The sequence below is a fragment of the Lepus europaeus genome, chromosome 18, assembly GCF_033115175.1.
Source record: "Lepus europaeus isolate LE1 chromosome 18, mLepTim1.pri, whole genome shotgun sequence".
Lineage (NCBI taxonomy): Eukaryota > Metazoa > Chordata > Mammalia > Lagomorpha > Leporidae > Lepus > Lepus europaeus.
The window spans coordinates 21,123,235-21,192,239 of NC_084844.1; the positions used below are offsets into that span (position 1 = coordinate 21,123,235).

Below are 69,005 nucleotides of genomic sequence, written 5' to 3' on the forward strand. Positions count from 1 at the left end.
TACAAAGGAGCACACATAAGACAACCAGCAGACTCTAAGCAGAAACCTTGTAGACCAGAGCAGAGCAGGGCAATACATTCAAAATGCTGAAGGAAAAAACTCCACTAACCAAGAGTACTATATCCAGCACAATGGTCCTTCAAAAGTAAAGTGGAAATAAAGACTTTCCAGACAAACAAAAAGCTGAGAGTTCATCACCACAAGCTCTGCCTCAGAAGAAATGCTAAGACGAGTTCTTCAAGTTGGAATGAAAGTAGCACTGTGAAGGCATATGAAACTATAAAACTTGCTGGTGAAGGCAGAAATATCGACAAATACAGAATAATGTAATATTGTAATGGTGGTAGGTCAATCACTTCCAGTTCCAACATGAAAACTAAAAGACAAAAATATTAAAAATAACAATACTAATGGGCTATGTTAATAGATTTATAAGATAAAAATGTCAGTTGTGATATCAGTTACATAAAGTGTGTGTATAAGCAGTAAAAGTGTAGTTTTTGGGTAAAACTGAATTTAAGTGTTGTCGGCTTAAGACAGACTGTTGTGGCTGTAAGCTGTTTTGTGTAAGTCCCATGGTAACCGAAAAGAAAATAGCTATAGAAGAGAGACAAAAGAAAGAGAAAAGGATCAAAGTATATCAACATAAAAAATAAATGAAACATAGGGGCCGGCGCCGTGGCTCACTTGGTTAGTCCTCTGCCTGTGGCACCGGCATCCCATGTGGGCACCAGGTTCTAGTCCCGGTTGCTCCTCTTCCAGTCCAGCTCTCTGCTGTGGCCTGGGAAGGCACTGGAAGATGGCCCAGGTGCTTGGGCCCCTGCACCCACATGGGAGACCAGGAGGAAGCTGGTCTGGCTCCTGGCTCCTGGCTTTGGATCGGCATGGCACTGGCTGTGGTGGCCATTTGGGGAGTGAACCAACGGAAGGAAAACCTTTCTCTCTGTCTCTCTCTCTCACTGCCTATAACTTTACCTGTCAAATAAAAATAAATAAGTAAATAAAATGAAATGTGAGAGAGTAAAGATGGAGAGGAGGAACAGAAGAACTACAAGACAGACAAAACATGAACAAAATTGCAATATTAAGTCCCTCCCTATCAGTAATTGCTCTAAATATAAATGAATAAATCAAGAGACATGGAATAGTCAGATGGATTAAGAAAACAAGATCTATCTACATGGCATCTACAGGAGACTGGCTTCAGATCTGAAGACACACAGTGAAGGGATGGAATCACACTCTACCCAATACATACGCATCATTATTATCTGCCAATTAAAAATTATGAAAAGAGAGAGTAGAATGGCTACACTTAGGTCATTCAACAATGTAAACTTTAAGTCAAAAACTGTCACAAAGAGACAAAAGTTCACCAGGAAGATAAAGCAATCATGAACATATATGCAGCCAACATCAGAGCACCTACGTATAAAACAACAAATTTTTTTTTTAGCATCTGTAGAATTTATTCAACATACCCACAGAGGCATTATCTTCATGCTGTCACACACACATACAAGCACAGATACAGCACAATATCTATATTTATCCCAATGCATTCCTTCTGAGGCTTATTTATATGTCTTCATATGCCACAGCCCATCATTTAAATAATGGGTATTTTCAATGCCAGTTCCTTTGTGGACTTTCTCGATGTCTTCAGCAGACATCTTCATGACTCCAACACACAGAGCGTGCTGTTTCCCTTCAGCCATGATTGCAACAATGGTAGCTACTGCTGCAGGGTAAAGCTTAGCTCCTGGAGAAGGTAAGCCTGGACACATGATATTTGCTCCACTGAGTACAAATTTGATGGCTCCTTTATCAACTTGCTGGTGTGGCAGGATAAAAGGATATTTGTGAAGCAACCTTAGGGTTGGATAAAAAGGCCCTTCTCTTTGTCTAAAAATAGCAATTCTCCATTTACTGTAAGGATTTTATATGTTCATGGCATCGAACTATTTTGACAGGATCTTTCTTAGGCATGATTTGATTAAGCCATGGTTCCATACCTGGAAATTGATCTATCAATTGGTTCTTAATGCCCTTAATTACTGAGGTTTCAACTGGATGCAGTTGGACACATTTTCTTTTTCATCAAATTTCTTGAACATGATCCAAGGTGAAGGGGGCGATGATAGGGAAGGGCCCGGATTGGGAAAGAAATTGAATTAGCAATGGTCCAGCAGGTCCCCCTACACGAGGAAGGCCAGCTCTGACAGTCGGAGCTGTTGTCGTTACCCGGACTAAAACAACAATTTATAGAAGTAGATGGAGAAATAGATAACAACACAATAACAATAGGAGATTTTGATATGCCACCTCCATAAAGGATGAAATATTCAGAGAGAAAACCAGTAAGGAAACTGTGGGCTTGAACAGCATACAGAACAAATGGAACGAGCAGACACATCTACAGAACATTCCACCCAGCAGGAGCAGAATCCACATTCTTCTCCAGTGTACACCGAACAGTATCCAGGCTCCATCACATAGTAGGTCACACATTTGAGAAGGCTGAAACCACATCACATCTTTTGCTTCTGCCATGAAATGAAACTAGAAATAAGTAACAGCAGAAGAAAAGCCAAAACATGCACAAATAGGTAAAAATTAACAACATACTTTTTTTTTTTTTGACAGGCAGAGTTAGAGAGAGAGAGAGAGAGAGAGAGAGAGAGAGAGAGAGAGAGAAAGGTTTTCTCCTGGTCTCCCATGTGGGTGCAGGGCCCAAGCACTTGGGCCATCCTCCAGTGCCTTCCCGGGCCACAGCAGAGAGCTGGCCTGGAAGAGGAGCAACCGGGACAGAATCCGGTGTCCCAACCAGGACTAGAACTGGGGTGCCGGCACCGCAGGGGGAGGATTAGCCTAGTGAGCTGTGGCACTGGCCAACAACATACTCTTGAATAACCAAAGGGTCAGAGAAGGAATCCAAATAGAAATAAAAAATATATTGGTGCATGAAGAGAACATAACATATCAAAACTTGTGACAGGCAGCAAGAACAGTACTAAGAGGGAAAGTTACAGCGATAAATGGCTGCTTTAATAAAGAAGGAACATCTCAAACAATCTAATTTTATACCCCAAGGAAGCAGAAAAAGAATAAATGAAACCAGTAAGGAAATAATAAAGGTTAAAGGGGCAATAAATAAAAATAATAGAAAAACAATATAAAAATCAATTAAACTAGAGTTTTTTTAAAAAAATATCTTATTTATTTATTTGAGAGATAGAGTTACAGACAGAGAGAGGGGAGACAGAGAGAGAGGTCTTCCATCTACTGGTTTACTCCCCAAATTGCTGCAATGGCCAGAGCTGGGCCAATCCAAAGCTAGGAGCCAGGAGCTTCCTTGGGGTCTCCCATGTGGATGCAGGGGTCCAAGCATTTGGGCTATCTTTCACTGCTTTCCCAGGCTATAGCAGAGCTGGGTGGGAAGTGGAGCAGTCAGGACTTGAACTGGGGCCCATATGGGATGCAGGCACTACAGGTGACAGCTTTGCCTGCTATGCCACAGAGCCGGCACCAGGAGTTGGTATTTTAAAATGATAAACAACAGCAACCTTTAGCTGGACAAACGAGAAGGAGGACCCAAATACACACAGTCAGAAGTGTGCTTGTCTGGCCTTCTCACACTGCCCTCAGAATCTGGACGCATCCTTCAATGGCTTGTGCTTTGTCCCACAAATAACCAGCTGGGATTTCATTGAGCTATGACTTTATTTCTAGGAAAAACAGAACGACAGGGGGAAAGAATATGAGGCGTGGAGGGCTGCTCTGTTAAGATTCACTATTGGGCAATCAGGAGACTCCACAGGTCCTGGTAGGCAGTGGGTAACATGACACCAGAGGTGCTAGAGAGGCGTGCACCTGCCAGATAGTACCCGCTTTCAGGGGCAGCAGAGTCCAGCTGCACCCTTGCAGGCACGCTGACTTATCCCAGGAGCATCTCCAGCTGCTGTGGTCCATACCTCCAGGGGCGCTAAAATCCTTAGAGCGTCAAGTCTGGGAAAAGGGACAGAGAAGTTTCTCTCTTTCTTGTATTCACAGAAACTTGGCTGCCGTGCAGGTTGGTAAAGATGTTCTGTTACGGGCTGGAGAGCTTTGTGGCTCTGTAGTTTCTGTTGCAATGACTTTGCCATTGGACAGCTTGAGCAGCCACAGGCACCACCTAAGTGAACAGCATGGCTGTGTTCTATTAGATGTCACACACACACACACACACACACTGCAGTTGTTGGCCCGTGGACCTTACTTTGTGGATCCCCTTTTCATGTGCTCCTCCCACCCAGCCAGCCAGTTTCCACGTTACGTTTTCCCTACCCAGCCACTGACACCTAACAGCTTCAATCCCTGCATAGAGAGGCGAATTCACTAAGTCTTGGCCAACACTAAGGCTTGGGTCCTTACAACGAACACAAGGCGAGAGTCTGCGGTAGACCTGGTGAACTGAGTGCCGAGCTGAGGGCAGCTCTGGGAGGAGGGGTCCTGGAGGAGTGCTCCCCTGAAGCTCTCTTTCGGGAAATGTAGTGGCAGCACCGCATGGGTCGGGAGTCTCAGGCTCCCAAACGACTCCACCCCACGTCGCCGGCTGTCCTCCCCTCTGAGTAATGGGGACAGGCTTTTGGGCAGCGATTATTTGGCCTCCTTTGAAGCCATCTGATGAAACTCTGATTTCATCAACCACTGAACAGCCAGGAGGAGCCTGGTGTGACACAAGCGGAATGGAATAATTTTATGGGAGTATTATTTTGGAAACAACTAACTAGCATATTTTGGAGAAAAATTAGCTGAAGCATTAGAAAAGGAAGTTATGCTATGTGCCAGTTCCCCACCCACATTTAAGGGTATAAAAGGATCATGGAGGCTGGAGAGACTCAGACCTCACCCACATCCACCTCCAGCAGCTCACCTGCTCACCCACCACCTCTCCCAGCGCCATGCCATACAACTGCTGCCTGTCCAGCCTGAGCTGCCGCTCCAGCTGCTCCTCCCGGCCCTGCGTGCCCCCCAGCTGCCATGGCTGCACCCTGCCCGGGGCCTGCAACATCCCCGCCAACGTGGGCAACTGCAACTGGTTCTGCGAGGGCTCCTTCAATGGCAGCGAGAAGGAGACCATGCAGTTCCTGAACGACCGGCTGGCCAGCTACCTGGAGAAGGTGCGGCAGCTGGAGCGCGAGAACGCGGAGCTGGAGAGGCTCATCCAGGAGCGCTGCCAGCCGCAGGAGCCCCTGCTGTGCCCCAGCTACCAGTCCTACTTCCGCACCATCGAGGAGCTCCAGCAGAAGGTGAGCGGCGGGCGCTGGGGGCACCCAGCAGCAGCTGGCTCTCCTGCTGCAGCCGAGCCTTTCCAGTGGAAGTGGACCTCACACTAGAACTTGTGTTTCAGATCCTCTGTGCCAAGTCTGAGAACGCCAGGCTGGTGGTGCAGATCGACAATGCCAAGCTGGCCTCTGATGACTTTAGGACCAAGTGAGTTGATCCCTTTGGGTCACAGGACCCCCAAGGCCCTCATGCCTCCTGGTTGGGCCCAAGGGGAAAAATGTCATCTCTCCCTGTTTATTCTTCCTCTTAGGACTGCTCATGCCAAATCAGGGTCCCCCGGACTGTTCATTCTTCAGCTGACATAGATTGAGTACCTCTTATCCCAAATTCATGGGACCAGAAGTGTTCCAGATGTTTTTTTATTTTTGGACTTTGGCATATTTGTACTTACATAAGAGATGTCTTGGGGATGGCACCCAAGTCTAAACATGAAACTCATTTAGGTTCCATACACGTACAACTTCTATACACAGCTTGAAGGTAAATTTTATGCAATATTTTTAGTGCACCTGTATTTTTTTTTTTTTTATTTTTGACAGGCAGAGTGGACAGTGAGAGAGAGAGAGAGACAGAGAGAAAGGTCTTCCTTTGCCGTTGGTTCACCCTCTAATGGCCGCCACGGTAGCGCGCTGCGGCCGGCGCACCGCGCTGTTCCGATGGCAGGAGCCAGGTGCTTCTCCTGGTCTCCCATGGGGTGCAGGACCCAAGCACTTGGGCCATCCTCCACTGCACTCCCTGGCCACAGCAGAGAGCTGGCCTGGAAGAGGGGCAACCGGGACAGGACCGGTGCCCCGACCGGGACTAGAACCCGGTGTGCCGGCGCCGCTAGGCGGAGGATTAGCCTGTTGAGCCACGGCGCCGGCCTGCACCTGTATTTTGACTGCAAACCATCCCATGAGGCTGGCTGTGGGATTTTCCACTTGTGGCTCATGTTGGTGCTCAGAAAGTTCCAGATTTTGGACTTTTGCATTGGGGTTGCTCAATCTATTTTGATCTTTTTGGAAGGGCTTCTTAAACCCCATATTTCAGAATTGAAATTAGTTTTTTTTTTTTGGGGGGGGGAAGGGGTGGGTTGATTTGGTGATGTAATAGTTGGCAAATTGCGAGCAAAGTGAGAGACTCCATCTGAGGAACACCTCCTGGTGTTAGAGTGAGCCTGTGCGTGCTTAGCTGGAGAGAAACACGTGGAAGGCAAGAGGCAGGGGACTGTGTGAGCTCACAAAGATCCAGGCCAATCTTATTCAAACAAGACCTGGATGAGGAAGATGGGCGTCTATCCTGGCTCATCCTTCCCCATCCCTTGTGCTGGAAGGTACCAGACGGAGCAGTCCCTGCGGCAGCTGGTGGAATCCGACATCAACAGCCTGCGCAGGATCCTGGACGAGCTGACCCTGTGCAAGTCGGACCTGGAGGCGCAGGTGGAGTCCCTGAGGGAGGAGCTGCTGTCCCTGAAGAAGAACCACGAGGAGGTAGGAAGCAAAGTGAAAAATTATGATGCTGCAGAGATAAGCCGCCAGCACCGGGAATCGGGAGGCCGTTACTGTCAGGCTCTCTGGTCTGGGACTGTCTCTGAAGAACTGGAAGTCTATGCAGAATGAGTTGGTATGCATCTCTACCAAGCAGCTGTGTGTTGTCTGGGGAGCTGTTGGCGATGGCCAGGAAGAACACCCACCAACTGAGCCCTGCTCTCTGCTGGTCACTGTTAGGGCCTGAATCTGGATGTGGAGATGGGGGAAAAGGGAGAACGAAGAGGGGGCTTCTGTCTACAAAGAGCTCATGGTCTCGTGTGGAGAGACAGCCACGTAGACACCGTGGTGGAACCCTAGACAGCGAAATGAGTACCGCGTGAGACGGGGGAAGAGCATTTCCAACCCAGTTTGCCTGGGAAAACACAGGGAGCTCTTCTCAGCTGCGAGGGGAGGAGGGCCATGTTCGGGGCTCCAGTCCAGGGGCAAGGCTGAGCAAAGATGCAGAGGAGGACACGCAGGGTGTATTTGACTGGGGCTGGACGTGCAGCACCTACGAGGATGTGGGGGAAAAAAGATGAGAGATGGGACTTGCTCCAGACCTTGCACTTAGTCTTAGAGGAAGTGTGAATTTGTTTCCGTTTATTTGGAAAGGAGTTGATGTGATCCCTGTTTGGCAGGTGGATGCGTGTCTTTGGGAATGATTAGGCTTGTTAGTGCTTTTTGGGTAGGGTTGTGTTCAGGTTTGTAGGCAGGAATCACAGGTGCATTTCTGTGGGTTTATTGCCTCCCTCTGCTCCATCAGGAAGTCAACACCCTGCGCTGCCAGATTGGAGACCGCCTCAACGTGGAGGTGGATGCTGCCCCCACCGTGGACCTCAACCGCGTGCTCAACGAGACCAGGGCTCAGTACGAGGCCCTGGTGGAGACCAACCGCAGGGAAGTGGAGGAATGGTTCACCACGCAGGTGCGCACCTTGGACCCCGAGCCCCACGTCCTGCGGGGCCCTTGAGGCAGGGTCTGATCCCGTCTTTTCCCCTTGGCTATTTCAGAGTGAGGAGCTGAACAAGCAGGTGGTATCCAGCTCAGAGCAGCTGCAGACCCATCAGGCCGAGATCATCGAGCTGAGACGCACGGTCAACGCCCTGGAGATCGAGCTGCAGGCCCAGCACAACCTGGTGGGTACCGCTCGCACCTGCTAGGGGCACTGCGAAGCTGGGGAGGTGGAGCCACCAGGGTATCCCTGGGGCCATATGGCCTCCTTGGCTGTCGAGGGAGAAGCCCCTGGAGAAACCCTGGAGAGCAGCAGCCGTGTGACCGCCTTCGTGTTCTGTCCCCCCCAGAGGAACTCCCTGGAAAACACGCTGACGGAGAGCGAGGCGCGCTACAGCTCCCAGCTGTCCCAGGTGCAGTGCATGATCAGCAACGTGGAGTCGCAGCTGGGTGAGATCCGGGCGGACCTGGAGCGGCAGAACCAGGAGTACCAGGTGCTGCTGGACGTGCGGGCCCGGCTGGAGTGTGAGATCAACACGTACCGGAGCCTGCTGGAGAGCGAGGACTGCAAGTGAGTAGGGAGGTAGAGGATTCCTGGGAAAAATATGTATGATGGGGTGTAGGACACAGTGGGCCAATTTTCAACTTGCCAACAACACACATTAAATCAGTGTCTGCTCTGTGGAGATGGGTGATAAGGAAATGTGGAATGGTGAAATAAAGGGAACATCCCCTGTCCCTGGAGGCTGCCCATGTCAGGTGACGGTAGGGAGATGGCCAGGCATAATACCTGTTGGGTAAGGCAGTTTGTGTTAAATTCCATGACAGCTCAAGAGCATGAGATACTATTTTCTAAAGGTTAATTTTCTACTTTTGCCCATAGCAATCTGGGAGAGGCAAGGGGAGAAGGATTTGGTAATCATTAAAATCTGATTCTCACCACTGGGAATTCTAATGTCTAATTAAGCACAAGGTATTGTGCGTGCCTTAGAGTTCTCTCCATGCCCTGCCCGATCCATTCTAAACCACTGTTCCCCCCAGGCTCCCCTGCAACCCGTGTGCCACCACCAACGCCAGTGGCAGCTCCTGCGGACCCTGCTGCAGCTCTCAGAAGCGCTGCTAATTGAGAACCGTGCATCCTCTTCGAAGACGTCAGTGAAGCCTCCTAGCTCACGCACAGGGAATGTCCTTAGCTCCTGTCTTTGCGGGAGCCCAGTTGCCATCCAGAAGCCTCACCGTGCCAACTGCCATGTTGCTCCACATTGAACTACGCTCTGCAGCCAACAAGCCAAGGCCCTCGTCAGCTTCCCACACCGGGACAAAGCCTTCGTGTGGCGGGCTGAGCCTCATTGTCTCCGAGGGTGCTCAGCTCCCTGCACCGGGAGCTCCGTGGGTGACTTTTGGGCATTTCCTGTACGTGCTGTGTTTCCTGCTCTCCTTTCTTCTTTAGTATTCTTTGGAATGTCAGGAGGCTACTTCATTTACTTCCCAATAAACTTTATTTCTGTGGCATAGTAACTGTATTTCTCATCCATATTCATGCCTTGTTAAGTACTCATCATGACTGTTTCGTAAAAAATACCCCTTCATTAAGACAGTGAGGTGGCTTAGATGACTGAGCCGAGCCTCTGTGCACACAGGAAACACAGCTTGCGAGGCAAGGACGTCCTGCTGGGACGCTCTCTCCGAAGGCAGACCTCGCAGGAATCCAGGCCTTCAGTGTCTTGTGCCTATCTTGCCTTGGCTACCAGGCCCTTGGCAATTCTGAGAATCCTCCTTAGACCTCACTGCTGGCCCCCACTGTCACCCTCATCAGACTAGAGTGGTCCACTGCCCTTCCTCCTGAAGACAGCTTCTGTAGAAATCACTCAAAGAGCAGCGATCCGGTCCGCTCACCTCACTGCACCTGCATCCCCTGTACAGGTGCTGGCTCCTCCCTCAAAATGCATCTTCACTGATTTCTGTGACCTTACCGGCCCTGGGCCTCTTCCTACTCCTCTGATCACATCTTCTCAGTCTTCTCATTAGCTATCTCCCCTCCCCTCTCCTCTGTTTTTCTGGCTGAGGACCCCCAAGTCTTGCTCTCACCTTAGCTCAAGTGTAGGGGTCCGACTGCCTGTGGCCTAGTTTTGCTGGTGTCGAGCCATTGCATCATGTTCAACTAGACTAAGACTTATCTTTATCAGATCAGTGCATCTTGCTACCTACTTGCTATCCAGAACCTGTGGCCCTCTAAAAAGACTCTCTCAATGCAGTCAACTCTATTCTCTTGCCTTTTTCATGTTCATTCTTTCGCTTAGATCCTCGCTCATATCTATAATGTTCTCCATAATCTTTTTTAAAGATTTATTTGAAAGCCACAGTTACACACACACACACACACACACAGAGAGAGAGAGAGAGAGAGAGAGAGAGAGAAAGGTCTTTCACCCACTGGTTCACTGCCCAGATGGCTGCAACGGCTGGAGCTGCACTGATCTTAAGCCAGGAGCTTCTTCCAGGTCTCCCACAAGGGTGCAGGGGCCCAAGGACTTGGGCCATCTTCTGCTTTCCCAGGCCATAGCAGAGAGCTGGATTGGAAGTAGAGCAGCCAGGTCTCGAATCAGCACTCATATGGGATGCCAGCACTGCAGGCGGAGGCTTTACCCGCTATGCCACAGTGCTGGCCCCTCCATAGCCTTTTTTTTTTTGACAGGCAGAGTTAGACAGTGAGAGAGAGACAGAGACAGAGAGAAAGGTCTTCCTTTTCCATTGGTTCACCCCCTCCAAATGACTACTAATGGCTGGTGCACTGCGCCAATCCGAAGCCAGGAGCCAGGTGCTTCCTCCTGGTCTCCCATGCGAGTGCAGGGCCCAAGGACCTGGGCCATCCTCCACTGCACTCCTGGGCCACAGCAGAGAGCTGGACTGGAAGAGGAGCAACCGGGACAGAATCTGGTGCCCCAACGGGGACTAGAACCTGGGGTGCTGGTGCTGCAGGCAGAGGATTAGCCAAGTGAGCCATGGCGCCGACCTCCATAACCTTTTAAACATTGTATTTTTTATAATTCTAAGAAAGGTTAATGTTCATTAAATAATCCCCAACAAATATGAATCCTAAGGAACCCTCAACTTGCCACATCTCTGATTTTTCAAAGCAGTCAATTCTATAGGCTACAATCTCAATTATTCATTCAACTTATCTCTGGTTGACACAACTATAATCAATTATATATGTACATATATATGTATAATTACTATGTATACCAGGTTTGATGAGGGTTCCTGAGAAACACAAGTGAGTGAACCCCAGTCCCAGCTTGTAGCATGTTTACAGCCTGGAGGGGCTAAGACGCAGAGACAGACCTCACAGACAAACATCAGTGTGGATCAAGGAGGGGTAACTCAAGAACTGGGAATCTCAGAGAGGGTGCTGGGAGGAGGCTCCAGAGGATATAGCACTCAGGGCTGGTGCTGTGGCACAGAAGGTGAAGTCACCACCTGCAACCGGCAGCCCATGTGGACACCAGTTGGTGTCCCAGCTGCTCCGCTTCCAATCCAGTTCACTGCTAATGTGACTGGGAAAGCAGTGGAAGATGGCCTGAGTACTTGGGTTCCTGCACCCACGTGGGAGACCCTGATAGAGTTCCAGGCTCCTGGCTTTGGCCTAGCCTAACCCTGGTCATTGCGACCATTTGGGGAGTGAACCAACAGGTAGAAGACCTTTCTCTTTCTCTCTGTCTCTCCCTGTCTAACTCTCTGTTTTAAGTAAATAAATAAATAAATAATCTATCTTTTTTTTAAAGAAGGATGTAGCACTCAATCAAGGCATTGAAAACCAAAGCAGTATGTCTGTGTACATTTTGTCTGCCTGTCTTGTACTGCAGGCCCTACAACAAGAGATACCATCACTCCATTAAAGTCTCATGTGAACCATGAACTACCGTGAGTAAAATCAATAAGGAAGAGTAGCACTAATGAAGATTCATGAGAAGGTTATTAAAACTTTATATACATTCGGTTTCACCTTCAATCAACTGTTATTGGGTGATATAAGCATAATTCTGAAATCAAGCGTGACGGATCTGGTTGGACAGATGACTCTGCACAGATCTGAGAAGAGGGGAAGTTTTCTAAGCAAGAATTTGCCTGGTGAAAATATGAGGACTCAGAAGGTATTATTGGAAACTGACCAACTAAATCCTAACCTGGGATGGAGGGTGAAGGGGACGATGGAAGAAAAAACTGCATGGTAGTGAGACCATATCTGAGAGTCCTTTGAGTGGTTCTCCATAGATTTGAAATATAATATCCATAAGATGGTATCTCGCAGCTCTGTCTGTACTGGGGCATTGTGGGCATTTGATGGTGTTGCATCAAACAGAAGGAAGATCCACAAGGAATCTGGTGAGGGATAACCAGGTATGATTTGGGTGGAGGACGATGTGGCAAAGAAGGGATGGGTTTTAGAGGTGTGGCTTAGGATATGGACGCTGATTGGAGGTAGGGGACTGTGGAGAAAGAAGGAAGGAAACTAGTAGGGATTGAGCACTGTATCAGCCAGGGTTCTTCAGAGAGACAGAGCCAATAGAGAGATATGTAGCCAGGGATTTATTATAAGAGATGGACTCATGCAATTATGGAGTCTGCTGTTATCAACATGGCCTTGAAAAGCTAGGGGTATGGTTGGAGCCCCAGCCTAGAGGACCAGGAGCATCATTGTCAGAGGTCAGGAGAATGAGGATCTTCTAGCTCAATGAGTGAGAGAGAGAGAGAGAGAGAGAGGGAGAGAGGGAGAGAGGGAGAGAGAACATTTTCCTTTCATCTGCATTCTTGTTCTGTTTGTGTGCTCAACAGATTGGACAACGTCAACTCACCTTGGTGAGGGAGGCCTTTCCATCAGTAGACTGATCCAACTGCTGATCTCTCTCTCTTTCTCTGTCTCTTTTTAAAGACTTATTTTATTTATTTGAAAGACAGAGTTACAGAGAGAGGTAGAGAGAGAGAGAGAGAGAGATCTCCCATCCGCTGGTTCACTCCCCAGATGGCTGCAACGGCTGGAGCTGTGCTTATCCGAAGCCAGAAGCCAGGAGCTTCTTCCAGGTCTCCCACATAGGTGCAGGGGCCCAAGTACTTGTGCTATCTTCTACTGCTTTCCCAGGCCATAGCAGAGAGCTGGATTGGAAGTGGAGTAGCTGAGACTGGAATCGGCGCCCATATGTGATGCCGGTGCTTTAGGCCAGGGCTTTAACCCGCTGCCACAGCGCCAGCCCCATCCTGGTCTCTTTAAAAACACCCACAGATACTTCCAGAAACAACATTTCACCAGCTGTCTGGGCATCCCTTATCCCAGGCCACTTGATCCATAAAATTAACCATCATGCACAACTACTAGGGACCTGAAGTTTTTGAACTTGAGATAAGGAGCAGCAGGCCTCCAAAGGAAAGAGCTGGAAAAGAATGACTGGAGACCATTGATCAAACGATAGAGCTGACACAGGGCTCTCCTAAGTCCCTGACACAAGATTCAGCCCTGGTTCTTCCAGGTCTCCAAAGGTAGAGATGACGTCTGGCTGCTGTAGGTGGAAGTGAAATAGAAGTGGTGGAAGTGATACAGAAGTCAAGGGTTGCCGGGTTGCCAGAGTTTAAAAGCAAGAGTGGCGATGAAATACGAGAATCAGAAAATCTACTGGATATAGAAATGGGGAGACCTCTAGTTAGTAAAAATGACGGCAGGATCTGTGGTTTGCTCAGTGAAGGAGTCGGCTCCCAGTGGTCCCTTCACAAGTGTCTCAAGTCACCGGCTTGTCCGTGAGTTCAATGCGAAAGTTCTACACAACACATTCACACCAAGCATCAGTCTGCTTCTCTTTATCCTCTGTGTTCTGCTAAAAATGTTTTAGCGTCTGACCTTGTCCTTGATCTTCAGAGAGTCTACATAAATAGCCTTCATTTTTTCTATAAAGGATTCTGGAATCCAGCTTCCCCAGGAAGACTTTGTCCTGGATTGTTTGACGCTCTTTGCCTCTCTTCTAGACCAGATGGAGTCAAACCACAGCCTGGATGAACTTGGCACTTTGGTGACATTGTTTGATTCTTGAAGACCCCCAAACTCCATTCCCACTAGAGGCCCAGGGCCAAGTGTAAGGGAAGCAAAGGTGGCTCTGGGGAGAGCCTGTGGACCTACAGCTCTGAATCCCATTTGGAGGTGTTGGTCACTGTCTTGGCTCAGCCCATCTTACTACCGACCTGAGTGGTTTTCCATCATTTCTCCTGCTGGCCCCTCACTGGAAGTTGAGTAGATCTAGCTGTGTTTGCTGAGTTCCTGGATTACCTCCACTCTTTCTCCCCTCGATGTAGTGAGGCTAGGGGACCGATGAATTAGCAATGCCTGTTGCGGGCTTATATCTTGTTCTTGTAGGCAACTCTTGACTGGTCCAGCAGCATGGCTGCTGTTGACATGGGACAAATGGTGCTTTCAGTCCTCTACCTCCCCCTGGGATCCCCCTTTGACATGAAGCAGTCTTTTTGCTCTGTGTGTGCACCAGGATACCACTCCTGGACAGTCCTGGCTGTCTGGACACGTGAAAATACAGTTAATCTGTAAGTGGCCCAAGTTGTTACTTTGCCCTTCTAGGATTACACCTTTTGCATTTCCACTGCGAGAATTTCAAGCTGCAGGGCCTGGCATCAGGAAAGATGGTTCTGAGAGGAGGGAAGTGTCTCCATGCCTTTAAGGTCAGGTCACAGGGCAGGTGGCCTCAGCAGGAGGCTGGCCAGACTCCACGCCATGGTTAAGAGCCACTGGGCGCTGTGTGTGGCTTCTCCCTGGAAACAGCCTTGGCTTCCGTAATAAATAGCACCCTTCAACCTCAACTGCAATTTGCTCACATCTTGGGACCAGAAGCCCAGCCATGACGTCTGGCACAATTACACGGGCAGGTGTAAAGCCTTCCTAGTTGTTAGGATTTGATTTGCTCATCATGCTTTTTGAAAGGTCATTGGCCAGAGACAATATCATTACTATTCAAAGGCAAGAATTCATCATACCCAACAATTGGAATAAATACAAAAAAGCTGCCTTCCTGAATTCTTGGGAAGCTAATTGCAACTTGGCTCTTTTTTCAACAGATCCACATCCCCCTTTGAATCAGCCATGTTTGGGGACCGTGCAGCTATGCACCTGTCATGATTGCATGGACCCAAGAAGTGCTGAGGGTCGCATTTTCTAAACTCTGCCCTCCACTTTCAAAGATACGAGGTTTCTTATTTCTGAATTCTTCCACTTTGGCTGAGGTAGATGGTAGTCTGACTCCATGGATTCTGATGAGTGCATTTGATAGTCTGCAACAAGTTGTTCTTTTTCTATTCTTTAAAATTTCCATTTCTAGGGGTAGGCTCTGTGGTGCAGTGGGTTAACGCCTTGGCCCGAAGCACTGGCATCCCACATAGGCGCCGGTTCAAGTCCCGGCTGCTCCATTTCCAATCCAGCTCTCTGCTTTGGCCTGGGAAAGCAGTAGAAGATGACACAAGTCCTTGGGCCCCTGCACCCATGTGGGAGACCTAGAAGAAGCTCCTGGCTCCTGGCTTCGGATTGGCACAGCTCCAGCCATTGTGGCTATCTGGGGAGTGAACCAGTGGATGGAAGCCCTCTCTTTCTCTCTGTCTCTACCTCTTTCTGTAACTCTGTCTTTCAAATAAATAAAAAAAATTTAAAAATTTTTAAAAATGTCATTTCTAGTTTTTTTTTTCTTTTGAATCCTGGAGAAAATAAAATTAAAGGGGAGAAAGACAAGGGGTAGTGGAAAGCTAGTGGATCTGGTTACTTGTTTTATGTTACGTGATCTCATCCAATAGGACTTCAATCAACTTCACACTGGTTTTAAACTGACATACCCTTTGCACATCTCACTCATGGGAGGAGGGCAGATAATTTTAAGGGCAGAGAGTTGTGGCCTGTGAGTGTTGTGGAGGGTATTGGTATCTTCAGGGTCACTTTCGAAGACCACCCATTCTTTCCCAAGAGGCCCCTTTGCAAGAGCATATTTGAAACTTCTCCATGGAAACGTCTTTCTGATCATCCAGGACAACACAGGTTATTATTTTACAGTCACAACTTGTTTCTGATCCATTAAAGACGTTACTCATCTTGGTTGTTTATCCTACTCACGGGGCTTGGTTTCAAAGGACATTTAGTTGGTTCCAAACATAAGTGCACCCTTGGAAGATGAAGATTTGCCTCCCATGAGGATAACCAAAAGAATGTGTCTGGGGCTGCAAGGGCAAGTTTGGAGAGAGGCTGATCTGAGCCAGGACTGTAGGACAGGATTAGCACGTGGCTTCCAACAGGAGCTGCCTTGAGCGCTCTCAACTATTATAAAACTACTGTAAAGCCCTCAGAGTTCACAGCTCCACTTAGAATAGCACAAGAGAAGAACATCTGTTTGCCAAAATGTCCCAATGGCCATGAGATGCTGGCTACGCACAATGAGAGGGGGTGACTCTGCTCGTCCTTTAGAGAGCAAGGCTCGGGTGTTCTGACATCAGGCCAACCCAGAGTTTCCTGTGTCCAAGTCTCAAGTGGTAATCATGCCTTCTTGCCTAGGAAAACTCCGTGACAATACCTTTGGCTCTCTGATGGAGAAGGACAGGTGTGTTCATTCTTGGCTGGTTCTAATGTAGGAGAGGATATTGTCCAGCACTGACCGAGCTGCATGGAGCTCAGGCCATCTCTGCACTATTACATCACAGTAGTGAGAAGACTGGAAAAGAGAGGCAGTACCATATGATGCAGAGAGCATGGCCACTGGACCCAAGAGAGTAGCGACTGAGTGTTGACTTCCTATTGGACGTCAGTGACCTTGAGCGACTTCCCAGAAGTACGATGTCCTTGTCTACAGACATTGGCCGAGGGTCAGGAGGACTGGAGGAGTTAAAGCAGATAAGCACAGCACAGTGCCTGGTGTGCAGTGCGTGCTTAGCAAGCAGGAGCCCTCACCAAAAGTAGAGTCATCCCTGCCTAAACATGTGGTTCAATGCTTCATGCATAGCAGGTGCTCTGAAATTGTTGCTTCTCTTAATGTTCTTGTGAATACTGAATAATAGCAGAAATGGAGCCAGGGAGACGTCCTGAGGCCCCACAGTAAGAGGGCGGAGTTGTCCTGCACCTTCCAGGCTCAGTCATGAAGGGACATTGAACCGGATGGCTACATCGGTCCTTTGGGAGCAGGGCTGCCAGCGTCCCCTGCTGCACAGTCTGGCTTCCAGATGGCTTTTTCCACAGCGTCCTAGCTGAGTGTGCGCTGGGCTCCTGGTGCCCCCGGCTCCGGAGGTCAGCCCAGGGCTGTCACTCTAACCCAACGCTCTGGGCACAAACACTGCCGGTGGCAAAGCTGGTCACTTTGAAGCCAAATCATGATGCTGTAACTTAACCAGACAGCCTGATTGTCAGGAGTCCTGACATAGCAAGAAGCCAGAGTAAAATGTTTTATGAGGCGAAGGACTCGTGTGAGGTGGTTAAACAACACGTGGAAAAAATTGGTGAAGAGGGTAAAAGGGACTAATGCGTTACCCAATCACCACACCCACTGGCGACAGAATATAAAGCCCTGGACAGGCACAGGGCTTATACCAGAGGCCAGGAATCAGGCTTTGAAACTGACCTGCAGAGCACTACTCCCTCCCAGCGCCATGCCGTACAACTGCTGCCTGTCCAGCCTGAGCTGCCGCTCCAGCTGCTCCTCCCGGCCCTGCGTGCCCCCCAGCTGCCATGGCTGCACCCTGCCCGGGGCCTGCAACATCCCCGCCAACGTGGGCAACTGCAACTGGTTCTGCGAGGGCTCCTTCAACGGCAGCGAGAAGGAGACCATGCAGTTCCTGAACGACCGGCTGGCCAGCTACCTGGAGAAGGTGCGGCAGCTGGAGCGCGAGAACGCGGAGCTGGAGAGCCTCATCCAGGAGCGCTGCCAGCCGCAGGAGCCCCTGCTGTGCCCCAGCTACCAGTCCTACTTCCGCACCATCGAGGAGCTCCAGCAGAAGGTGAGCCGCGGGCGCCGCGTGCCATTTTAATGAACTATTAGCCCACACTTAACCTGCCAATTTCTGAGTGGATCTAAGGTTGTTTCACGTCGATGTTGGGGATGATAAAGACAAAGAATTCATTGCCTTGGCTAGGACGTCAAGAAGCTGTAGAACATTTATTTAAGCTGAGTGTAGAGTAGGGCATTAGCCCCAAACAGTCACTGCTCCTGGATTCCTTGCTTCTGCTAAGATCCACTTGTCTTCTTTTCATAGCCTTAAATATAATAGACACCTGAATTATTTCTCTGAGATAGGAATTTCCTGAGTGAATTCTCAAATCCTTAAAGCCTTTCAAAGCTGCTGCAAAAAGACAGTATCTACAGAAAGCAAGAGTCCCTGGCTCCATTAGCCTCACTCGTACACACAGAGTCACACAGAGCATCCGCTAAGAGCAGGTGTGCACAGAAGGGACAGGCCGGGCCACACATGCAGGATGGCCAGGGGTGCAGGTGAGGAATTGGCTGGGAGGTGGGATTAATGCCTGGTGTTGGTTAGGGAGGGCTCCCCCAGAAGAGGCAATAGCTGAGTGGGGTTTGGAGGATGAGCAGGAGATTTTACCTAGGTGCACAGGCCCTGAGTGCTCAGAGGGAATTGGCTGTCTGCTGTGCAGTAGTCCCGGCAAAGCGAAAGCCAGAAAGGGATTGCACAATCTGAGCATCCTTCGTCACTCACCCCCAGTTGGCGGACATCAGGCTCAGCGCTGGGTGGGGGATAAAGCACTGGGTGGGTCGGTCTCCTGGAGCTCCGAGTCCAACAGGGGAGATGGATGTGGGCAGCAAAGGTCTTCAGGAGTGTTGACCGCGTACGGGCCGAGCGGGTGACGCAAGGGCTCTTGCCAGCGGTGCAGCATCCAAGGGCGTCCCAGGTGGAGGGGGAAGCTTCTCGCAATGGCATGCATAAGGGCACCATGAGGGGCGTGGGGAGAGCTCAGCGGGGCTGGGATGAGGGTGGTGTGAGGGTGGGGTACCCAACTCGTGCCGGTTCCCCTGGAGCTTTTCCGATTTTAGCATCCCAGGCACCCACTCAGCTCTTAGCAAACTGGGAAGGTTGGTCTCGCTTACCCAAGGCCTGGCTGCCCAGGAAGCTTAGTGCCTGCAGGAAACCAGGGGCCGACCAAGAAGGGTAGAGCCAAGGCCAAGGGCGCGTTTCCCCTCGGCTCCTCTGGTGTTGAAATGCTCAGCCCCGTGAACGAGTCCTCCTTTTATCCCCAAGCTGATGATCTCAAAGCAACTCAGTGGTGTCGGGGAGGAGTGTGGCTGGGAGCCAGAGCACAGGCCTTTCTTTCTGGAGTAACTCACTCCACGGCTAACCCCCTCCCCAGATCCTGTGCAGCAAGTCTCAGAACGCCAGGCTGGTGGTGCAGATCGACAACGCCAAGCTGGCGGCCGACGACTTCCGGACCAAGTAAGATTCTTCCCGTTCTGGGAATGTGCAAGCAGAAGCTTCTAGATGGTGGTGGGAGGATTCTTGCAGTAGGGCACTGTTAGGTTAAATGTCAAGTCTCCTCGCCAAGGGCTGTGTGTCTCTGCTTGGAGCTAGAAGGAGTGTCAGCAGCCACCTGTTCTTCTTCCTTCTCGACTCAACATCTGGGCCAAGTTTCAAAGTGAAATTTCACACTGGGCTCTTAGGGTGTATCCATCACTACCAATCCATTGGGAAGGTCTTGAACCACAGAAATGGGAGGCAAAGCCCGTTCCAGGGACTCAGTCGCTAGTGTTAGATATGGCCGTGGCCATCATGGGGATTCTTTGCGTTCCATGGGACTTGTTTACAATGCCAAGTTTCCAACATCACTTCTTCATCTTCAGTCCGACCCTATGCTGCGTCCACTCTGACTTCATTTCCAGGTGAGGCGTCTGAGTTTCTGAGACTCAGGAATTTATCTCCAGCCACGGCATGGCAAAGGCTGGGTGGGGCGGACTCTCGTTTCTCACTGCGATGCTCCTTAGCTGGTTACAACGGACAGTGGGGCAATTTACAGCAAAATTACGGAGCTCAGTGACTGACTGGACCAGGCAAAGATGGCAGGGCCCTGAGTGGGCTTGCTAGAGCAAGTGTAGCTCCTGCTAGACCATGCTCTGCACAGGAAGCCCGCTGTCACCTTCTCTGCTGGTCTCACTGAAGAAAGAGGTCTTTGAAAGAGCTTGTAAAAACTTCAACCTATCTCGGGATAATAGGAATTTGGTGAGGTCAGCCTTCCTCTCTGACCTCCTTTGGCCTTGGGCTGGGTGTGCAGGTACGAGACGGAGCGGTCCCTGAGGCAGCTGGTGGAATCCGACATCAACAGCCTGCGCAGGGTCCTGGACGAGCTGACCCTGTGCAAGGCCGACCTGGAGGCCCAAGTGGAGTCCCTGAAGGAGGAGCTGCTGTCCCTGAAGCAGAACCACGAGCAGGTGAGAGTTCCAATCCCTAGCAGCCTAATTGCGAGAGTGCGTGACTTCCCAGAGCAGGGCCAGGGGGCGGGGCCTGGACTTGCCAAGCACCCAAGAGGTAACAGAACACTTCACTGGTTGATCAAGGATGCTTGGGGGATTGTCAAGGACCAAGTCACAGGTCAGCCTCTTTTATAGAAAGGAGCTTCATCGGTTCACCGATTTCCACCTGGGGCTAGTTGGATGGCCAAGTGTCCACACCAAGGTCTTTAACATCCTTTCTAGTGTTTGATAAGATCTGTTGTCTTCTGAAAAGGCATGCGGTGAAGGGCCAAGACTGGAAAGAGATAGAGAACATTCAGTCTGCCACACCAAGCAGGGCGAACAGGTGGTCAGAAAGATGGATGGATGAGTGAGTGTGTGGGAAATCTGGGAGAGCGAACTCAAGTGGTGATCGATGCAGATCAATGCAATACTCAGAAGTCAGATGCACGTCTCCACCGTCAGATGCGCATCTCCACCATCAGATGCTTTCCTGGGGAGGAAGCATGTCTGAAGGCAGAGGACATGCAATGAATGGGAGGAGGTCAGACACCAGCAAAGGGAGTATAAAAAAGAAAGCAGAGAAGCCCGGAGGGGGAAGAAATATCTGCAATCCTTAATTTAGCATCCGTATTATGCAGAGAGGAGGGCTGGTCACTGGAGGTCACTTCCCTGGGTTCTTCATCAACCAGGCCTCAGCTCATGCTTTCTAGTTCTCACTGCGATCATCCCCCACCACATCAGACTCCCTCAGAGAGAGTTCATTTGTGGGCTTCTTACCTGGGTTTATTGCCTCCCTCTGCTCCATCAGGAAGTCAACACCCTGCGCTGCCAGATTGGAGACCGCCTCAACGTGGAGGTGGACGCCGCCCCCACCGTGGACCTCAACCGCGTGCTCAACGAGACCAGGTGTCAGTACGAGGCCCTGGTGGAGACCAACCGCAGGGAAGTGGAGGAATGGTTCACCACGCAGGTGCGCACCCGGGACCCCGAGCCCCATGTCCTGCAGGGCCCTTGAGGCAGGATCTGACCTCGTCTTCTCCCCTTGGGTGTTGCAGACAGAGGAGCTGAACAAGCAGGTGGTGTCCAGCTCAGAGCAGCTGCAGACCCATCAGGCCGAGATCATCGAACTGAGACGCACGGTCAACGCCCTGGAGATCGAGCTGCAGGCCCAGCACAATCTGGTGGGTACCGCTCACACATGCTGGGGGCACCACAAAGCCGGGGAGTTGGAGCCGCTAGGGTACCCCTGGGGCCACACGGCCTCCTTGGCTATGGAGGAAGAAGCCCTTGGAGAAACCCTGGAGAGCAGCAGCCGTGTGACCGCCTTCGTGTTCTGTCCCCCCCAGAGGAACTCCCTGGAAAACACGCTGACGGAGAGCGAGGCGCGCTACAGCTCCCAGCTGTCCCAGGTGCAGTGCATGATCAGCAACGTGGAGTCGCAGCTGGGTGAGATCCGGGCAGACCTGGAGCGGCAGAACCAGGAGTACCAGGTGCTGCTGGACGTGCGGGCCCGGCTGGAGTGCGAGATCAACACGTACCGGGGCCTGCTGGAGAGCGAGGACTGCAAGTGAGTACCTGGGACGCAGCAGCCCAGGAAGGCAGGTGCACAGTTGCACTACAGGACTCTGTGGATCATGTTTCCGAAATGTCTGTCTCCATCAGAGTTTTTCATTGTGTCCGTGGGAAGTGTAACTTACTTGTTACCAACACTCCCTGGGCTACTGGTATTTTTTTTTTTTTTTTTTGTTCTGAAAGACAATCATGAGTCTTGGCTCTCCTCCCCACTGGCGGTCCTTCGGGTGCAGGTGGCTTGTCATAGCAAAGGGGAAAGCTGTGAGGGCCGTCTGAGGCAGGCAGAGTTGGAGTCACGATAGCATCTTAGACGTCTGAGCATTTGTCAATGGGAAGATGACTCAATGCTCAGAGGGTGCAGCTCTTGGCACCAACACAGTAATTCATAAACTCAGTCTGGTGGAATTTTTACACCTGGGTGGTAGGCAGTACCAGCACTCTTTTATGGGGAAGAAGCCTGGGGCTTGGAGGGATGAAAGGACTTCTCCTCATCCCCGGGTTTGAGAAGGAAGGCTGGGGTTCCTCGTCTGGCCTTCCCAGCTCTCCTGCCACCGTCTCAGAGCTTCGCAGGAGTGATCTGGACCAGGCTTGCCTTCTAAGCCATCAAACCCTTCCTGCCTTCTTAATGACCCTTCTCACGCTGACAGTCTCACGATTCTGTGTCTCAGGTTGCCCTGCAATCCCTGTGCCACCACCAACGTGTGTGAGAAGCCCATCGGCCCCTGCGTGGCCAATCCTTGTGTGTCACGCTCCCGCTGTGGGCCCTGCAGCACCTTTGGGTGCTAGATGACCCAGAGCCAGCAGGAGGATACATGAAGACAGCACGGCCATCAGCAGACCAGCTCAGCCCCCCGACCCCTCTCAGCCTCAGGACCCCGCCCCAGGCATCACCAGGAATCGTGGCCTGGAAGGAGAACAAGCCCAGCCACCCCATGCGTCGCCCCCGGGCCGTCTCGCGCCGTCCATCTGTGTTCTCGCAGCCCGAGAGTCTTGAGTTGCAGAAGTGTCGCGGGTGGTGTTTTGCGGTTGCCTCTGCTGCTTCCACCTCCCTGGCAGATCCCCAGATCTAATAAAGTCCTCTTGCCCAGCAGACGGGATTCTCATTGGTATTCATTCTTTCCCAAGTGTTCACTCGGTGTGTGCGGCTTATAAAGCCGCTTGCAAGCAGGAGAGGACTTTATGGCTCGGCCCTGCTCTCAGAGGTCTTCGTGATTCATTAACATTCATTGCACACAATGAGCCAGCAGCCACTCAGGCCAGTGCCAAACCAGCCGGACACTCGGGCAGGAGCTGCATCTGAATATGACGAACACACTCACTGCGGGCCCTTAGTATCATCTAACTGTTACCACATCCAGAAGTGTCTCAAATTCCCGCAGGAAGAGGACAGGAGCTAACATTTATGGAACACCTGCCAAATACTGGGAACTGTGCGGCCAGTTTTTCCTCTTCTTCCAGGGGGATGAGCCTGGGCTTTGCTCTGCTTGTTGGTTACACACGAGGTGTGGCCACGAGAGAATAAAACTGGCTTCAAACAGACGCCCAGAGCCTGTATGCACTCCTAGGGAGACTGGGAACTGTTAGCAGAAACTTGTGTCTGGGAAATAGTGAGTAATTCATAATAGTAAACAGGGCTATTTGTGACATTTTACTAATAGCTATCAGTTTATTTTTTATTTTTTATTTTTGACAGGCAGAGTGGACAGTGAGAGAGAGACAGACAGAGAGAAAGGTCTTCCTTTGCCGTTGGTTCATCCTCCAATGGCCGCCGCGGCCGGCGCACCACGCCGATCTGAAGCCAGGAGCCAGGTGCTTCTCCTGGTCTCCCATGGGGTGCAGGGCCCAAGCACTTGGGCCATCCTCCACTGCACTCCCTGGCCACAGCAGAGAGCTGGCCTGGAAGAGAGGCAACCGGGACAGAATCCGGCACCCCGACTAGGACTAGAACCCGGTGTGCTGGCGCTGCTAGGCGGAGGATTAGCCTGTTGAGCTGCAGTGCCGGCCTCTTATCAGTTTTTTAAAAATGTGGTTTCAAAATTTATTTATATGAGAGAGAGAGAGAGAGAGAGAGAGAGAGAGAGAGAGAGAGAGAAAGCGTGAGCTTCCATCCACTGGTTAATTCCCCATGTGCACATAACTGCTAGGGCTGGGCCAGTCTGCAGCCAGGAGCTGAGAATTCAGTTTGGGTCTCCCATGGGTGTGGCAGGGCTCTGAGTACTTGAGGCATCGCTGCTGCCTCCCAGGTGTGCATCGGCAGGAAGCTGGGGTCAGGACTCGAACCCTGGCTCTCTGATATGGAACGCAGGTGCCCCAAGTGGAGTCTTCACCACTAGACAGAACGCTGCCCACCCCACACCCTCTCCACCCCCCACAACAGATTTTAAAAATGTTCCTCTTCTTGTGCAAATGTTTTGACCACTGGAACTGAATTTGCACTTTGCCACTCTGTTGTTTAGAACCAGACTAGGATCTCAGGTCTCTGGTGCCTGTGAGGGCCTCAGGTGGCAGCTATGCCGGGTCCCTGTGCCTCTCCTCCCGGTGCCCGCTCATGTTTAGCCAAGGTGTTGTGTGTGATGTGTGCGCCCCTCACCGTGTGCGATGGGGCCTGTGCCAAGGCCACTGCTCCTGTGCCCAGGCTGTCCTCGGCGTGACCATCCTGCGACTCTCCGTGAGATGGAGCTGACGCCATCTCCCCTGTAGGGACGATGCTGGCTTTAATGCTAGTCTTAAACCTCTCGTGTGCTGGATCTGGGATTGGCCACCTGGTGTGGCAAGGGGATGCTGCCCCCTCCTTTGTTGGTGTGTTGGAGGTCGGGCAGCAAACCTGGGCAGGTGGCTCGAGTGACGCTCGATGCTGTGCCCAGAACACCCCAGGGCCAGTTTCAGGGTGGCCTCGTCCCCAGGAGCCATCCCTAGGTGTGTGCAAGCCGCTCTCTGCCACCTTCCCATCAGTCATCCACGGGGTGGGACCACTGGCCCGGGTTAGAGGCTGCACAGTTGTCTCTGTCAGGACGGCCGCCTCCCCAGCCCCTGTCCCCTGCCCGGGGATGGGAGCTCAGCTCTCTCCCCACAGTATGGGTTCTCACTGCTCGCAGTGTAAACTATTAAACTAAGCCTGGTCTCCGTGCCTGGAGGCCATGTCAGAGGGAAAGTGCCGCCGGGGAGGTTGTCCTGAGCGCCTATCTCGCCACGGTGCCTGCTTTGGTAGAAAGGAGACAGGAGGATCAGAGAAATTCCTGTCTCCCAGGACAAAGCCCGGTGGGTGACTGTTGAGCTCACACATTCGGCAAGGTAGGGTGCAGTGCACAGGGATGTGTGTGGGATCTGGGATTGGCCACCTGGTGTGGCAAGGGATGCTGCGTTCCTGATGTCAATGGCTAATGATGAAAAACTCCAAACAGAGTGAAGACAAAAAAAGCCTGAACATTTCCAGCCAAGATTTCAGTGATATTAACTGTTTGCCACTTGTCTTCACCTCATCTCCCTCTTTATTTCCTTATGAAGTGAAATTTTTTTTTACTTAAATGTTTATTTATTTAATCTGAAAAGCAGAGTTATAGAGAGAAAGAGAGATAGAGAGAGAGGAAGAGAGAAGGAAAGAGAAAGAGAAGAGAAGAGAGAAGAGAGAGAGGGGAGAGAGAGAGAGAGAGAGAGAGAGAGAGAGAGAAATTTTCCATCTGTTGGGTCCTTCCCCAGATAACTGCAATGGCCAGCACTGGGCCGGATTGAAGCCAGGAGCCTCCTCCGGGTCTCCCATATGGGTGCATGGGCCGTCCTCTGCTGCTTTTCCCAGGACTATTAGGGGGAGCTAGATCGGAAGTGGAACAGCTGAGACTCGAACCGACGCCCATACGGGATGCGGGCGTTGTAGCGGCTTCCCTGCTACACCACAGCATCAGCCCCGAAATGCAATCCTCTCAACTGAGATCAAACCCCGCCTTTATCCACCTGTCTTTCTCTTGGTCTCCCGGGAGACAGCTACCATCCTAAACTTGGGAGGAGGGTTAAAACATTTCTAAAATTACACAGGGATGTATCTGTGTGCAATGCTTTTGTGCACGTCACTCTGATGTGTGTGTGACTGACGACGCAGCCGTTTAGTGAGAACACGTCGTTTGTATAAATCTCACTGTGGCGCTCCCCCGTTCCCTGCTGTCTGAGCTTTATCTGCTCAGGACCTGGTGCTGCTGTTAGTTCACTCTGTGTAACGTTCCAGAGTGGAAACCAAGCCTGCGTTTTCTCTCTCTCCACTGCAGGAGAGTGAGGTTGGTGACTTTTTATTGTCAGAGACAGCGGTGCAGGGCCATCCCTGGCTAGCGCGTCCTCGGCGTGGGCCCCTGGCATGCTGTCAGGGATGCTGGCTGCGCATCCCCACCGCAGGCCTGCAAGCCCAGTGCCCCGTCAGCGGCTCCCTGGGCAACCCTGGCCTCCTAGAGGCCTGAGGAGCCGTCACCGGCTTCAGATGGCAGCTTTCTTGTTGCTCAAGGAATCGAACGTCTCAAGACTGTCTCAGCCCTCGTCCCCACTGTTGTGGAACAGGGTTTTGTGTGGTGTTTTCCGTGCAAAAAAGTTGTTGAACTCTTTACTTAGCATAGCGTTGGTCTTCTGTGTGTAAAGTTAATTGAAAATGGATCTTAGTGGAGAATGGGACTGGGGATGGGAGAGGGAGGAGCGGGGTGGGAGGGCGGGGATGTGGGAAGAATCACTGTATTCCTAAAGTTGTGTTTATGAAATGCATGGAGTCTGTATTCCTTAAATAAAAGGTTTCTTTCAGGGGGAAAAAATAACTGACCAGAACTCTTCAAGGTCAAGAAAGGCTGAGGCCAAGGAATTATTCCAGATTAAAGTTGGCATGAAATGAAATATAACCTGTGATTTTGACTTGGATCCTGGGCTTAAAAAAAAGGACACACGACTGGTAGAATTTGCATGTGTATAGACTAGTCTTTAGATATTGTAGCAAAATGAATTTGCTGCTTTTGGTGACTATACTGTAGGTTACATTGTATGTTAATACGTGGGGAAGCTGTATGAAAAGTCTATAGAAATTCTTTGTGCTAAGTTTGTACCTCTTTTGTAAGTCTGAAATTATTTCAAAATAAAAAATCTTTAAAAATAAAAAACCAGATAAAAAGTGTTCTTATCAACCATTCAGGTTTCTTCTCGATCAGTTTCATTCAACTGCACAAATAATCAGTGAGAGCTTTGAGATGGCATTGGACAGCACTAAGGACAAAACAGAGACCTGCTCCAAGGACTTGCTGTGGGTGGGGCTGATGGGCAGGGTGAGAGCTACAGACAAAACCAAGCAGGAAACGTCTTGGAGGGGAGGCTTGGGATGTGGTAGTCACTGTAAATAGGACTCCAGCCATTTACATTTAATGTGATTACCGCCAAGTTGGGATTTATTTAAAATCTTATTTTGTGTTTTCTATGGAGTATGGTGTTCTCTTTGTCTGTTGTTTCCTCATTTCCAGACATCTGCCTGTTCCATAGGCTTCCTCTCTGCCCCTCATCCCCCACCTTTAATATCTATTCTTCACTCTTAAATGTGCACATTTGGTCTAATGCTATTGAATTTTAACTGATATTAATTTATTTCTTGCAAATAAAACTAGGACCATAAAAGATTGTATGCATATTCTTTTATTCTTTGTTTTTAAAAGTTTGTATTTATTTGTTAGAGAGGGAGAGGGAGAGAAAGAGGAAGAGGGAGAGAGAGAGAGATAAGTAGAGGGAGAGAGTGCGAGAGGGAGAGGGAGAGAGAGGGAGAATGGAGGGGAGAGCGAGAGAGAGAGAGAGAGGGCGCTCATCCACTGGCTTGCTCCCCAAATGCCAGCAACGCCCAGCAGGAATTGGGTGAAGGCTGAAGCCAGGGCTGGGAACTTAACCCAGCTCTTCCATGTGGGTTGTGGGAACTGACTGACTTGAGCCGTTGCCGCTGTCTCCTAGGGTCTGGAAGCAGGAGGTTGGAGTCGCCCAGGAACCAGAGCCGGCACTGGACCGGGTACACTTGACCAGCATCTCCACTGCCAGGCTAGATAGATGCCCATCCCTTGAATTCTTTATATTTAGTTCTACCTTGGTTTTATGTTCCAAATTTTTTCCTTGTTATTAGAATTACGTATGTGTTTATTTGTTTACAATGTTCCTTGTATTTTATTTTTCCTTCCTGGTTTCAATTTTCTGTTTTTGAAAAGATATTCTTTGGTAGTTCTTAAAATGTGTAAGTGATAAGTTGTTTCAGTTATTGTCTGAAAATGTCTTTCCTTAGTGATCACCCTTAAATGGTGGTTTGGTTGGTATAGGATTCTATGCTCACAGCTTTTTCACTGTAGTGTTTTAGAGAAGTGAAACCAAGGGCTGGTGTGTGCACAGTGGGTCAAGCCAATGCTTATGACACAGGCATCCCATATCAGAGTACCAGTTCATGTCCTGGCTGTTCCACTTCTGATCCAGCTTCCTGCTAATGTGCCTGGGAAAGCAACAGAAGTTGGCCTAAGTGCTTGGCCCTCTGCCATCCATGGGGGAGACCGGGATGGAGTTCCAGGCTCCTGATTTTAACTGGACCAGCCCCAGATGGGGAGTGAGCCAGCAGATGGAAGATTCTCTCCCTCTCTCTCAAATGAAATAAATAAATCATACAAATAAAGGGAAACCTTTATCTTTCACCCTCTGAGGTTGATGCTGAGAAGCCTATTGCCAGTGTGTGTTCCCACTGCTGGAAATCCACCCACCCCCTCTCGGCGACTGCTCCCAGATCCTCTTGTAGTCATGCGTGGTCAGCTTCACCGAATTGCGCCCAGAGGAGGATTCGTTTTGTTTTCCAACCTTGCATGTTTCTTGAATTGATTCCTACATTTCCATTTCTGGGAGAAGTTCTCGGCCATCCAAGTTTTGCATATTGCTTCCCAACACGTGCAGGGCAGCGGTCATGCTGGGGCACACCTGGCTCGCTTTCCCAGCTCGTTATGGCTTTAGAAGAACAGTAAGAATAGCCTTTTTGGAAGTCTTCATGAAAAATTGTTTTCTTGTGTAGAGGTGATGCATGTTTGCAAAGCATGTGAAGAGAAAGAACAAGTATATGGGTGAGAACAAGCGTCCATGGTCCTGCCACTAAAGTCTCTGGTGTCATTGCAGTAATGTGCCATCTTGGCTCGCTCAGTTGTCTTCATTGTTAAGAGTGTAATTTAAAATTTTGCTCTTGTACTTCTTCTTGAGTGGGTAATTTCCAACAAACAGGGGAACCACTGCCTGATTAGTATCCTAAGTTGCTCCAAATGGATGGAGTAAAGTTCTAAATATGATGAGATATAGTTATCCTAAGTTGCTCTAAATTAGCGGGATACAATTGTATCATGAAGGTCTGGTGCTGTGGTGTAGCGGGTAAAGCTGCCCCCTGCAGTGCTGGCATCCCATGTGGACGCCGGTTCAAGTCCCAGATGCTCCACTTCTGATCCAGCTCTCTGTTATGGCCCTGAGAAAGCAATAGAAAATGGCCCAAGTCCTTGGACCCCTGCACTTGCCTGGGAGACCTGGAAGAAGCTCCTGGCTCCTGGCTTCGGATTGGCCCAGCTCCTGCTGTTGGTGGCTATTTGGGGAGAGAACCAGCTAATGGTTTTCTCTCTCTCTCTTCCTCTACCTCTCTGTACCTCTGCCTTTCAAATAAATAAGTAAATCTTTTTTAAAAAGAACTGTATTATGAACTCAAAAATAGCAACTGAAATCAGGGAGAGAACAGAATTGCTGACTTTTACCACAATTTATTCTGATGGTTAGCATTGTTCCACATCCACCCTTCATGCTTGGTTAACAGCCTATCTGCGGTAAGAAGACTTAATTTTCTGTTGGTTTTCCCTCACTGTCTTTGACTTCTGCCCCTTCCTTGGCAGTTGACAGATCAGGTTGGCTGTGGAATTACTCAGCTTTCCCATAGCGCAGTGCTGGGGCTAGGAGTGGATGGTGCTCTGGATCCTGACCACACGATCGGAAGCCAGCCGCTTCTTCATTCCCTGCCTTGGTTTCCCCATTTGTAAAATGGGGGCCATTAAGATCCTCGCCATCCCTCTTGTCCCAAGCTTTGTCTCCTGCCTTTTGGCCATTTCTGCATTTGTGATCTACAGTGGGAGGTGGCAGGGAGGAACGCGAGAGCTGAGTGCCAGACCCGCAGTGGCCTGGTCTTTGATCTGTGGCTGTAACTGCAGGCTGGGGAGTCTCATGGGGGGAGCCTTCCTCAGCTCGGCCTTGTCCTCTGCTAGCGAGGATCGTAGCCACATGGCTTTATTTCTCTTCATTATTTATTTCACTTTAGGTGAACGAATGAAGCTCCGGTACGCCAAGGTGTCATATGCATAGGCCGTTCCGATTGCTGATGCTTCCAGGATAATTGTTCCCAAATCACAAACTGCTACGAGTCATCAAGTTCAAACAAGCCCGGCACCTAACCGGCTTGAAACGCACTGCAATTACTGTATGAGAGTCGCTGCTGCTAAGACCCAAGCTCCCGAGCTTTGTAATCAGGCCTGCAAATGGATTCTGGCAGAACTTCTCTAAGCAACAAACATCTCCACGCTGTGTGTTTGAAGTCTCAGCTTACTGGAACTCAGTGTGGACAGTGCTCTGAGAGCGCAGGAGCTGACCCAGCGGGTACACCCGCAGCGCCGGGCCTGGGAGGGTCCTGGCAACGTTCTGGTCCCTGCAGCCGAGACCCTCTCCATGGTCCTGATCTTGTGGGGCCCAATTGCAGCCCTTGGCTGTCCTCACCCTCACCTCCCCTCCTCTTTCTCCCCGTCCCCCTGTGATGCCATGAGCTCGTTCTTGCCATTCATTCTCGCCATTCCGTCCTCTGCTCTCTTGGCCTCTCCTGGCCTCTGATTGGAGAACTCTCCAAGGTTTCATCCTCTGCTCCTTGCTGCTCTCTGCCTGCCCGCCTTGGCTCGTTGCTAGTTTCTCACCTGCACCCCAGCCTTGTCTGTCACGGCCGTCCCTGTGGTGCACTGCAGTCCTGCAGCTCCTTGGAGCCCCTCCTGCCTGCTTTCCCTGGCTGTCACAGTGATCTTGGTGTCCCTGCCTTCCTGTTTTTTTGAGGAGAGGGAGAGAGAGAGAGAGAGAGGTCTTCCACCCACTGTTTCACTCCTCAATTGGCCACAATGGCCAGAGCTGTGCCTATCTGAAGCCAGGAGCCAAGAACTTCTTCTGGGTCTCCCACATGGGTGCAGAGGCCCAAGGACTTGGACCATCATCCATTGCTTTCCCAGGCCATAGCAGAGAGCTGTATTGGAAGAGGAGCAGCCGGGTCTCAAACTAGCGCCCATATGGGCTGCCTGCACTTCAGGCCAGGGCATTAACCTGCTGCACCACAGTGCCGGCCCCTCTGCCTTCCTCTTTCCAACACTGGTACATGCTTGCCGGAAAATTCCTACAAAAGTTTCTGTCTCACCAAACTCAGGCTCAAAACTCTCGTTGGGGGTCAGCATTATGGCACAGCAGGTAAAGCTGCCACCTGTGATGCCAGCATCCCATATGGGCACTGGTTCATGTCCTAGCTGCTCCACTTCTGATCCAGCTCCCTGCTAATGGCCTGGGAAAAGCAGCAAAAGATGCTCAAGTGCTTGGGCCCCTGCTACCCACATGGGAGACCTGGAAGAAGCTCCTGTCTCCTGGCTTTGGCCAGGCCTAGCTCTAGCCATTGCAGCCATCTGGGGAGTGAAACAGTGGGTGGAAGACCTCTCTCTTTCTGCCTCTCTTTCTCTCTCTCTAACTCTGCCTTTCAATAAATAAATAAATAATAAAGAATAGCTCACATTGGCTTTGCTCCCTCCGGGGAAGTCCAGGCTCCCGATGTTTGGCCCTGGACCACACGACCTCCACCATACAACCATGACCTCCCAGGCAACTCCAAGTTCTAGCACTTTCCTCCACCTCTCTCTCCTTCCAGCCACCCAGACACACCTGGGCCCTGGGTCCCTGCCCCTGCCTTGAGCTTCCTTGCCACATCGCTGTGTGCTCTCATTCCCCTCTCCTGCAGCTCTTGCTTTCTTTCTGCTCCTGAGATGTCTCCCTATCCAGGCACAAATCCATCCCCAGGAACCTCCAATCCTGGAGGCACTCGCCCTCCCCAGGGTACGAACCCCTCTCCTGTCACCTGCCTTGGACGGTCGCCTCCCATCTACCCTCTCATCCATCCAGCAGTGCCCAGGGTGGACCAGAGGCCTGGAGCTGGGAGTTCAGAGACAAGTGAGATGATGCCCTCGCCCTTGTGGAAGTCACACAGAGAGAGACACACAGGTCACCACAGTGAGAGCCCGGAGTGACGGAAGGGGCGACCTGTGTGTGTGGGGGGGACATAGACCATTTGCATTTAAGCAGCCCGTTATGCTGGACAGAAGAGAGGCCTGTGTTGGAATCTTGGGCCCATGACTTATTATGCCCTGCCTCCTGGCCTCAGTTGGCCCCTCTGTCAAATGGGAATTGTGTTGTGTACCACGAAGGGCAGTGCAGAGTCAATGAGACGGTGTTTGCTGAAGGTGCCAGCCCGTGCAGCTTCTCAGCAGGACCGGCTCCTCCTGAGCCCTGGGCTACTCTGCTCTCCCGTCCTCGCAGCATCCCCGACCAGCGACGGTCCGCGTGGGTGTCTGTTAGTTGGTTGATTGACGTTCTCGTGGCGGCGGGCGAGGCCCACCATGCCAGGAAACAGGGCCCCCACGAGTCAGGTTGTTTCAGAAGGGATCTCTCTCTCCCTCGGAAGACCCTGAGTTAGGGATGCTGCATGTGGACAGAGAGCCATGGACGAGAGTGCAGTGTTTCCGTGCCAGCAGGGAGAGCCACGGGCTGGCCAGGGAGCCGGGAAGCCAAGCAGCGACACTGTCGCCCTGCCGGCCACACCCCGCTAATGAAGGCCCAGGCTTTCATGAGCCGGGCCGTTTGAAGCCACACCATGAAGCTCTTACTTCACGGCAGAGGAGTCCTGACATAGCGAGAAGCCCGTGTAAAGTCTTTTATGAGGCGAGGGACTCTTCTGGGGAAACACATACCAAACGCAGGGGGAGGGCTGTGACCATCACAAAAAAGAGGAACAAAAAGGACAGCCTTCCACGTCCACGCCCTCCGCGGCGGGGGTATAAATGCAGCCCGGAGGAAGGAGACCCACAGCTCCGTGGCTTAGAGAACTTGGACTTGCTCTTCAGCCGGGCACCTCGCTCCCTCCCAGCGCCATGCCGTACAACTGCTGCCTGTCCAGCCTGAGCTGCCGCTCCAGCTGCTCCTCCCGGCCCTGCGTGCCCCCCAGCTGCCATGGCTGCACCCTGCCCGGGGCCTGCAACATCCCCGCCAACGTGGGCAACTGCAACTGGTTCTGCGAGGGCTCCTTCAACGGCAGCGAGAAGGAGACCATGCAGTTCCTGAACGACCGGCTGGCCAGCTACCTGGAGAAGGTGCGGCAGCTGGAGCGCGAGAACGCGGAGCTGGAGAGGCTCATCCAGGAGCGCTGCCAGCCGCAGGAGCCCCTGCTGTGCCCCAGCTACCAGTCCTACTTCCGCACCATCGAGGAGCTCCAGCAGAAGGTGAGCCGTGGGCGCCGGGGGCACCCAGCAGCAGGAGCTGTTGGGATCTGAGTGAATGAAACCCCAGCCTCCCCATCTGTCTCCCCGATGGCCCCGTCTCCTTTCGGACGCGGACTGTTAGCTCGGAGGATTTGCATAGTGCTGGCTAGCCTCAGCGGAGGCAGAGCACTTTGCATAAATAAGCTGTAATTAAACGCTGCCTCCTAGTGCCTGTCTGCATTTGCAAGTTCAGGAATTATTACCCTGAGGTGAGAGAAAAGGACGAAGCCCAAGACGGGCGCCGATGGGACCATTTTCTCTCCCCCTCGCTGGGGCTTCTGGCTGCCCTGGTCATTGGCCACCTTCCTGTTCTGGAGATTCAGTGATCTTGCCTGTAACGTGCTGACCTGGATGCTCCTGCGCTTCCCCGGGTAACAATGAGAACAGGAAATGGCTGGCTGAGACCAGAAAGATGGGAAGTACCCTGGAGAGAGCAGTCTTGAGCCACCCAGGGTGGCCGGCGAGTGTGGCAACCTCCCCGCCCCAGCCCCTGCAATGGCTGGCTTACAGGTTCATCTTCCACACTTGATTGACAGTTTCTGGAGGGCAGAACCCACTGCCTTCTCATGTTTGTATCCTCAGCTCCTACAAGCATCCTGGGCACACAGTAGGTGCCTCTAATAAATGTGAATTATTGTTATCAGCTCCCAGTATTGCTTTGTAGGAGAGCAAAGGGGAAATTATAGATCTACTCATAATTTTCTTGCATCTGTCAGTATTTATTTTTAATTTCACATTGTAAGTATTGTTGAGCATCTGTTACAGGTGGGCAGTGTTTAACAGTCTTACAGAAAATACTCTGTGCTTTTTCATTCTGATCCTTCCATGTAAACCTGTTAGTCAGGATTGCTGTTGACAGAAATTGCCAAGCCCTTCCTCATTCTGGAATGTTCTGGGTCTTCTAGATCCTGTGCGGCAAGTCTGAGAATGCCAGGCTGGTGGTGCAGATCGACAACGCCAAGCTGGCCTCTGATGACTTCAGGACCAAGTGAGTGGGCCCGTGGGGCACTGCATCTCTGTCCTCTCTCTCCCTTGCCCAATGCCCGGAAAGGGGGGAAAGTCCTCTCCCTCGGTTTATTCTTCCTCTTCCGCATGTCAAATCAGGGCCACACAAGGATCCAGTCCCCTGGGCTGTTCATTCTTCAGTTGACATAGATTATCTCTTATCCCAAATTCTTGGGGCCAGAAGTGTTCCAGATGTTTTTATTTTTGGATTTCTGACACCCAAGTCTAAACGTGAAACTCATTCTTGCTCCTCACACACACACCTCATATCCACAGCCTGTTGTCAGCACGGACAAACACTGACCAGGCTGTCTCTGGATGCTTCCCCAAGATGCCCAGAGCTCGGAAGTCACTCCTCCAGGCGCTGGCCTCTTTCCTCTTCCCGCTCCTCCTCTGTGAGGCCTCATCCCCAGTCACACTGAGTGTCAGCGTAGACGTCATGGTCCCCTGATGTCCTACTGTGCACAGATCTCAATGATGAGAATGTGGGAAGTGCATTTATGGCTTTTCCCCCCTGAACCCACTGGTTCTTTAAGAAAAAATAGTGCTGAAAACCCAAACAGAGCAAGGGACTATAAAAACCATCAACCTAATTCCTAGTTGTCTGACAAACCCAACCAAAGCCGAGTCAAGTCCCGGCCTGTCGCTGTGATCACAGGTACGAGACGGAGCTGTCCCTGCGGCAGCTGGTGGAGGCCGACATCAACGGCCTGCGCAGGATCCTGGACGAGCTGACCCTGTGCAAGTCGGACCTGGAGGCGCAGGTGGAGTCCCTGAGGGAGGAGCTGCTGTCCCTGAAGCAGAACCACGAGCAGGTGAAGTTCCCCAAAGAGCGACAGGATCGGGCTTGCTGGGGCTGCTCCCGTCTGCCACAGGTGTCGAGAGAGGCTGTCGCCGAGGCTCAATTAGCCAAGGAAGCTGTTCTTCCAACAGCAAGGGATTTGTAGTGGATGAGTCACCTAAAAATCCCCGGTGAGGGATTAGGGCTCCTCTGGAGAGGCAGGGATGGGAGTGAAGGAAGTTGGAGAGCGAGCTTGTGAGGAGAGGTCAGCCACAAGGCAGGGCCCGCAGCATCTTCCGTGCCCAGGCCGGGCAACGGCCCCCGCCAGCACCACCCCATTCTCCGGTTTGTAGACGGAGAGGGCAGGATGGCCGAGGGCCGCCAGGCAGAGCGGGCTGAGCAGGACACAAAAGCCACCTCTCCTCTTCCCTGTCCAGAGCTCTTTCAGCGATTCCGTGTTGCTTGGAAGAAGCGTTGAGCACAGTGCTCCTTGTCAGCGCTCGGCCATTTGCACACAGGAGGAGACAGAGTTTGTGCAAACCTGAAATCCCAGGACAACGTGCCTGAGACAGTTAATATTACCTGAGTGCCTACCGTGTGCCGAACACTCACGCTGTAGAACTCCAGAGGCAGTTCCCATTTAGGATGAAGCTTCCAGAAGCTTCTAAAAGATCCCTAGTCAGTGGCAGAGAGGAGACCCAGTTTAACCTGTCTGTCCTAAGCCCAAGCACACAGCTCTGCTGGCTCAGGGGAGAGGTTAGATGACAGCAACAGATGCTCATCTCCTTCCACAAAACCAACAAATCTCCAGTTAGAATCCAGTCTACTCAGGGATGGCGGACTTTGTGCAAACATTCTTTACTTCCTCTTCACCAAACTCTGCTCTTTTTATCACCCAGGCTTAAGGGTCAGAGGTTAGAGGTTTGGTGGAATTCTGACAAATAATTGAACAGGGGGATATGGACCTGACTTCAAATTGTGGGTACCACGTCTCGGCCCGGGGGCCACATCACCGCCTCTCTCTCTCTCTCTCTCTGGAGGAGGAGTGGTGCACCGGAGGTGGAGGCAGACAGGTGTCGTGGATTTGAAGTCACTTGGCAAACTGGGTACTCCTAGAGTCTGGTTGACTGAGGAGGATCAGGGGAGCAGAGCTTGTGGAGAGCGCCACAGTGGTCAGAGGTGGAATTGCAGCCTCGCAAGGAGAGCATCTGGTTTCCTGTGGTATTGCAACGTTGTTCTTACTCCATCAGGAAGTCAACACCCTGCGCTGCCAGATTGGAGACCGCCTCAACGTGGAGGTGGACGCCGCCCCCACCGTGGACCTCAACCGCGTGCTCAACGAGACCAGGTGTCAGTACGAGGCCCTGGTGGAGACCAACCGCAGGGAAGTGGAGGAATGGTTCACCACGCAGGTGCGCACCCGGGACCCCGAGACCCATGTCCTGCGGGGCCCTTGAGGCAGGGTCTGACCCCGTCTTCTCCCCTTGGGCGTTGCAGACCGAGGAGCTGAACAAGCAGGTGGTGTCCAGCTCAGAGCAGCTGCAGTCCTACCAGGCCGAGATCATCGAGCTGCGACGCACGGTCAATGCCCTGGAGATCGAGCTGCAGGCCCAGCACAACCTGGTGGGTACCGCTCGCACCTGCTGGGGGCACCACAAAGCCGGGGAGGCGGAGCCACTAGGGTACCATGTGGCCTCCTTGGCTATGGAAGAAGAAGCCCCTGGAGAAGCCCTGGAGAGCAGCAGCCGCGTGACCGCCTTCGTGTTCTGTCCCCCCCAGAGGAACTCCCTGGAAAACACGCTGACAGAGAGCGAGGCGCGCTACAGCTCCCAGCTGTCCCAGGTGCAGTGCATGATCAGCAACGTGGAGTCGCAGCTGGGTGAGATCCGGGCGGACCTGGAGCGGCAGAACCAGGAGTACCAGGTGCTGCTGGACGTGCGGGCCCGGCTGGAGTGTGAGATCAACACGTACCGGGGCCTGCTGGAGAGCGAGGACTGCAAGTGAGTAGGGGCAGGACCGAGGGCACTTGAGGGTGCTGGCGGGGTGGGGTATGAACAGTGTTCCTGGAGGCAAAGCATGTGCAATTTCAAGCTGTTTGCTGGAGGCAGTGCAAGGGGGAACGGAATTCTCACACAGAGTGCCGTGAGTGTCTTCCTATCTTCTCAGCTCAGTTCACTCTGACTCGCTCCAATATTCTCCTGTCTCTAGGCTCCCCTGCAACCCTTGTGCTACGACCAACGCATGTGAGAAGCCCATTGGGCCCTGCGTCGCCAACCCCTGTGTGCAGCGTGCTCGCTGTGGGCCTTGCGGCATCTTTGGGCGGTAGAGGCCCTGCTGCCGGGAGGAGGAGAGGGGTTTTGTGCAACCTGGGCTTTGCTTCAGTTCCGCCTCGGCAACAGGCTCTCACTGCGGTCGGGAAGGAGAGAGCTTCTCCCTGCTGTGGCTTCCTCGTGCCCGGACTTCCCCGGCATCATCCTTCTACACCAGAGTCTGTCTCCCGAGTCACACAGAGGAACCACGCCAGGACCGAGTCAGGTCTTTTACCATACGGACACATTTGCGCACCGTGGTGTGTGTTAACAAACCTTGCCCAAATGTGATTTAAAAAGACTCGGATGTCGTGTGGTGCGGCTGAGACAGGACAGCACTGGGAGCGAACTTCCTTGTCATTCTTTTGGTCTTTGGAGAGGCGATGAAAATCCTTTGTTAATCCTCCTAATAAACTCTTAAGCTGGCACAATGATTATAATTTTCTGTGTTATTCATCAAGTCCAAAACTTCCGCGTACATGAAAAACAGTGAGCAGTGTATTTCCGGCAGGCGAGGGACCCATTCGCCTTCGCCCCAGTGTTCACTCTGCAGCTTCCTCCAGAGGAAGGTTCACAGTGGGCATTTGGAGCAGCGGTACCGGCGCTGCTCGGGATGGCCACTGCCGCGTCAGAGCCTGGTTTCAGTCCTGATTCCCTGGGAGGCAGCGGGTGAGGGATCGCATCCCTGGGTCCCTGCCGCCCATGTGGGAGGCCAGGATCGAGTTCCAGGCTCCTGGTTTTGGTCTGGCCCAGCCCTGGCTGTTGTGGGCATTTGGGGAGTGAACGAGCCGATACAAGGTCTTTCTCTGCCTTTTTGTCTCTGTCTCTGTGTCTTTCAATACAATGAAAAATAAGTCGATTGAAATTCTGTGGGAAAAGCAAAAGGAAAAGTTTACATCAGATACCACCTATTGACCTGGATTTCATATTTGAGAAGAAGATGAAAGGAAAGGGATTGGAAATCCACACAGGAGGGTCACTGGAGGTACAAGGACTATTCATTTTGAAACATGAAGTGCAGGGATGTGCAAGCATTTGCGGTCAACGGGAAAGTGCACAAGGTGACACCAATCTGTCTTGACGGGCAGACAGGTTGAGTTCCCCTAATGCGAAGTGCCTGGGACCAGCTCTGCTGCAGATTTAAGATACTTTCAGATTTTGGAATATTTGCGTATCTATAATGCGATCTCTTAGGATGGGACCCCGGTCTGATCACAAAATTTATTTATTTTTTATATATACATTGCACACATGGCCTGAAGAGGATTTCATTTAATATTTTCAACAGTTTCATGCATGAAACAAAGTTTCACGGTGTGGAAGTTTTTGGTGTCAAAAGCAGCTTTTCCTGGACTCCACTTCCACCAGCTTTTTGAAATCGGCTTGCATATATCAGATACGATAAATACCACTATCACACATCATATACATGCTCTATGTCCGGATCACAGACCCCCATGTATACCCACACGCATGGGCACATATAAGGGGGCTTTATAAAGTTTGTGCAAAAAAGAAAACAAAAGATAATGTGAATTTTCCATGAGTCTTCGAAGCCTCCTCGTATGTGTGCCATAAGTGTACACACGCACGTGCACACACACACTAGTGGAAAGGTTGTCAGTGCACAGTGGGGAGGTACAGCCAGGGCAGAGGGGTCCAGTGGCCGCGATGCCTGGCAGGCTCTGCGGGGCTGCTGGCAGTGGTGCTGTCGGTTCACTCTCTGCCTCCTGCCTGGACTCCAGGACTGCCCGAGACTCCCCACAGCTCGGTGATGTGGGCCTGGGCCTCTGCACGGTGCGTGCTTTGTCTGCTCTGCCGCTGAGGTGTGCACCAGCTGGTGGAGCTGAGACTGGCTTACTGTGTGTTCTAGTGGGCCTGGGGCTTTGGTCCCGCCTGCTTTTGTTTGTATGTTGTGCCATTGGGACCATCTTTCTGCCACGTTGCTGCATTCAGTGGTATCCAGATTAGCAATCAAGTGAGGGGATCCAAGGCCAATCCCACAGGAAAGATTGATTCCTGGGTTTTTCCCCCTTTTCCTACTTTATTTTATTTTAAAGATTATTTATTTATTTGAAAGGCAGAGTTACAGAGGCAGAGAGAGAGAGAGGTCTTCCATCCGCTGGTTTACTCCCCAGATGGCTGCAATGGCTGAAGCTGGGCTGATCCGAAGCCAGGAGCCAGGAGCTTCTTCCGGATCTCTCAGTGGGTGCAGGGGCCCAAGGACTTGGGCCATCTTCTACTGCTTTCCCAGGCCAAAGCAGAGAGCTGGATTGGAAGTGGAGCAGCTGGGACTTGAACTGGCGCCCATATGGGATGCAGGCACTGCAGGCGGTGGCCTTACCTGTTATGCCACGGTGCTGGCCCTCCCTTTTCCTACCTTTTAAAATCAATTTTTGGGGCTGGCACTATGGTGCCCCTGAGGACCCCAGAGTCTGGGACCCTTTTCAGGATAGGACCACAAAGACCCTTCAAAAATTCATGGAAAACACATAACATAAACACATAATGTTTTTAGTTGTTTGTTTTAAAGGGAGGGGGGAAGGGAGAGAGAGAGAGAGAGAGATTGATTGATTTTTCCATCTGCTAGTTCACTCCCCAAATGCCTGTAGTGGCCTAGGCAGGACCAGGCTGAAGCCCAGAGCCTGGAACTCGATCCAGATCTCCAACTTGCCTGGCGTGAACCCAATACTTGAGTGATCACCACCACCTCCCAGGGGGCGCAGTAGCAGGAAGCTGGAATCAGAAGCAGAGCCGGGACTGAAGCCCAGGCCCTCGGATATGGGCTGCAGATGCCGCACGTGGCAGCTTAGCCCCTACACGCCTGTGACCCAGGCTCCTGTTTTCCCAGTTCAGCGAGCGCCCCTGGAAGGCCCTGGGAGGTGCAGGGACAACTTTCTCTTCCAGAAAGACGATTGATCTCTTTTGCTCCTCCAGGTGCTCCTGTGCCCAGCCTTCCTCATGGGATCCAGTGCCCCAGGGCAGCAGGGGGTGACACGAAGGGAGAAACCACAGGGAACGGAGCTGGGTAGGAAGCTGTGGGATGCAAGGTGACTGGAGCATGGCGGGGGGGGGGGCAAGGCTGGGAGGGGGAGACGTGGGACCTGTGACTGCGTCAGGCCCGCCTGCACGGGCTGTCCCCGTTTTTGTCCTGGACGCACATTCTTATCCCTTGTCTCTTACGGGTGCCTGCTCAACACAGCTCTATAGGTGGCGGCTCTGAGAAGGAGGTGCGGCCTGGCTTGGTGAGTCACTCACAGAATGACTTGGCAAGAGGCCCATGGAGAACCTGCACCGCACGCAGCCTGGAGACACCCGGCGCGGCCCCTGGGTGAGGACTTGGGAAGAGCAGCATCGGTAGCCAGCGCGGGAGGTGCCGTCCACTCCACTGCTGCGTCCTGGGAAGCCCTCGGTTACCGCCCAGAGCGCGCGCTCCCTCCTTGGCTTGGGAATCTTCCCGGAATTTCTCAAGCAGGTTTCTTGTCTTCGCCCAGCTCCTCAACTTTTCTAGAAGCTCACGTGATGCGGTTCTGGGGCCCGCTCATTGAAGTCCTTGAATGCACAGCAGCGTTTAAGGCGAGCGAGACCCGGTCCTGACCTCTTCACCAGCTGTCCACCGGTACACGGCACACATGTAAAGCAGACGCGTGGGGCAAGTCTTGATGCACATAGAGACCTGGGCACCATCACCGTCATCAAAATAACGCACCTCCCTAAGGGCTTCCTTGTGCACCTCTCGGGATGGGGGCAGACAGGTGGGGCAGGGGAGCGCGTGCCGTGGCTGGCCGGAGGTTGGTCCTCCTCCGAGGGGGAGTCCGTCGAGGTCAGGAGGCAGCAGGTCTGGCCCCGCTGTCCCTCTCCTGTCACCTCGAGACTCCCAAGCAGGAGCTGTGGGTCAGTGGCTTTCACACATTTTCAGAAGAGCCACGGAATTCTTCCTCTATGGGGATATCGAAGAGAGCAATGTGTTATGAGTCTGTCTTGAACTTGAAGAGTGATGGATGGCATTTCCTAATGCACTCAGGAAATGGAAGGAGAAAGGCTGCTTGAGTTCACTTGTTTGCTTAGTGACTCTTTAGGAAGCACTTACTCTGGGCCAGGCCTCTTCTCAGCCCAGGGCTGCCTGAGTCAGGAGGCAGACGAAGTCTGGCTTTCCTTGCCGACCATGGAGGGGACAAGCAGGGTGACTGTCCCTCTGTCTGAAGGGCACTGGTCCCAGGACGCCCGTAGATGCCCACATCCACAGATGCCCAAGTCCTGTGTATAAAGTGGCGTGCTAGTAGTCACATATAATGTCCTGTGGCATACTTTGTTATTTAAAAAAAAAAAGATTTATTTTTGCTTATTTGAAAAGCAGAGTGATGGGGGAGGGGATCTAAGAGAGAGAGAGAGAGAGACAGAGAGAGAGAGAGAGAGAAAGAGATCTTCCAGGTGGAAGTCAGGAGCCAGGAGCTTCTTCTGGGTCTCCCATGCAGGAACCCACAAGCACCTGGGCCATCTTCCACTGCTTTCCCAGGGACATTAGCAGGGAGCTGGATAGAAAGTGGAGCAGCCGGGACTCGAACCGGCGCCCATATGGGAAGCTGCTGTTTAACTGGCTGCACCTGGCATGCTTTCAGTCATCTCCAGATTCCTTCTGTGGACCTATGTCAGTGTTACCACCTGCTTTACGTTACTTAGGGAGTCACGGCAAGAAGAAAGCTGTCAGTGTTCAGTACAGATACAGTTGGGAAAAGCATATTGTGTTGACTCCTGGACGTGGTAGCCACGGGTCTGAAGGAGAGGGTTCGGAGAAGGCGACCGGGATCCAGCAGGAGCCGGGTCCAGGTCCTGCCAAACAGCAGGACGCCTGCGGGGTCTGCATGACCTCAGCTACGCGGCCAGGTGGTGAGACCTGAACACGGAGAGGAAACAGCCCGGGCGGAGAGAGAGGCCGGCGGGTGGGGGGTGCGCTGGCGGCAGGTGGCCCTGCGGGAAGGGGAGGCTGGGAAGAAGGGCGCCTCCGGGCTGTGGCTGCAGGGAGAACAGGCTCAAGTGCAGACAGCAACCCTGCAGGAGTTGAAAGCGTGGGTCCGGCGGACACTGTTCTGTGCCTTGCAGCAGCCCGGTTGGAAAAGGGGATTGGGGCCAGTTCTAAGTCAAATGCGCTGTTTTGTTTCAAAGAGGAGTGGCCTTGGCACCACACAACCGCCCACGCTCCCCACAGAGAACAGGAGAGGCAGCCGAGAGCGCCAGCAGTCACCGGTGTCCTGCCAGGCTGGGTCCTACCCCTGCTGCCCAGGGCTCCCAGTAGGCGTGCACCAGGCAGGTGGCTCGCAGCAGGCGTGCGCAGGCGCAGCTCGCTCAGCGCGCGTTGGTTTCTGATCTGTAGGGGCACGCGCAGGTCTGAAATGGAAAGAGCTGGGAAGATTTACGGCCTCTCCCGTCGGTGACACATTTATGAGAAACTCAAACGTGTGTTCTGCACCGCCTGGGAAATGTCGGCGTGTGCACGAGGCGCCGGGCTTGGCAGCGCGAGAGGAGCCCGTGGCGGCCAAAGCTTGGCTGAGACACTGGAGTGCGGGCGTTTCAAGTTTTTAAAAACGGTTATGAGGGCCCGCGTGGTGGCACAGTGGATTAGGACACCACTTGAGGTGCCGAAATCCCATATCTCAGTGCCGTTCAAGTCCCAGCTGCACGTGCCAAGCCTAAGCACCTCTGCTGTCACAGTGCTCTGTTGCACAGCACTGCTCCCGGATCCAAGCCTGAGCAAAGCAGGGCCTGGCGACAGCGGCAGGGGAGGGGAAGAGTGGCAGGGATGCCCTCTGTCCTCGCTGCCACCTCTGACTGCGTGCACTGGGTGGGGAAGGCATTTCACAGTCACCTGTGATTCTGTGCACTGCGGATTTTAGGGCGTGCGTACCAAGCGGGAGCCCTGGCATCTGTGTCTGCGACTGTGACACTTCTACTCCTGGGAACATACTCTGACGCTGAGGCTCTTCTGAAGACGACAGGCAGTTTCCAGCCAGGCCTAGGGAGGAAGGAGAATGGGCTTGGTGAACAGAGAGGCCTGGCTTTGAACCCAGGCTCTGAATGTTTCCCTTACAGCGTTTGACCTCTGCCAGTCTCACTTTCTTCATGCCCATATAGTATATATATATTTATATATAGTTGTCTTGACTATTAACCAAGAAAGCACACAGGGGATGCCCCGTGCAGGGCCTGCCACATGATACTGTGTCACCTTTGCCAAAAGAGGCCTCATCGGACACATGACTGCACTCAGCGTCATGAAGATATGAGGAGCTTCTCACACTGAGCCAGGTTTTGGCTAAATTGCTTCTGGTGATGCTCCTGTTTCCTGCCTGTCCCAATTGCACCTGCAAGAGAAGCAGCATGTGTAATGCCAGGAGGTGGACACTAGAGGCCGCCAGAACCGACGAGTGCCCCGCATCTGATGCCCTGGCCTTCTGCTCTCAGGTTCCCCAGGGAGGGAGACCCGGAAGCTTTTGTAAAGCAGCGCCTGAACACACCGGAATATATTCCCGATGGGTAACAGCGTTAAGTGTGAGAAGCGCAGTCATCAAAACCAGGAGAGGAGGTGACCGGTTGTCTGGTTTGGAAGTGGGGCGGGGCTGTTGAAACCTGGGGGTGGCAGAGAGGAGGCGATGGAGTTGCCCACCTGGAGAGAAAACGCTTTCCATAAAATGTCATCGACACAGCGAGAAGGAAGTGACTCCTGGGGACAAATGAGTGACACCTCAGAAGGCTAGTCAACTCAGCGTAAAGTAAATAACCCGAAATGAACCGGGAAGCACGAGGGATTTACTAGAAAAATCATCGTGAGACAGCAATTCCCAAAAGAAGATGTAAGATGGGCCTACAAAATAGATGCATCAATATAAGGACAAGTCAATACTGCAATGAGACTTTAACTGAGATTTTAAAGCATGAATCACTGGCGTGGGTGAAAGTGCTGTGAGATGGACAGGAATGGGGACCATTTCTGTGACTTTTAAAAATATATTTGTTAATAGCCTTAAAAGTATTAACCTGCTGAATACCTGGTAATCTCATTTCTAAGAATTCAGGAAAATAGAGAGAGATGCATAAAAACTCACATTTAAGGAGTCTCAGTGTTTTGCTTGTAATATTGAAAGCCTGAAGCCAACTTAGATATTCAACAACAGGGAGAGTTTACATCAACTTGTAAATACAAGTGATCAAGTTTCGCAATATTTGAGACACGCATGTGCGTCTTCTCAGGCTGAGTACAATGTCCAGGGTACAAACTGCACACCAAGGTTCAACAGTGAAAACCGCAGGTCGGAGGAGATGCCGAAGTACTCCCTGCTGTCGGTTTTCCGTAACTTCTCCGTTTCTCTTTCCTCATGGCCTGGACCGGGCTGAGGGCTTCCTGTGGTCCCTGCTCCCAGGGCAGGGGTTTTACTGACTCAGGTCAGTGCCCAGCTTTCGTGTCCGGCTTCGCCCAGCCTCCTGGATGGGGTGATGGAGGGTGCGGAGCGTGCGGGCAGGACATCAGGGAGAACTCGAAGGTCTCAGCTGACACCACGAGAGGGGAGATGGCGGAGGGTGCGAGAGGACCACATACCCGGCAGACGCTGCCCGCCCCGGACCGGCCGCTAAACCCAGAGACCACGTCTAGGTCGAGGGTGGGATGAGGGGGAGGAATCCTGAGTGCCTTCTGTCTGTCTTTTCTTCCCCATAAGCTGGACTGAGGGTTGGAAATAGGCTTATGCAATCTTAGAAGCAAATGAAGTTATAGAGGAGGGTGTTTTTAAAAATACACAAAAAATGGAATTACAAATTATTTTGGTGCAAAAGTTTTTGCAACCCACGCATCGTTTTCTTCATAATATACCTTTCCATAAACTTTTTTGAATATGCTTCATCTTTTTTTTAATTATTTATTTATTTTTAGCTTTATTTGAGAGGCAGAAAGACAGGGACAGGTAGAGATAGATCTTTCCATCTGCTGGTTCGCTCTTCAAATGCCCGCAAGAGCCAGGTCTGGCCCGGGCCAAGGTGGGAGCCCAGACTTCAGTCGGGATCTCTCACGTGGGTGGCCGGGGCCTGCTGCCCCCCAGGCTGTGCATCAGCGGGAAGCTGGAAACAGAAACAGAGGTGGGACTCAGAGACGGGATGCGGGGGTCCCGGTGGTATCGTTAACACTGTAGCAACTCCTCCCCCAACCACTTGTACTTTTCACATATCTTAGAATATAAATTTGTAACTGGCACATACTTCACACATAATTATATGTATATACATTTATATTCATACTGATATTTCTAAGCAGATCTTTAGAACAAAACTAGAATATCGCAATAACCCCCTTTTTGGTGGGATTATCAATGTTTTTATTTTCTTCTCTTAAGCATTCTTGTAGTTTTCAGAAATTCTCCAGTAAGCAGCTATGAAATTTATAATTGAGGCACATAAATACAGTGTCAAAGGCAAATGGCAAACTGGGAAAAATATTTAGAACTCAGCACACAAAACTTTCATTGTCAAGTTCATCAAGGATTCCCATTCATCAAAGAAAAAGACCAAAAACCCAACAGAAAACTGGGCAAGGGGGATGAAAAGATAATTCACAGCCAAGTGTAGGATGCATGCTGAATGTCATCACAGTACAAATGCAAACTGAGACTCTGCCCGGATCCTGGCTCCCACCAGACTGGCAAAGGCACGTCCCTTGGTACACTGTGTCTTGCTCATCGCTAAGGGGAGTGCAGACTGGTGCAGCCTTTATGAAGGGTACATTGGCAACATTCATCAACATTACCAATGCCAGAAAGCATTGGTTCAGCAATTTCTCTTCAAAGAGTTTATGGCAGGGAGAGGTCAAGATATATGTGAGATGGCATGGGCACACAGGTACCCACTGCACCGGGAAGCAGCAGAATATTAAAGGAACTTAAATGTCTGTCCTTCCTCCCTCCCTCCCTCCATCCTCTCTCCCTCCCTCCTTCCTTCCTCCCTCTTTCTTTCTTTCTTTCTTTCTTTCTTTCTTTCTTTCTTTCTTTCTTTCTCTTTTCTTTTTTCTTTCTTTTCCTTTTTTCTCTCTCTTTTTCTTCCTCTCTCCCTCCTTTCCTTTCTCTCTTTTAGATTTATTCAGATTTATGTATTTATTTGAGAGGCAGAGTTACAGAGAGGCAGAGAGAGAGACAGAGAGAGAGAGAGAGAGAGAGAGAGAGCGCGCTTCCATCTGCTGATTCACTCCCTAGGTGGTTGCAAGGCCAGAGCTATGCTGATCCGACGCCAGGAGCCAGGAGCTTCTTCTGGGTCTCCCACGCAGGTGCAGGGGCCCAAGGACTTGGGCCATCTTCTACTGCTTTCCCAGGCCATAGCAGAGAGCTGGATCAGAAGAAGAGCGGCTGGGACTTGAACCAGCGCCCACATGGGATGCCGGTGCTGCAGGCAGAGGTTTAGCCTACTCTGCCACAGTGCCAGCCCCTAAAGGTTTTTCAGTAGGGAGTTGTGTAAACCAATTGCTGGTGCAGTGGGCAGCAGGAAGAACTTCTTGAGGTACTGATGTGGAGCGATTGCCAAGCCACCTGGTGGGGCAACAGTGGGGGCCCTCCGATGGGACTTGGAGCCGGGCTGTTTCTGGTGTTGGTCATCGCCAACAGGTCATCTGCGTTGGCTGCTGTGGCTGCCACTGTGGCTGCCTCACATGACTGGTGCGAGGCAAGGCCTCAGCACCCGCCCCAGGGTGCACACGGGGCGGCTCCTTCCCCTCAGCTCCTGCCCCTCCATCTCCTGGCCAGGGGACCTCCAGGTCCAGCCAGCCCCTGGCCTCCAAGTGAAAAAGGGTGGCACCGAGAGACGTCAGTCCAGACCATGCAAGCAGTCTCCCAAAAGTCCTGGGCCATCGCGGGTCACGGGACGGTCCCCAAAGAGATCTCCGGGCTCACCACACACAAAGGCGCTGCTAAGGCCTGGAAGAACTCCAGGATTCCAAGGAGGAAAGAAAGGGGCAGGTGCTGGCAGCTGCAGGTGCGGCCAATGAAGGGGGTGCCCAGGCCTGGCAACTCTCCGGCCTATGTGGCTCAGTCACCAGGTGGGGCTCGCTCCACGTCACCAGGTGGGGCTCGCTCCACGTGTCTCCCTCCCTTCCTTTCCTAGCTGGTTCTCTGGGGTTGCACAGCCCCCTCCAGGGCACAGGTAGGCAGGCGAAGCCCCTACATCTTTCTGCAGGGCCCAGCCCACCTTGCCTTCACCTGGGATTTGAGCACCTACGGCAGTGGTGAAGATGCAGAGCCAACTTCTGCCCTGGCGAGGCCCAGGGGGCCCGGTTCACCCAGCCCTCCCTCCTTCCACTCTCAGCCTGGCTCCCCTTCTCTCGGGTGGGACACTCATACAAGGAGCTGGCTCCGGCCGCTCCCACCCTCCTGCCCATCTCCACCCATCCAGGTTAAGGTCCCTCGCTACCCCGGTGTGTTCGCTCTCACTCTCAGACATCCGCCACTGTCCCTGCTACCAATGCTCATTGTCACCCCAGTGCCAGCCTGAGGAAGGCGGCTGGGGGGCGGTAGGCTGGGCTCCCCACCACCCAGTCCCAGAGTGGGCGGGGCCCTGTCCCCGGAAGCTGCAGCAGGGTGAGGAGGGGGCTCTGTGTTGCCTGATGATAGCATGGGGGGGTCTCCTTCGCCTCTGTTCTGTTGAGGAGGGAGGGAGGGGGGAAGCACCACTTGTCCCAGCCTGAGACCCCACATCTAGCTTCCTATATGCAGTTACTTGAATTAAACAAGTCATTTTTTGAAAAAAAAAAATATATATATATCTAAAGTATATCTATCATACTACCATTAATGTAATGAACTCAAAAACATCTATATCAGTCGATACGTCTATTTATGTCACATGATAACTAATAATTATCAAAGTACATATATATATTCACTAATACAGTCACGACAGCCCTAGGAGATTAGCACGATCACTATCATAATTTCTGTTCTATGGGGAATTCAGGCACAGACAGGTTCCCTGGGGGAGCAAGGTGGGGGTGGGTGAGGGGCGAGGGAACTGTAGCCCAGGGCTGGGACGCGGAGAGCTTTGCACTGCGGGCTCCTCGTGCTGTTTGGACTCCATGCTAGCCAGTTTTCTGCTATGAATGAAACACTGCCAGCTGGGCACCTTCAGCAAGGGGGGAGGCTTTCTAAACTCTCGGCTCTGGAAGTTCAAGGTCATGGCACCAGCACTGGCTCTGGGGAAGGCAGATGGCGTCACGCACGGCAGAGCGATCATGCTGCCAAAGAGGAGCCCTGGAGATTCTGGGGTCAGGCTCAGGTTCTAATAACAACGCCGCTCCAGGAACTCATTCCCGGAGACCAGCATTTCCTGCCCCCACCCCCACAGGCAACGGCCCCTGTGACCCAAGGACCTCCCAGGAGGCCTCCTGTCCTGATGGTCCCAGCACCTCCAGGGACCCCTGCGGGGGTGGGGGGGGGGGAGGTGAATTCACCGCCCCTGTGAAGAGGTTGCCTGTTATAAAATGAATCATCAGCGATGTGTAAGGAAAAGTATGAGTGTCATGGACATTGCTGAACGGGGTTCACCCAGGGACACCCACGTGTGGCTGTGGCCTTGTGGAAGCAACACGGGGCCAAGAGATGGAGCACCTGGCGGGGGGACCTGGGGGCCATCTTCTGGGAAATGCAGATATTTGGGTAATGCCAGGATGGTATTAAATTCTAACAAAATGGATGAAACTGGAAAACATCGTGCTTAGTGAAATAAGCCGGTCCCCAAAGGGCACACACCACATGTTCTCCCTGATCTGCGAGAACTAGGAGAGCACCTGACAGGCAATCTCTAGACGTGACACTGACACTCTGAGGTGCAATGACCTTGAACAGCCCTTGGCTTGGCTGTTGAGGAACAGTGTTTTTTTTTTTTTTTTTTTAATACTATTTGTTGAACTCTTTCCTTAGCATAGAGTTAGCCATATGTGCATAAAGTTAATTGAAAACAGATCTTAGTCAAAAATAAGAACAGCAACAGGAGAGGGAGGAGGAAGAGGGGTTGGGAGTGTGGTGGGAAGAACCACTGTGTTCCTAATGTTGTACTTGTGAAATGCTGAGGTTTGTGTTCCTTACATAAAAGGTTTCTGGGGAAAACAAATCCATTCTATTTGAATTTCCTAGTCTGCTCGCTGATCTAAGTGACCCGAGAAACCCTGGAACTCGCATCTTCTCCAGACCCCACGTGCACGTATTGACCTGGGATGCGCGCTGGGGAATCTGTATTTCCGGAAAGGCCTCAGCCCAGGCAATGCTGACATAAAGCTGGATTTAGAAAGCTCCTCTCAGGAGCTCCTCCCAGACCTAAAACGCCACATTCTGCACAGCGCGGGCTGTGACTCTGGCCTCCTTCCAGAAGCCTGCTATTCCCCAGGGCCACACTGAGCGTTTTGCACACGGATTCCCGATTCCAGCAGACGGTGGGTGAGGCTGGCGCTGCCGCTCCCGCACAAGGCTCCGTGCAATGCAAGGCTTCGGTCTTCAGCGATGCCCACGCTTCCTCCAGCACCTCAGAGGACTGCGGAGAGCAGGCTGCGCCCGCAGCTCCAGCCACTCACGCGTGGGCTCAGATGGCCACGCAGCTGTTTTCCGGCGAGTCTCTCTCCGTCCCACATGTCAGTGATTACTCATGGCTGAAGCTCGCCGAGCAAGCCCAAGCAAACGCGCGGCACACTCCACATACCACACACGCGCGCGCACACCTGCACCTGGGCTGGGATGAGGATGGCACGGCCCTGGGAGGAGCCACGTGAGCAGGGCTCCCGCTGCAGCCCTGGCCGGTGGTGGAGGGACCCAGGGCGGCCAGCGGCGGCGCGCACGGCCTCATGGAGGGGGCCTTCTCTTGCCACGCGAGGGCTGAGCCAGGAGAGCCCCCGCCCCGTGGCCCCGTGGCCAGAGCCTGTGGCCGACTTCCCGTTTGTTCCTTCCATCCTGGCTAATGACAGGTCTCCTGGAAGGTGTATTTTTACCTTCTGGACAAACAGCCACTGGGCCGAGTGGGGCTTCTTTTTTATGAGTTAGGTACTCACGGCTGGAAAATAAACAGGCACTTAATGAGCTGTTCTTATGGCAACTGGCATAAATAACAACAAAGAGCACATCCTGTGTCCCGTGTCCCCGTGCTATAAAAGCCGCCGCCCCTGCTGGCCACCGTCAGACTCGGGGAGCCCCGGCCGCGTTCCTGACCTGCGACCTGACCGTCTGGGACCATGGGGTGCTGCCCGGGGGACTGCTTCAACTGCTGCACCCAGGAGCAGGACTGCTGTGAGGAGTGCTGCTGCCAGCCCTCCTGCTGCGGCTGCTGCGGCTGCTGTGGCTCCTGCTGTGGCTCCTGCTGCGGCTGCGGGGGCGGCAGCTGCGGGGGCGGCGGCTGCGGCTCAGGCGGCTGCGGAGGGGGCTGCGGGGGCGGCTGCTGCGGCTCCAGCTGCTGCGGCTCCAGCTGCTGCGGCGGCTCCGGTTGCTGTGGCCCTGTGTGCTGCCAACCCACACCTGTTTGCGACACCAAATGAAGACCTGTCTCTCCGCCGCCGAGCCACCCCTGAGCAAGCCTCCGAGAGCTCCCGACAGAGAAGCCCTCGTCTCCAGAACCTTCCACGCCCCCAAGACCGTGTCCTGGCTGGCTGAGATCTGTAGAGGAGGGCTTGTGTCGAGTGCCTGGGGACAGAAGCTGTGTCCTGGCGAGGAATTAGAACTGGGTCCCAGCAGCGTGGTTCCAGAAGTTCAAAGGGTGAACGCCCGTGACTTTATTTGCATGAAGTTAAACAGGGCACCTTCTTATTCAAGGTGACCTTGGGACTGAGCCTCCTCCTTAGGTTTCTGTTGCTGTTGAGAGTTTAAAAAAAAAAAAAAAAAACAAACTTTGTTACCCTCCGAATAAACTCGAGCATGCTGGCGTAATCCAAGCGCTTTTCTGGCGTCTTCCTTCTACACCTACCTGGGGACTAGCTTAGCAACACAGACCCTGGCAGCAGCGCGAGGGTTTTGGAAATGCAGAATCACCCCAGGACCCATTAAAGCTGGAGATCCTGGTGCCCCCTCTGGGAGAATCAAAATCCCAGAGAGGTGTGGCCTGGGATTTTGTGTTTACAAAGAACCTCAGACAGCTCTTATTCAGGCACTGACCTTTGAGAGCTGCGGCTGGAAACTGAAGCTTTCCTGCCCTGGCCAAGAGTCACCTGGGAGCTTTCACAGCTCCAGAGCCTGGGCCGCACCTGCGAGAGCCCGGATCCAGCAGCTCTGGGGTGCCTGGGCCCTGGGGCTTTCGAAAGCTCCTGGGGTGATGGCAATGCTGGCCCAACTCAATCCCGGCAGAGGGGTCGGCTTCCTTCTGCACGGTCTCCCCACCCCCGGGGTGGCGGGACTTCTGCAGGAGGGCATCCGGCTTGCTGAGCCGGGGAGCAGGTTCTGGTTCTGAGAGCGAGGGTTCCTGCGGTCAGGCATGGTGAAGGCGCGGGTTCAGAGGCTGACCCTGCAGCCCGGTTCCCACCCCCAGCCCCGTACTTTGCTGTGTTAGGTTTACTTGTCCTGGAATGAGCTGCAGCTTTTTCTGCCGGAGTCCCTGGGAGGAGGGGGTGCAGGAGCATCTGCTGGGAGGGCCCGGGCCAGGTGTGCGGGGCCAGCTGGGAGGCCACAACTCAAACGATGGGAAGTGCTCTTAACCCGCATGCAAACAAAGCCAATTCTGCCCTTGGCCTGGAAGAGCAATGTTTCTTTTATTCCTACAGAGGCGCACGTCACTGGCCCGATGAAAGCATTTTTCCTGAGTATGTGCATATCCACGAGCCTAAGAACACGAAAGAATTCAGGAAATTGTGGAGAAGAATCTTGCCATTCAGGGGTTTCGCCGGATGGGTCTCTTCCCAGACCCACCTGGGGTGACGCTTTTCTGTAGCCAACTTTATTGAGATACCAGTTACAGATAATAAAGTGTTTTCCTGTCGTCAGTGCTCAGTCTGATGAGGTTTTCCAAGCTTCTGTAATAGCCACTGGCTCTCAGATAGTGCTCCCCGTCACCCCCTCCCAAGTGTCCTTTTTTTGTTTTGTTTTGTTTTGTTTTCTCACAGTCAGATCTACTGCCCCCTGCCCTGGCCTAGGTTCTGGAAGCCATCAATCTACTTTTTTTTTTTCTTTTTAAAGATTTATTTCTTTGAAAGGCAGAGTGACAGGAAGAGAGAAGGAGAGAGAGGTCTTCCTTCCACGGGTTTGTTCTCCAAATGGCCACAATAGCTAGGGCTGGGCCAGGCTGAATCCAGGAGCCAGGAGCTTCATCTGAGTCTCCCACAAGACTGGCAGGAACCTAAATACCTGGGCCATCTTCTGCTGCTTTTCCCAGACCATTAGCAGGAAGCTGGATCAGAAGTGGAGCAGCGGGGACTTGAACCACCAACCACATGGGATGTTGGCATCACAAGCAGCCACTTCACCTGCCCTGCCACAACATTGGCCCTGATATTTTGCATTTCAACCAGCAACATTTGAGAGTTCCAGTTGCTCCATGTCTTTGTTACCATTTGATATTGTCAGCGTTCTCATTTTTAGCCATTCTGGCAGGTGGGAGCTGATTGTGTTTTCACATCTTCGTTTATTAAAAAACAAAACAACACAATCCAGCAGTGTTAGTAGTGTCATCTTTTGGAGAGCATCTGAGATTCGGGTCCGCCCTGGTTCAGGTTCAGGCTGGAATTGGCCTCCTCTGAACTGCACCTTTAACGTCTCGGGAGGAGGGGCAGCCAGAGCAGGTGCATGCCAGTGTACCTGCTAGGAGGCCAGTGGATTTGTGCGGAGTGCCTGTGAACCCGAGCAGCTGATGCCCACGGCCGTGTCTCTCCAAGCATCCGTGGAGGCAGTGATTTCTCTGAATTAGACAAGGGGTTGCCCCTCTGAACTACCCAGAGTTCTCATTATTCACTCACTAGCTGGCAGCTGTGCACCTGCGATGTATCAGCACGGCTCTAGGTGCTGGGTGCATATCAGCCGTTAGACCAAGTGCTTGCCCTCATGGTGCTTATCCCACATCAGAGGCGACCAGAGCTCGGAGCAAACTAACGCAGGAGTGGGCTACACAGCAGGAGAGGGGTCTTTGAGGCGATGCTATTCTAGCACAGTGGCTGGTGCTGTGTCACTTTCTCAGCTGAGAGAGTCTAGGAGGGATTTTCCGAGAGGGCCTCCCCACCCCGGAATTCCATGGTGGCTTAGCTGAGGAAGAGGGGACAGGGAACAGGGGTTTGGGGGTCTTTCTCTGCCTTATCCTTGGCAGAGCTCCACAAGCCCTCCCTCCTCACTGCTTGAGAGCCACATCTCAAAGAATGGCACTTCTCCTTCCTAATCTGTTTGCAACCACTATGGCCTGTAGGTTCTGCCTCTTTAAAACCTCTCATATTGCTACAGCCTCAGGGTGCTGCTCCGTTCAGATCGTCACCAGCAAGCTTCTGCATCATTGTCCGAGACCCCTAATGGTCCCCGTGCCTTCACTCTGGCCTCTCCCACCCCTCTCCATGGTCTGGGACATCTGACACGTTCCTGTCCTGCCCACAGCTGCCTAAGCTGGGGAATAAAGCCGTTTCTTAATCACGAGCCACAAGGCCTTCCGTGGCTGAGTGTCCCCCTTAATCCCAGCGCTGTCCCTTCCTGTCCCTGTGCACTTTTCAACCTTGGCTATGTTTTCTGCTCCCCAAGTGGATCCTGCTCTCATATCCTTGGTTTCCACAGCTCATCCCGTTCTTGCTCATCCTGTTCACCCAGCCCGCATGTTCTGGGGCAGGGCTGTCCAGGGCGTAGGGGTGGGCAGCGTGATGGGTTGAGCCAGTGGTGTGCGGCTTTGACCGCGTGTCCTGAGAAGCACCAGCTCAGACGGTTGGTGAGGAGACGGAACAGCGGCCCTGGAAGACGGGGCAGGCTTGGGGGGTCGTCAGCAGATGCCTTAAACTTGCTGATCCTTCACGCCCACTTTTCCTCCTGTAATGGGGAAAAATAAGCCCTGACGCGTGGGGTGGCTGATGGTTCTACATCAGATCGCAGTTGTAAGTGGCATTCCAATCTAGCTGCGAAGTCCCCTCCCCACTGAGCCCATCCCTGCTCTCCACGAATCCCCGTGTGGCTTTGTGGCACCGTTGCTGTGCTCTTGTGCTGCCAAATTTGCCTGCCTGCTCTCTGCCCCCCCCAGAGAGAGACCCGTGAGACAGGCCAGTGGGATTTATTCGTGTGTGCATCCCCTGTGCCCGACCCAGGGCCTGACATAGAAGACTATCAATTATTATACGTTCTTTTCTTTCCTTGTTCGTGATGCTAGGAAATAGAGTTCACCCAGCTAGGAAGTGATGATGCTTGTTCCGGCGCTGCTTGCAACTCCCAGGAGTCCAAATTTAGCAAGTCCATCAACAAATGGCTTCTTAATGGGCAGATAAACAACCTCCAGATCAACAAACACTGGCATAATAAGATGTTCCTTTGCAAACTGCCCCAAACAGCCACGAGGAAAAGATGCAGGGACCCAACAACAGCACGCGCCAGCGCGGGGTATAAAGACGAGGGCCTCGGAGAGCTGTCACAGTCGGGACCTACTGCGCAGTGCTCACAGGGAAGAGAGCCACCTCCACCATGCCTGGCAGCTGCTGTTTCAGAAGATGCCCCTCCGTACCAGCCATCTCTCTCTGCTCCACCGAGGTGAGCTGTGGAGGACCCATCTGCTTGCCCAGCTCCTGCCATACCCAGACGTGGCAGCTGGTGACGTGTGAAGACAGCTGTGGCTCATCTGGCTGCGGTTCCCAGTGCTGTCAGCCCTCCTGCTCCGAGAGCAGCAGCTGCGCCCAGCCTGTGTGCTGTGAGGCCACGCTGTGCGAGCCGTCCTGTTCTGTGAGCAGCAGCTGCGCCCAGCCCGTGTGCTGTGAGGCCACCCTCTGCCAGCCGTCGTGTCCTGAGAGCAGCTGCGCCCAGCCCGTGTGCTGTGAGGCTACCCTCTGCCAGCCGTCGTGTCCTGAGAGCAGCTGCGCCCAGCCCGTGTGCTGTGAGGCCACTCCCTGCCAGCCGATCCTCTGTGTGCCCGCTGCCTGCCAGCCCGTCCTCTGTGAGCCCAGCTGCTGTGCGACTCTCTGCCAACCCGTGGTCTGTGAGCCTGCTTGCTGTCAGCCGGTGTGCCCGACGCCTAGCTGCTGCCCGTCTGTCTGTTCTCGGGCCAGCAGCTGCCAGCCTGTCTGCTGTGACTCCAGTCCTTGTGAGCCGCCTTGCTCAGAGCCCAGCGACTGTCAGCCAGCTCCCTGTGTGGCACTCGTCTGTGAGCCGGTCTGTCTCCGTCCTGTCTGCTGTGTTTCCAGCCCCTGTGAGCCTCCTTGTGCCTCCAGCACCTGCCAAGAGCCCCCGTGTTGCGTCTCTGGCCTCTGCCAACCCATCTGCCCTGAGCCCAGCCCCTCCACCCCGTGTGTTTGTGTGCCCAGTCCTTGCCCACGCACCTACTACGTAGTCAAACGCTGCCACTCCGTCTGCTGTGAGCCCGTTTCCTGCCCCTCGACCTCCTGCCAACCTCTGTACAGCCGTCCGGGCTCCTCTGCCTCTGCCATTTGCCAACCAAGCTGCGCTCGGACCTTCTACATACCCAGCTCCTGCAAGCAGCCTTGCAGACCCTCCTTTGCCTACCGCCCCATCTGCCGCCCCATCTGCTCTACTCCCATCACCTTCAGGCAGCCCTACCTGACGTCCATCTCCTACCGCCCTGCCTGCTACCGGCCCTGCTACTCCATCCTGCGCCGCCCCGCCTGCTTCACGTCCTACTCGTACCGCCCTGTCTGCTCCCGCCAGCCGTACGCCGAGTCCACCTCCTGTAAACGTGCTTCCAAGGCGTCCACCTCCAGCCAGCCCGACTGCGCCGACTCAGCCCCCTGCAAGGCGGAGGTCTCAGAGGAGACCCCCTGCCAGCCTGTGGAGGCCAAGCCCACCAGCCCAAGCACCCGGGAGGCTGCAGCCCCTCAGCCTGCCGCCAGCAAGCCTGCCGCCAGCAAGCCTGCCAACCGCTGAGCTGGCCTCCGCCCAGCGACTCCCGCAAAGCCAGTCCCCAGCTAGCTCACGGTGGCTTAGCTAGACTCTTTTTGTCACTGCACTGTCACTCGCCACCTGCTTAGGCCTCGAAGCACTCTTTGGAAATGTCAGTGCCCTGATGGTCCAGTGCATTGGTTGTACTGGACTCTCAACCAATGCCCAGGAGCATTGGTTGAGAGGGGGAACTTTATGGGTTCTTGACTTCTGCTACCATTAAGCCACAAGATCTGTCTCATTCCTGTCGTTGAATGTTGCCTAGCCTCATGCACCTGCTCTCTTAGGTATGTACTTGTGTGCCTTGGGGACTTCTTCAATGAGATATGTTTAACTGTCCAATAAAAGTGGCCAAGTTGAAGTGACATGGTGTTCTCATTGCTTCCTTGCTAATGCCATCATCGTAGCATGACTTTTTTATCTTTGAGAGTAGCTCATCCATCCATCCATCCACCTACACATCCATCCATCATCCATTTACCCATCCATCGATCAATTCATCCATCCATCATCCATCCATCCATCGATCAATTCATCATCCATCATCCATCCATCCATCGATCAATTCATCATCCATCATCCATCCATCCATCCACCCACCACCCATCCAATCATCCATCCATCCACCCACCACCCATCCAATCATCCATCATCCATCCACCCACCCACCCATCCAATCATCTATCATCCATCCATCCAGCCACCCACCCATCCATCCATTCACCCATCCATCCATCCACCCATCCATCCATCCATCCACCCACCCATCCAATCATCTATCATCCATCCATCCACCCACCCATCCAATCATCTATCATCCATCCATCCACCCACTCACCCATCCATCATCCATCCATCCATCGATCAATTCATCCATCCATCATCCATCCATCCATCCACCCACCCACCCATCCATCCATTCACCCATCCATCCATCCACCCATCCATCCATCCATCCACCCACCCATCCAATCATCTATCATCCATCCATCCACCCACCCATCCAATCATCTATCATCCATCCATCCACCCACTCACCCATCCATCATCCATCCATCCATCCACCCACCCACCCATCATCCATCCATCCATCTACCCACCCATCCAATCATCTATCATCCATCCATCCATCCACCCACCCATCCATCCATCCACCCACCCACCCATCCAATCATCTATCATCCATCCATCCATCTACCCACCCATCCAATCATCTATCATCCATCCATCCATCCATCCACCCACCCATCCATCCATCCATCCACCCACCCACCCATCCAATCATCTATCATCCATCCATCCATCTACCCATCCATCCAATCATCTATCATCCATCCATCCATCTACCCACCCATCCAATCATCTATCATCCATCCATCCACCCACCCATCCATCCATCCATCCACCCACCCACCCATCCAATCATCTATCATCCATCCATCCATCTACCCACCCATCCAATCATCTATCATCCATCCATCCATCCACCCACCCATCCATCCATCCACCCACCCACCCATCCAATCATCTATCATCCATCCATCCATCTACCCATCCATCCAATCATCTATCATCCATCCATCCATCCACCTACCCATCCATCCATCCACCCACCCACCCACCCATCCATCATCCATCCATCCATCCACCCAACCACCAATCCATCATCCATCCATCCGTCCATCCACCCACCCACCCATCCAATCATCTATCATCCATCCATCCACCCACCCACCCATCCATCATCCATCCATCCATCCACCCACCCATGCAATCATCTATTATCCATCCATCCATCTACCCACCCATCCAATCATCTATCATCCATCCATCCATCCACCCACCCACCCATCCAATCATCTATCATCCATCCATCCATCCATCTACCCACCCATCCAATCATCTATCATCCATCCATCCACCCACCCATCCATCCATCATCCATCCATCCATCCACCCACCCACCCATCCAATCATCTATCATCCATCCATCCACCCACCCCCCCATCCATCATCCATCCATCCATCCACCCACCCACCCATCCAATCATCTATCATCCATCCATCCACCCACCCACCCATCCATCATCCATCCATCCACCCACCCACCCATCCAATCATCTATCATCCATCCATCCACCCACCCACCCATCCATCATCCATCCATCCATCCACCCACCCACCCATCCAATCATCTATCATCCATCCATCCACCCACCCACCCATCCATCATCCATCCATCCATCCACCCACCCACCCATCCAATCATCTATCATCCATCCATCCATCCATCATCTGTCCACCCATCCAACCATCAATTCATCCACCCATCATCCATCCACCCAACCACCCACCCATCATCCATCCACCCAACCATCCATCCACCCACCCATCCATCCATCCATCCATCCACCCACCCACCCATCCAATCATCTATCATCCATCCATCCACCCACCCACCCATCCATCCATTCACCCATCCATCCATCCACCCATCCATCCATCCATCCATCCAACCATCAATTCATCCATCCATCATCCATCCACCCAACCATCCATCCAGTGTTATTAGAGAGTCGATAGGTATCTGGAATGAAAAGATAAAATTCCGCATCCCTGCCCAGACCGCCAGGCCATGGGACAGCTATTCCACTTCTTTGTGCTCCACCCAGGGCACTGTGATCACAGCACAGGGGAGAATTCTTGGGGAATGTGATGCTGGAGCTGAGTATTGCAGCGGAAATAGAAATTAAGCAGGCACACTCGGGAAGGAGGAGCTTCCTAGGCAGAGAAGACAGATTCAAACGGATGGGCTTGTGAGCCAACTCTTCTTCAGGGCAGGCTTGGGCAGAGATGTCCTCAGAGCTGGTGAGTCCCGAGGTCGGAGGACAGACAGACAGCTGTCCGTGCTGGGCCTCGCAGGCCGGACAGGCATCTGGGTGAGGAGCAGGGCCAGTATGAAGAGCGCGGGGTTATGAATGCTCCTCTGGCCGTGCTGTGGGGACTCAGGAGAAGAACATGGTCCTGGGTATAGAAAGACGGGAAGAAGCCAGTGGCTCTGAGATCCTCAGTGGAATGAAAACCATAGCTGCAGTGAGGTCAGACTTACACGAGGAAGTTAGGGTAGCCTGGGTGTCCTGGGCGAGAGCTTTCCCTCTGTCCCCCTTCTCCACAAGGCACTCCTGGCGTAGGCTCCATTAGCATCCTTTCACGATCTGTGAGGATGGGGTCTCATCAAAGCAGCCAGAGCTTACACTCGGCGCACAGAAGGCAGGGCTACCCCTGTGCTCAGGGTGCAGCCTGGGCAGTCACGAACATGGGAGAAGATTGACCAGGGCTTTTCAACTCTGGCATTCCTGACATCCGGGCCGGGTAATGCTTGATGTGGGGGCTTTCCCATGCATCTGCGGCCTCTGCCAGGCAGATTCCAGGGGCATCCTTTGAGTGTGATGTCTCCAGATGTTGCCAAACTTCCTTAGGAGTACAAAAATCACCTGAGAACTGCTGCATTAGACAATAGCAGAAGGAAAAAGCCAAAAGCCAAGCGTCTTCATCACATTGGTGCTGGAGTTGTTGCTTTGTCAGGACACCGAGATTCAGTTCTGTCTCTTTTGAGAGTCAACAGAACAGTTGGCCAGGGTTTTAAGTCTTTGAGATAAGTACTGGACTTCATGTCCCATATCAACAAAATAATTTGGTGAGGTAAGATTTGTTTTCTCCCCTATCTACAAGATGAAGAATTGGAAGGACTAACAATCCAAATGCCCATCAAAAGATAAGCAAGTTGTGGTAAATTCATGTAGTGGAATATTATACAGCACTGAAAATGACTCAACACCAGCTATACACACCATGAACCTTACAAACTTCATGTTTTCGATATGAGCCACATAGGAGGGATCTTCAACAACTTCAAGGAGAATGCATATTATGAAAAAACTATGAGTGGATTTCAAAAGTTTTTTTTTAAATTTTATTTGAAAGGTACAGTCACAGAGAGAGAGAGAGACTGAGAGAGAGAGAGAGATCCTCCGTCTGCTGGTTCACTCCCCAGGTGCTGCAAAGGCCAGAGCTGAGCCAGATTGAAGCCAGGAGTCAGGCTCTGAGGTGGTGCTTTGCAAGGTCCCTTTCAGAATCCTCAGCATTCCCCACGACTTGTAAGACAGCCAAAGAAGAGGGGTAATGCAAGCAACAGCAGCACAGTTGATGAAAGCTTGGGCCTTTGAAGATGTGGGCAATTAGCGAACGCATCCACCAGAGTGGAGTTAGGAGCAGAGCCAGAAACCGAGCCCAGCCCCACCTGGCCTCCCAAACCTTGTTCTTTCTGTTTGATTTCGTGCCTCCCCACGTGACCCAGGCTGGGACATGGAGCAGCGTGGTATGGGATGCTGAAGCTGGTTGTGAGGGAGAGCTGGGGCACACTGGAGGAAAGGGGAGGGTGGTGGAAGCGCCTCATGACCTCCCCTTGGGAGGGCTTGGCTTAGCTCTGAGAGCACTTTGCAGGACTGCCCTGGTTGTGTGGTCTCATAGGCTCTCTTAGCTCTTAGATGCCCTAGGTTGCATCCAATCCTTCTTAATGAAATGTTGTGTGGTTTTAAAAACTTCCAAACTGAAGGGCTACCTTTGGGCCTGTTGGTAAGCAGGGGCAAGTGTTCACATCAGTGTGATCTGGCTGATGCGTGCAGTCACTGGCATTGGCACAGGACCCCACAGGGGCGCCTGGGGAAGCTGCTTGGGAGCCAGCTGCCACTGCGCAGGCATCCACGTCACATTGCTAGGTTGAGTCCTCCTTCCCCACTTCCCCCAAGTCAGGAAGTCTAATTGGTGGTTAGGACCAGCGGCTTGGGGGCCAGCCAAAGCCAAGTTTGAATCTTGTTTCTCCTCCTTCTTCTTTACAGAATTTGGGGAACATGATTTAAATTCTGAGTTAATTTTGCTAAGTCTACGATAGTGATGATAATTATTTGAGGGTATTTCAAAGAGTTTGTGGAAAAATGGAATAAAAAGATAAGCTTATTTTAGTGCCAAAATTTTTTGTAATCTATGCACACAGGAGGCATGGTTTTCAAGAAAGACCATGAAAAATGCAGGTTATAAAAAAACTATTTGATTTCAAATTTTTCCCATCAAAAATTCATCTTTCAGTTCCCTTTTCCCACAAACTCTTTGAATAGTCTTTGCACTTACTGAGGTCATCGAGAGGATTCAATGAAAGCTGCTGTTCAGGGTTTGGCATGTTGTAGCTATGCAATGAATGGAGGCCAGTACTATTAGCGGTAGTAGGACTAGTCAAGTTCCAGGAAGGCCAAACGAGAAGGTTCCAGAAAGAGGTGCCGCTCCGCCTCTCTGGCACCCTCGGTCCCCGGTGGGGTGGCAGCTTCGTTTCCCGGCTGTCCGTATGGTGCACAGCCGCACTCCCGGAGGAAGAGCAGGCTCTGTGGCTTACCAGAAGCCTCCTGATGAGAGGGTGGCGCAGGAAGGGCCTGCTTCAGTGTGGCTGCGGAGCGACCTGTAAAATACACAGCTCCTTCCAGGGCAGCACCAATGAACCCCAGCTCAGCCAAGAAAACTCTGCACTCAACACACACACTTTTTTTTTTTTTTTAAATGGGGACTACTCCCAGGCTCCTTGAAGCCTGCTAATCAGATGTTTGCATGCAAATGGATAAAAACAATAACAAGGAAAGCTGCTGTGAGTGGTGCTGACACCCCTGGGGGAGGATTATAAAAGCCCCAGTGGATTAGATGCGGCTCAGACTCAGCACACTGAGTTTGCGACTTCCCAGCGGGGTTGGCACCTGCGCCATGATGGACAGCTCTTGTCCTGGAAATGCCACGGCCATTCCAGCCACGTGCCCCGAGGGTGGCAGCTCCCCAGAGGCTCTCCGTCTGCCCAGTTCCTGCCAGAGCAGGACATGGCAATTGGTTACATGCCCAGACAACTCTTATCTACCCAGCAATGCCCCACATGGCTGCGAACCTGCTGCTTGCCAACCTACTTGCCTTTCCACAATTTCTTGCGTGGGCTTTCTTTGCCAGCCCTTATGTTCCTGTGCAGGCAGCTGTCCATCGGGGGCTGGCCAGTCTCCCGGTGTGGATAGCTCATGCCAGCCGTCCTGCTTGGAATCCACTGGTGGTCAGGTAGAGCACTGTGATGCCAGCCGCTGCCAGCAACACTGCTGCCAGGAACCCAGCTGTGTGTCGGGAGCATGCCAGGCAGCTGGTGGCCAGGCAGTCTGCCGTGACGCTAGATCCTGCCAGCCGTCCTGCTCCGAAGCAACACCTCGTCCTGAGACCCCTCGCTCGCCCATCATCTGCGCAGCTAGTCTGTGCCAACCAGCCTGCTGCCACGCAACTTCCTGTCAACCCCCAGGTGGTGAAGGCCAACACTGCAGCCCGACTTATTACCAACCCATCTGCTGCGTTTCCAAGCCTTGCGCATCGGCTCCCTGCGTGCCCCTTTCCGGCCAGCCATTGACGTGCGTGTTCACTGCGTGCCATCCTACTTGCTACGTGTCCCCTCCTTGTCAGCTGCTTTGCTCCCAGCCAGCTCCTTCCCTAGCCCTCGTCTGCCAGCCTCCTTGTTCTGCAAAGAGCCCGTGCAAATCAGCTTCCTGGGGCACGGTGCTTCCTGGCCAGCCAACGTGTGGCCGACCCACTTCCTACAGCCAAAGAGGCTGCAAATCCCCTTCCTGTCCACCAGCTTGCTGTGTGACAGGTTTAGGCAAATCGTGCAGCAGTGACACCAGTTGCTCCCGACCAACCTCCCCACGTCTGTGCAAAGCAAGCACTTGACAGCACAGCCGGCCCCGGACCCAGCTTCCTTCGACAGAGCAGTCTTCACACGCCCTCCGAGGGTCTGTCCTCAGTGCACAGCCGCCCCGCGGGCGCCTGTCTCCGGCCCAGCACCGGCGTTGCTGCTGTCTGGCTTTGCTCCGAGTGCAGCTCCCGCGTCTCTCCAGGGGCTGATGAGAGAGCTTGTGTGGCCACTCACGGAGCTTTCTCCACCCAGGTTAACCTTCCAGCACGCACGGTCCGCGCTGCAGCCAGCCGTTTCTGAGGTCACCACGTCATTTCACTTCAGCAAAGCCTTCTACCCCGGTTCTCGTTCTTCGGATACTGTCCAGTCTTTCCAAGGACTCCTTTGCTGCCAGGCGCTCACAGAAAGGTGGCCCTGTCCCAGCTCTGGCTCCTGACTCTAGGGGGCTGGGGGGGGAAGCAGTGAGGGCTCAAGTGAGGGCTCAAGCTTCTACCACCCATTTGGGGGCGTGGGCTGGGTTCCTGGCTCCTGACTTCATCCTCCATCCAGCCGTGACCCTTGTGGACATTTGGGGAGTGAGTCGGAGGATGGGAGCTCTCTTCCTCTCTCAAAAAAATTTAAATGAGGTTAAAAATATGTCTACTTTCTCTCTCAAATAAATTTTTTTTTTCATTTATTAAACTTTTATTTAATGAATATAAATTTCCAAAGTACAGCTTATGGGTTACAATGGCTTCCCCCCTCCCATAACTTCCCTCCCACCCGCAACCCTCCCCTTTCCTGCTCCCTCTCCCCTTCCATTCACATCAAGATTCATTTTCAATTCTCTTTATATACAGAAGATCAGTTTAGTATATATTAGGTAAAGATTTCAACAGTTTGCCCCATATAGCAACACAAAGTGAAAAAACTATCATTGGAGTACTAGTTATAGCATTAAATAACAGTGTACAGCACATTAAAGACAGAGATCCTACATAATATTTTTTTTAAAAATTAATTAATTTTCTATGCCATTTCCAATTTAACACCAGGTTGTTTTTTTTTTTTTTCATTTCCAATTATCTTTATATACAGAAGATCAATTCAGTATATAGTTAGTAAAGACCTCAGAGGTCTTTACTAACTATAATTTTTTTTTAAAGAAATGTGGCTGGGATAATTCATCAGACTGTTTAAACACGTTCCTTCCTTTTTCTACACCCCCACATAGATTTCCTCCCAGTCCCACTGGGGCTCAGTGGTCCTGGGCCCTGTGTCAGTGGCCAGGGGAGCCAGTGTGTGGAACAGCAGACGCTCGAGTCGGAAGCATGGAAGAACAAACAGTTCATTGGCTTGCAACCTCTCCACCACCAAGGGCTCTTCTGAGCCCAAGTGCCTCAGTTTCCCCACTGTAAGTGGAGATGGGAAGTCAAAGATAGATATGGTTCAGAAAGCTGTAGGTTAAAACAAGGAGAGGCTGGCGCTGTGGCACAGCAGGCTAAGCCTCTGCCTGCAGCACCGGCACCCCAAATGGACACCGGTTCGTATCCTGGCTGCATCTCTTCTGATGCAGTTCTCTGATATGACCTGGGAACACAATGAATGGTCTAAGTGTTTGGGCCCCTGTACCCACGTGGGTGACCTGGAAGAGGCTCCTGGCTCTTGGAGTTTTAGATCAGCTGAGCTCCAGACATTGTGGCCATTCAGAGAGTGAACCAGTGGATGGAAGACCTTTCTCTCTGTCTCTTCCTCTATCTGTCTATAATTCTACATCTCAAATAAATAAATAAAATCTTTAAAAACACGGGGGCAACGCTATGGTGTAGTGGTTTTGTGAGTGGCGATGCGCATGTATCTCAACGCTAAGCCTCCGCCTGCAGTGCCAGCATCCCATACGGGCACTGGTTCTAATCCTGGCTGCCCCACCCACTTCTGATTCAGCTCTCTGCTACAGCCTGGGAAAGCAGTGGAAGGTGGCTCAAGTCCACATTTATGGCAACTCCTTTGCAGAAGGGTCAGGCCTGGCTGGGGGTCTTAGTGCCTGCTGACTCAACTAACTTCCTCCTGACGAAAACATCAGGCCTGAGCTGTGGCGTAGCAGGTAAAGCTGCCGCCTGCAGTGCCGGCATCCCATATGGGCACTGGTTCGAGTCCTGGCTGCTCCTCTTCTGATCCAGCTGCCTGCTATGTCCTGGGAAAGCAACATAAGATAGCCCAAGTGCTTGGGCCCCTGCACCCGTGTGGGAGATTCAAAAGAAGCTCCTGGCTCCTGGCTTTAGACTGGCACTGCTCTGTCCTTTGTGGCCATTTGGGGAGTGAAACAGCGGATGGAAAACCTCTCTCTCTCTCTCTCTCTGTCTCTGTCTCTCCTTCTCTCTGTGTAACTCTGACTTTCAAATAAATAAATAAATCTTTTAAGTAAAAAAAAAAAAGTAAAGTGTTCAGGAGGTGCTTGGCTATCAGTGGGACCCTCACAGCGTGATCTCAGTGGTGGCTGAGGATCAAGAGTGTGGGTGTTTGCCTACGGCCTGCTTGGAAATGCAACTCGCTGGTGCTGGTGAGGAAAGAGCCCTTGACCATGGCCACTCACGTAGGAGATGACCTCGAGGCAGACCGGATCCTAATCGCTGAAGCAACGGGGTGGGATTAATCCGACCTCAGAGCTCTTGTCTACGCGAGTCTCCCAATGTGGCGTGTGACGTCCTCGCTGTTCCCAAGTGAATTAAGACGAAAGCCTCTATGACTCTGGAACTGCTAGGACCGGAACTACCTCCGATACGAAGGGAACCTCACAGAAAGCGAACCCACAGGCCAAAAGCCCTGCGGAAGAATACTCAAAAGTATTATTTTTCAGAGAAATGCTGCGGGCAGAGTAGAGTGCCATTCAGAGTGCATCAATTTGTTTTTCTGCAAAGGGGCAGATGGTAAGTATTGTAGGATTTGTGAGGGACATGGTCTCTGTCCCAACTATTGGATTTTGCTGTTGCATCCTGAAAGCATCTACAGACGATCCCAAGTGAGTGCTGCCAAGTCCTGCTAAGACCTCACTCCCAAAAACAGGGCGCGGGCTGCACTTGTCTCCCAGCCGATGGTTTGTGCTACTGCCAATGATGCCGAGTGCTGGTGGGAATGTGAGTTTATAGGAATGCTCTTCCATTCTGATGGAGCTACTGGTGTGGCTGGAAATTTTAAAGAACAATCTGAACTTATTTATGTCGCGTATATAAGTGCATGTCCCACGACCCAGCAACCCTGCACCTGAGTGTATGTTACCTCCAGAGTCTCATACAGGACCAGAGGGGTACAAAGGGTGATGTTCACTGTGGCGTTTCCTCTGGGGCACAGACTTCAGAGGAAGTGGGGAGAGAGTGGGGAGGCAAGAGATGGTGGAACCCCCACAGAGGCTCCTGCAGGGATCGGAAGCAATAGTATTTATATGCACATAGCTGCATGGACAGATCTCAGAGTGTCCCGCTTAGTAACAAAACAGCATGAGATACATTGCATATTGCCACTCACATCATCACAATATTGTTTATGCCATTTATATAAATAATAATATGCACTTTATAAGAATCCATGCAAAGAAACGAGTAGAGCAGAGTTACTATCTGTAGGGAGAGAATGGGACATGAGGATAATAGGAATTCAGGTATCAAGACACAAGTACCTACAAATAAATAAGGGGGGGCCTTTGCAAGGGCCAGTGGTGATAATTCCCCATAAAATAAGGATTATTGGACTCAGTTATTGGAAGCTGAGATCTAAAATGAAAGGGGCTGAGAGACTTTGGCATCACAAAGGAATTGCCATGAAGTTATGTCTTCCAGAATCGACATTTTGCTGCACACCCTGGCCCGATACTCTCTCCCACATGGTCCATGGAGATTTCAGCCACACTAAAGCGGGGGTGAGGCTGTGGGAAGCAGAGTACATCTTCCCTCAGCACTGACCTGTCTTTCTTTTTCTTTTCCTTCCTTCCTTCTTTTAGTGATTAATTATTTATTTGAAAGAGCTACAGTGAGTGGAGGCAGAGAGAGAGAGAGAGAGAGAGAGAGAGAGAGATTTTCCATCTGCTAGTTCACTCTCTAAATAGCTGCAATGGCCAGGATTGGGTCAGGCTGAGGCCAGGAGCCTGAAACTCGTTCCGGGTCTCTCACATGGGTGGCAGGGGCCCAAGCACCTGGGCCATCTTCTGCTGCTCTCCCAGGCACGGCAGGGAGAGCAGGGAACTGAACTGAAAGTGGAGCAACTGGGACCTGGACCAGGCCCATATAGGGCAGTGGAATTGCTGGTGGCAGCTTAACCCATTGTGCTGCAGTGCCGGCCACATAACAGAATTTTCAACAATGCTTCTTATGTGACAAGTGTAGGCAAGCATAGTTTAAGGGGTTCCTTAAATAATTTGTTTATTGATATCAGAATCTTAGACACTTCCCAATTGAAGTCCAGCCACCTAACTCTGTCTCATTCTTTTTATTGTCCTGATTATGGATAGGTTAACTGGCCAGCGTTTTTCACCCAAACGTACAATCTAGGTTGTAAACATTCCAGTGCAATGCAGGTTGGACAGCTTCGTGTCTTTCCCCATGCTTGGCAGCAGTTTAAACACCATGGCATTGATTTGGTCCTCGCAGGTTTGCTCGGACTTGCCCATCAAAGAGCTGAACCTCCTCCCATAAACAGTGCTGCACTCAGCCTGAACACGCTTATAACTAAGTCCTTGTTTACATTTATGCCTAGGCAAAGGCAACAGTTTGAAAAATACATGAAGCTTTGAGAAAAATTTATGAATGCTCACCATCCAGAATTGACGCTTTCTTACATCTGCTTTGGGTCTTTCAAAAGCGTGATTGAACTAAAACATTCTGTGTAAAATTGAAGGCGCTTTTTTAGCCTCCCCCAGTCCCATGCTCTTTCTTTGCCTCTCTGATACAAATTCCATCATGATGCTGTTTGTATGCTTTGCAGGAGATAGATGTATATTTATAGGGTATTTAAATAGGGGCTGGTGTTGTGGCACAGAGGGTTAAGCAGCTGCTGGTGATGCCTGGTTCGGGTCCTCCTGCTCAGCTTCTACTGCAGCTCCCTACTGATGCATCTGATGAGGCAGTGGATGATGGCCCATTTGCTATATTTAAATAGTGGGATGTGCAAATGTAAGACTTCATATGCAATGTGAAATCATGCAATGTACTTTTACATTTTATCATTTCTTCTATGCACTGTGTAGAATGACAATCCTTTAAGTAACACTCTGACCTTAGAATCAGCCCTTAAGGAATTTGGATGTGGCTGAAAAACCCATGAGAGCGATGCAGGCATGGAAAGCCAAGACACTGTGGCAAAAATATCCTATATGAAGGATCTCTGTGAATGAGAGCCCAGTGGAAAGAAGGGGCCATCAAAGAAGGAGGTACTTTTCTCTGAAGGGAGGAGAGACCTTCCACTTTGCTTATGGCCTTATCTAAGTACTGACAGAGTTTGCAGTCACAAAGGCTTCCATAGCCTTGGCAGCTCATGGCAAGAGCCTCGGGCGATCACCGAGGTCATAAATAAGAGTGTCAATTGTTAAATTAACAACAGAAGTCACTGTGTGCTTACTCTCCAAGTAGGACCTCTGTCCTTAATGAGTTGTACTATGGGAATCAACTGCAGAACTTGTTCTCAAATAGCACTTT

At 52.1% G+C, this 69,005-nt stretch overlaps 5 protein-coding genes and 1 pseudogene across 5 annotated transcripts; 5 read left to right on the top strand and 1 right to left on the bottom strand.

Moving 5' to 3' along the window:
- Positions 1 to 1,505: 1,505 nt before the first annotated feature.
- On the bottom strand, positions 1,506 to 2,239 carry LOC133777230 (malignant T-cell-amplified sequence 1-like; annotated as a pseudogene).
- A 2,577-nt stretch (positions 2,240 to 4,816) lies between these two features.
- LOC133776592 (keratin, type I cuticular Ha4) lies at positions 4,817 to 8,910 on the top strand. The gene is made up of 7 exons (XM_062215663.1): positions 4,817 to 5,291; positions 5,393 to 5,475; positions 6,641 to 6,797; positions 7,600 to 7,761; positions 7,847 to 7,972; positions 8,138 to 8,358; positions 8,829 to 8,910. The coding sequence occupies exons 1-7, from the start codon at positions 4,944 to 4,946 to the stop codon at positions 8,908 to 8,910; spliced, it is 1,179 nt and encodes a 392-aa protein (XP_062071647.1). The 5' UTR covers positions 4,817 to 4,943.
- Positions 8,911 to 17,426: 8,516 nt separating this feature from the next.
- Positions 17,427 to 22,621, top strand: LOC133776608 (keratin, type I cuticular Ha3-I-like). Its single transcript, XM_062215688.1, has 7 exons — positions 17,427 to 17,804; positions 19,168 to 19,250; positions 20,083 to 20,239; positions 21,072 to 21,233; positions 21,319 to 21,444; positions 21,610 to 21,830; positions 22,504 to 22,621. Exons 1-7 carry the CDS (start codon positions 17,457 to 17,459, stop codon positions 22,619 to 22,621), a joined length of 1,215 nt encoding a protein of 404 aa, XP_062071672.1. The 5' UTR covers positions 17,427 to 17,456.
- Positions 22,622 to 33,045: 10,424 nt separating this feature from the next.
- LOC133776615 (keratin, type I cuticular Ha3-I) lies at positions 33,046 to 37,547 on the top strand. Its single transcript, XM_062215694.1, has 7 exons — positions 33,046 to 33,396; positions 34,341 to 34,423; positions 35,099 to 35,255; positions 36,472 to 36,633; positions 36,719 to 36,844; positions 37,001 to 37,221; positions 37,430 to 37,547. The coding sequence occupies exons 1-7, from the start codon at positions 33,049 to 33,051 to the stop codon at positions 37,545 to 37,547; spliced, it is 1,215 nt and encodes a 404-aa protein (XP_062071678.1). The 5' UTR covers positions 33,046 to 33,048.
- A 17,610-nt stretch (positions 37,548 to 55,157) lies between these two features.
- LOC133746805 (keratin-associated protein 16-1) lies at positions 55,158 to 56,567 on the top strand. Its single transcript, XM_062175058.1, has one exon. The coding sequence runs from the start codon at positions 55,158 to 55,160 to the stop codon at positions 56,565 to 56,567; it is 1,410 nt and encodes a 469-aa protein (XP_062031042.1).
- Positions 56,568 to 62,390: 5,823 nt separating this feature from the next.
- On the top strand, positions 62,391 to 63,377 carry KRTAP29-1 (keratin associated like protein 29-1). The gene has a single exon (XM_062175059.1). It carries the CDS (start codon positions 62,391 to 62,393, stop codon positions 63,375 to 63,377), a length of 987 nt encoding a protein of 328 aa, XP_062031043.1.
- Positions 63,378 to 69,005: the final 5,628 nt, after the last annotated feature.

Excerpts from the sequence above, each read along its gene's own strand:
- LOC133776592 (XM_062215663.1), top strand. The coding sequence starts at position 4,944 with ATGCCATACAACTGCTGCCTGTCCAGCCTGAGCTGCCGCTCCAGCTGC. Across the intron at positions 5,476-6,640 it reads TCTGATGACTTTAGGACCAA|GTACCAGACGGAGCAGTCCC; the intron begins GTGAGTTGATCC and ends TTGTGCTGGAAG. Across the intron at positions 6,798-7,599 it reads TGAAGAAGAACCACGAGGAG|GAAGTCAACACCCTGCGCTG; the intron begins GTAGGAAGCAAA and ends CTGCTCCATCAG.
- LOC133776608 (XM_062215688.1), top strand. The coding sequence starts at position 17,457 with ATGCCGTACAACTGCTGCCTGTCCAGCCTGAGCTGCCGCTCCAGCTGC. Across the intron at positions 21,234-21,318 it reads AGGAATGGTTCACCACGCAG|ACAGAGGAGCTGAACAAGCA; the intron begins GTGCGCACCCGG and ends TGGGTGTTGCAG. Across the intron at positions 21,831-22,503 it reads CTGGAGAGCGAGGACTGCAA|GTTGCCCTGCAATCCCTGTG; the intron begins GTGAGTACCTGG and ends TCTGTGTCTCAG.
- LOC133776615 (XM_062215694.1), top strand. The coding sequence starts at position 33,049 with ATGCCGTACAACTGCTGCCTGTCCAGCCTGAGCTGCCGCTCCAGCTGC. Across the intron at positions 33,397-34,340 it reads TCGAGGAGCTCCAGCAGAAG|ATCCTGTGCGGCAAGTCTGA; the intron begins GTGAGCCGTGGG and ends TGGGTCTTCTAG. Across the intron at positions 34,424-35,098 it reads TCTGATGACTTCAGGACCAA|GTACGAGACGGAGCTGTCCC; the intron begins GTGAGTGGGCCC and ends CTGTGATCACAG.
- LOC133746805 (XM_062175058.1), top strand. The coding sequence starts at position 55,158 with ATGCCTGGCAGCTGCTGTTTCAGAAGATGCCCCTCCGTACCAGCCATC.
- KRTAP29-1 (XM_062175059.1), top strand. The coding sequence starts at position 62,391 with ATGGACAGCTCTTGTCCTGGAAATGCCACGGCCATTCCAGCCACGTGC.